Genomic DNA, 56,056 nt, shown 5'->3' with positions numbered 1-56,056 from the left:
AAGGTGCCACCTACCATATCTAACAATTGTTTTTCAGTTTCACGTGTACTTTACTACACAAGCAAAGGTATTTTATAATTGTTCAAGTATTTATGCATAGAATTTTTCCATTTATCTATATCATCCCTTTACCCACACAGTAATATAATTTCCGGAATGGCCACCTTCTACCACTATGATGGTAAAGTGACAGAATTTCACAGCTGTTTGGACTAAGCAATACACTTGGATTTGCATGCCTTTTCTTGTGAAATTAAACTGATTTTTAATTGGTCCTATGTTGCCATTTTTTTTTTCTTTAGCCATCTGGAATGTGCCTGAGCTAAGCAGTACCATCCGTTTGAGAAATATCATTGATTATAAAGTACAGAATACACTTTAAGCACCATAGTAATAATTCTCTAGGCTCTAGGCTTTCATCCCTAAAATAGAACAGTTTCTGTACCTTCCATTAGAAAAAGATAACCTTCAGAATGTGAACTAATGCATTTTTGTTTTGTTGAGTTGGCAATTACTCTACGTAAGGAAAGTAATGATGACTCCTCAAATATCCAGTCTCATGAGTTTAGACCTTCATCTGTAATAAAACTCAGAGTCTTTCTAGTCTTAGGAGTTCGCTATTTCTTCTCTGAAATCAAATAGAAAAAAAAATTGAGAAAGGAAAAAAAAATCAAACCCACTTTAGTTTGATTTTTGGCAGAGGTCTTGTCTCCAAGAATATCTATCAGAAACTTCCACACATCTGGATTGACATATGGTTTATCCCAATCAGCTGCTTTTTATGCAGCTATTGCATCCATCATGATAACCAGTAAATAGGGAAAAAAGAAAAAAAGAAAGAGTAAGAGAAGAGTTATCAAGAAGCTTTCAGTCCCACTAAGCCAACAAAAATTTGGCTATAGGGAAAAAATAGCACTGTGAGCGATTCTTAAACCAACTGAACCAAGATATTCTGCTGTTGGGAAAAAAAGTTCATGAATGAATGTTCTCAATTGAAAGTTTATTCTATGAATTTTTCTTGAACATTTAGCACTGACCACTAGAGTCTCTTTTTCTAGAGAGATCCAGATCCAGCACATAGCAAAATATGTTCCAGAAACGATAACTGAAAAACTGAGAATCAGCTAATCATACTTAATTCAACAGCTTGATAATTTATAGGCTCCTACTTGTGATTTTATTTGGCATCCACTTTTGCTGATAAAATGTCCCTATGTGCAAGATCAAATAAAAATATTACAATCACTTGATACCTGGGAGTTGCCATTGTGGCACAACAGAAACAAATCTGACTAGTATCCACAAAGTTAGGGATCCAGCATTGCTGTGAGCTGTGGTGTATGTCACAGATGCAGCTCGGGTCCTGCATTGCTGTGGCTGTGAAATAGGTTGGCAGCTGCAGCTCCAATTCGACCCCTAGCCTGGGAACTTCCATATGCCTCAGGTGCAGCCCTAAAAAGCAAAAAAAAAAAAAAAAAAAAAAAAAAAATTGCTTAATACCCTGTAAAGAACTGCATCACCAGAACAAATCTAAAACCATATCCTGTAGTTCTTGTTCTTCATGAGCAAATGGGCTCAAAGGACAAAGCGAGAGTCAACCAGACTTCTCTTTCCTCCTCTTCTCCTCCCAACTCCCTCCTTTCCTTCTCCAGCGTAGTTTTCCTCTAGGCTCTCTCTCACCATCCTTCTTCTGCATTCCACTCACCCACCACCCCAGTTCATACCAGAACAACCCTAATAACCTTCAAACTGATTCTCCTCCTCTAGCCCCTGACAGCTCAAATTCAGCACCTTCCCAACTCACAGATTCACCTTTCTACAACTCAGATTTTTGTCAGGCCCTTTCTCAGTTCAAAAACATTTACCGATTCCTTATTCCCCATTTAATAGTGTCAGAGTCAGAATCAAATACAACAATTTCTAGCCTTTGGTTAATATTCAAATGCAAAACTTTTTTTTTTTTTTTTTGCTTTTTAGGGCTCAACCACGGCATATGGAGGTGCCCAGGCTAAGGGTCAAATCAGAGCTACAGCCACCAGCCTACGCCACAGCCACAGCAACATCAGATCCAATCTAAATCTGCGGCCTACTCTGTAGTTCACCACAACACCAGATCCTTAACTCACTGAGCAAGGCCAGGGATCGAACCTGCATCCTCATGGATACTAATGGGATTTGCGTGTGCTGTGCCACAGTGGGAACTCCCTCAAATGCAAACTCCTCCTTACCCATGACTGTGTTCAATCAAGCACTCAAAAGAAATTTGGCAAAAGGTTTTTCATATAACCTGAAATAAATAGCTGGTTCTCCTTTAAGGAAGTGGTGGTGTCGACCTAAACTTGTTGTTTTGTTCCCTTAAGGAACAAAGGGTGATTTATCCTGACATCTATGGATGAATGTCAGCATTTCCATCCCTTAGAAATGATCAGTTGTTCTTTTTTTATGAATTGTCCTGTCACTGGAGGTTTACTGGAATCAAAGATAAATGTGTTTATCAGGCCTATTACAAACCAGAGTGGTCAAAATCGCAAAATCTGATGCTTGCTGTCAAAAAAAAAAAAAATACGGCTGGTATATGTATTTCATAAAGCCCTGACATTGCATAAGTGTCCATCATATTGTTTGCTATTAATTATAGGATTTAAAACATTTTCTACAAGTCTAGGAAGATGAACTTTCTGCTAGATGATTATGACTCCTCTAGGGTGGTGTGACAGAGTACCAGTCTGTTCTTTATATATTGTTTCACATTTTATTTTTTAATAAGAATATATTACTCTTTTTTTTTTGTCTTTTTGCCTTTTCTAGAGCCGCTCCCATGGCATATGGAGGTTCCCAGGCTAGGGGTCTCATCGGAGCTATATACATCGGCCTACGCCAGAGCCACAGCCACATGGGATCCAAGCCACATCTGCAATCTACACCACAGCTCACGGCAACGCCGGATCCTTAACCCACTGAGCAAGGCCAGGGATCGAACCTGCAACTTCATGGTTCCTAGACGGATCTGTTAACCACTGCACCATGATGGGAACTCCAAGAATATATTACTTTTAGAATCTGGAAAAAATATATTTGTTTTAAACAAGAAACTTCAGTTTTCTTCAAAAAGCCATATGAACAGTTAACTTTGCAATCTGGTATTTGTTGGATATTTTGAAATTTGCTCTCATGCCTTATTCCTTCTAATGAGTTGATTTCCAAATGGCATCTTTCAGTACCGGTTAGAAATAACCACCAGAGTCAGAGCGTAACAATGGGAGTTGGTTTAGTCAATCCAATCATTATTGATTAATTTGAATTTAGAATGCTATATCAACCATTACGTAGTCATTCCTCAAAACAGCTCCACGGCAAAGACGAACATAATTATCCCTATTTAAAAGTGAGACCATGGGAGTTCTCTGGTGGCTCAGTGCGTTAAGGATCTGGCATTTTTACTGCTGTGGCGCAGGTTCAGTCCCTGATCTGGGAACTTCCACATGCCTTGGACACAGCCAAAAAGTAAAAATAAGAAATAAAACCGAGGGATTACCTGCTGTGGCACAGCAGAAATAAATCCAGCTAGCATCCATGAGGATTCAGGTTCAACCCCTGGCCTTGCTCAATGGGTTGGGGATTTGGCATTGCCTAAGCTGTGGTGTAGGTTGCAGACTTGGCTCGGATCCCTCATTGCTGTGGCTGGGGTATTGCAGCTGCAGCTCTGGTTTGACCGCTAGCCTGGGAACCTCCAAATGCTGCTGGTGGAACCCTACAAAACAAAAAAGAAAAGAAAAAAAGAAATAAAAGTGAGACCAGCCAATAGCACCCCATAGAGGAGGCCAATTCCTCCAGTTATGTAGTCATGACTGCTGGGAATCAGGCCACATTTCAGGGCCACAGCACATCCAAAAAGACACGCAAGAGTGGGAATTTTTTTAAATAGCTCCAACGTTTCTATTTCATAAGCACTTGAGTTTCAATTCGCTCGAACTCTACAATGTTCATCGGCCTTGCAAACCTTTCTAAATGCAAACTCAAGTCTTTCTAACCACTTTTCACTGAAACGCAAATATAAAATGTGCAACAGTGTATATACTTTTAAAATGTTCACAAACTCCCCCAAATGTACTAACAGAAGTATCACAGTGACAAGGTGATAATCAAATGACAAAAAGACAAATACATATTCAATATCCAGTATGCACAGAGCTCTGTGCTGGAGCTCTGATCAGGGACGGGGATGAGAAACCAGACACCAACAACTCTGTCTTTGCTGTGAGGTACTTCTAGTTTGATAGAGAAATAAGTCAAGTGCATATAAAAGTTAAAAATACTATAGAAAGGAAATTCCTTGTGGCGAAGGTGGCAACTGTGGTGTGAGTTCAATCCCTGGCCCAGGAGCTTCCACATGCCGCAAGTGCAGACAAAAAAAGAAGAATACTGTAGAAAAACTCTCAAATGTATTTTCTTTCAACTTGATTTTCTTCTTTTTCTTCTTCTTCTTCTTCTTCTTCTTCTCCTTCTCCTTCTCCTTCTCCTTCTCCTTCTCCTTCTCCTTCTCCTTCTTCTTCTTCTTCTTCGCCGTAGCCGCCAGCCTACACTACAGCCACAGCCACGCAGGATCTGAGTCGCGTCTGCTACCTACACCACAGCTCACGGCAATGCCAGATCCTTAACTCACTGAGTGAGGCCAGAGATTGGAAACTGCGTCCTCATGGAGGCTTGTCAGATTCATTTCCTTTGAGCCACCACAGGAACTCCTTTTTCAATTTTAGAAGGAGCATCTTTTTTATATATCTTTCTCCACAAAAATGTTTTTTTCACAGTCATTTTATTTAAACTTAAGGTGCAGAGCATAAAATGGGGAAAAGAAAGTCTATTCAGCAAGAATTGCTGGGAAACCTGGACAGCTGCATGCAAATCAATGAAACTAGAACACACCCTCACACCACGCTCAAAAATAAACTCAAAATGGCTGAAAGACTTAAATATAAGACAAGACACCATCCAACTCCTGGAAGAGAACATAGGCAAAACATTCTCTGACATCAACCTCATGAATATTTTCTCAGGTCATTCTCCCAAGGCAACAGAAATAAGAGCAAAAATAAACCAATGGGACCTAATCGAACTGACAAGTTTTTGCACAGCAAAGGAAACAAAAAAGAAAACAAAAAGACAACTTACAGAATGGGAGAAAATATTTTCCAGTGATGCAACGGACAAGGGCTTAATCTCTAGAATATACAAGCAACTTAAATCAACAGCAAAAAAGCCAACCAACCAATGGAAAAATGAGCAAAAGACCTCAAGGAAGATATACAGATGGCCAACAAGCACATGAAAAAATGCCCAACGTCCCTGATTATTAGAGAAATGCAAATCAAAACTACTATGAGGTACCACCTCACACTAGTAAGAATAGCCGTCATTAATAAGTCCATAAATAACAGGTGCTGGAGGGGGTGTGGAGAAAAGGGAACCCTCCTGCACTGTTGGTGAGAATGTAAGCTGGTACAAACAGTGTGGAGAACAGTATGGAGGTACCTTAGAAATCCATACATAGAGCTACCATATGACCCAGCAATCCCACTCTTGGGCATATATCCAGACAAAACTTTCCTTGAAAAAGACACATGCACCCGCGTGTTCATTGCAGCACTATTCACAATAGCCAAGATATGGAAATGACCCAAATGTCCACTGACAGATGATTGGATTAGGAAGATGTGGTATATATACACAATGGAATACTACTCAGCCATAAAAAAGAACGACATAATGCCATTTGCAGCAACATGGATGGATCTAGAGACTCTCATCCTGAGTGAAATGTCACAAAGAGAAAGACAAATACCATATGATATCACTTATAACTGGAATCTAATATATAGTGCAAATGAATGTTTCCACAGAAAAGAAAATCATAGACTTGGAGAATAGACTTGTGGCTGCCTGGGGGAAAGGGAGGGAGTGGGAAGGATCTGGAGCTTGGGGTTAACGGATGCAATCTATTGCTCTTGAAATGGATTTACAATGAGATCCTGCTGTGCAGCATTGAGAACTATGTCTAGATGCTTACAATGCAACACAACAATGGGAGGAAAAAGTATGTATACATGTATGTGTAACTTGGTCCCCATGCTGTGCAGCGGGAAAAAAAAATTAAATAATAATAATAAAAAATAAAATAAACTTAAGGTGCAGTACTTGGTACACACGTTACTTTAGAAAGTTGGAGCACTTCCAGGAATTGACCCTGAGATTATTTATTTAGTTATTCAATGCCCATGGGAGTTCCCGTTGTGGCTCAGCAGGTTAAGGACCTGACATTATCTCTGTGAGGATGCAGCTTTGATCCCTAGCCTCACTCAGAGGGTTAAGGATCTGGTGTTGCCACATTCTCAGCAAAGGTCTCAGATGCGGCTCAGATCTGGTATTGCCGTGGTCGTGGCGTAGGTAGCAGCTACAGCTCCCATTTGACCCCTGGTCCAGAAACTTCCATATGCCATAGATGCAGCTGTAAAAAGGAAAAAAAATAAAGAATGCCCATGACCTCTCTTTTTCAAGAAGGAGTTCCTGTCGTGGCTCAGTGGTTAACGAATCCAACTGGGAACCATGTGGTTGTGGGTTCGATCCCTGCCCTTGCTCAGTGGGTTAAGGATCCGGTGTTGCCACGAGCTGTGGTGTAGGTTGCAGACGTGGCTTGAATCCCACATTGCTGTGGCTCTGGCGTAGGCCAGTGGCTGCAGCTCCGATTGGAGCCCTAGTCTGGGAACCTCCATGTGCCACGGGCGTGGCCCTCAAAAGACAAAAAAAAAAAAATTAGGAAAATATGGGCGCACCACCAACCTAAGAGAAACCAACCATTTTGAATAATTAAAGCATGCTAGCTGACCATGGAAGAATAACACATATAATGAATCAGTGTGTTATCATTTTCCACTACTATAAGCCATCACATGCTGTATTAATTCTCTATGCTTTTCTAAAACACACACACACACATAAACCACACTCTTAAATATACATGCCTGTTGTTTTTAACAGAAGAGCATTCTCAGTACGTCTCAAATAGTGAAAAATCCTGTTTATATTCTTGCCAGCCCCAGTTTATGCTTTACAAGAATTTATTCTTCCTTTTAAGCACCCACAGGGTATCCTAATCCCCCTCTTTTTTTTTCTTTTTTCTGGCTGTAGAACCTCTGCACTTTAGGGGCAAATGGCTCTTTCTTCCTTGATCCCAAGGAAGAGTCAAAATGAAAAATAACAGACTTAAATGACCCAGCCTCCTTCACGTCACCTCCGACTTCTCATTCAAAGGGGTAGCTTGGGCGGCAGGTGGAGTTATAATTATAGATTAAAAAAAAGCCGGATCAGCAGCTGTTGCTCCTGTTTGTCCCTGGCTCTCACTGTCATCCATGGGCACCTTGGCATAAACAGGCCTCCACAAGTGGAAAGACATTTAACCCCTGTGCTTGTCACACTCTGGGTCCTCTCAGTGACCAAGAGAACAGAAAGAAAATCTGACTCTGCATGAGTGAGGGGTAAACCGAGAGAGCGCAACTGCAACCCGAGGGCACCTCTGCCTGGAGCCTGGAGATTTTCTTTCCTGTCGGAGACTCTGAACCAAACAATAGGTTAGTGCACAGAGTATACCTATGCATTGAATTCCAACCTCTGCTCTAGGTGATCTTGGTTTTCCCGACAGAGCTTAAGTAGAAGGATGAACTGTTCAGAGAAAGAGTTCTTTGAGGACTTACACTCTGGTGCCCGTGAGAAGAAATTATGAAATGGGCTTAATATATGTAGATTATGCTCCTCTCCCAATTTTGGCTGTATTCACATGAGACAAACAGACAAGGTGAAGCTAGAAAAGTGAAACCATTTTTTTGTGGTGTGAGTCCCATCCTTTCGTAATGCCACTTACTTTTGCCAAAAAGCCCTGGTTTCTGTCTTAAAATCAGTCATGTTGAAGGCTTAGGTTGGTGATTCCTATATATTCACTATATATATAGTGAATATAAGCTACAGAGTTTTTTTCTTTTTTAAGGGAAACTAGGCAAATGAGAGTTGGCTTGGTTCCCTACCTCTGAATAAAGACAGAAAATTTCCTTGTTTATGGTCAAATGTGTGCTGTAGGCTACTTTATAAAAGAAATCTGCTATACAGTTTATTACTTATGTCTAGCACCGTTCTACCTAAAAACGCCATAATTTCAGTCTAAGTAGCTCTGTAAGACTCTCCTCATAGATCCTTTTGAAATCAAAAGTCTCCAAAGACATCTCATTTTCCTCTGTGTATGCTCTGTGTTAGCTCATAGAGCAGCATTTTCAAAGTTTAGCTTTGGGGCATCTTCGTAAAATCTGCATGATTAGTGTCTTGGTGAAAAGCAATGGAACGCCAGAGAACTCACTGAAAACTAGGGTTTGGGGCCCAGTTCTCATTCTACCCACATCTGTGGAACAGATCCAAGTGGAAAGAGTCTTAAATAATGTCCTCATTTTTCTTTTTCAGCTCCAAGCTGAAAGTGACCCATCCCTAAGCATTTTACGTGAGACTTTTCAATGGGAAAATGCACCTTACTTAGCATCAATGAGGTCCAATATTTCATCTACCTTTTGAAGTGCGGAGTGCTAACCATGCACTCAAGCGCTCCACTAGAGACCCAATTTAATTAAAACCATCAAAAGTAACCCATCAGGAGTTCCGTTGTGGCGCAGTGGTTAACGAATCTGACTAGGAACCATGAAGTTGCGGGTTCGATCCCTGGCCTTGCTCAGTGGGTTGAGGATCCAGCTGTGGTGTTGGTCGCAGACGAGGCTTGGATCCTGTGTTGCTGTGGCTCTGGTGTAGGCCCGTGGCTACAGCTCCGATTGGACCCCTAGCCTGGGAACCTCCATAGGCCTCGGGAGTGACCCAAGAAATGGCAAAAAGACAAAAAAAAAAAAAAGTAACCCATCAGTTAAATTCCTACAAGGGGCTTGCTTCATCCCAACAATGCCTCCTGATTTCTGAGAGCCATAACTTCCTTTTAGGAAATTTAGGGGTGAAACAAATACCTCTTTATACACTTTAACCCAAACAATAAGTTTGGACACTGCTTTTGAAAATGTCAGTTAATATAGCACATGAGTACCTCAGATTTTCCCATGGATTAAGAAAATAAATGATGATGATATTACAACATCTCTCATATACTTCATTTGTTCCTTCAAATATTTATTGAGCAATGGCTATAATAATCTCAAAATAATATTTAGTAATGAGAAGTTCCCACTGTGGCTCAGCAGTAATGAACCTGACCAGGTATCCATGAGGACAGGGGTTTGATCCCCAGCCTCACTCAGTGGGTTAAGGATCTGGCGTTGCTGTGAGCTTCGGTATAGGTCACAGACGTGGCTTGGATCCTTTGTTGCTGTGGCTATGGCGTAGGCTGGCAGCTGGAGCTGAGTTGACCCTTAGCCTGGGAACTTCCATATTTCCATATGCCTCGGGTGTGGACCTAAAAAAAAAAAAAAAGCAATGAAAACAAGTTTAAGATTTCTAAGATTTTTTTTTTCAAAACACTCCTTTCTTCCCCTTTTCTGCTGAAAGATTTAGCACTGAGATGGTGATTATCTCCAAATTCCAAATTATTCAAGCTGAAAAAGTAGAGAGGGCTGACTGGTTGCTGGCTAGGCTTTCTTTTGAGATACAGATTCGTTTTGTCTTAAACATTGCTTTTTACTTGTGTTTTGTCTTCTTGCTCTTCTAGAAAAAAAAAAAAAAAAAGCACTATCCAAGATGACTGTCACTTACTCCAGTAAAGTAGCAAATGCGACTTTTTTTGGATTTCATAGGTTACTCCTCAAGTGGAGAGGCAGCATCTACAAACTACTGTACAGGGAATTTATTGTCTTTGCTGTTCTTTACACAGCAATAAGTTTGATGTACAGGTACTTTCCTTTGCATGTGTCCTTAAATGGCATCAAATCGCATATAAGAATACAGCCTCAAAAATCCAAGCCCTCTGGTTGCTGCTGACTTTTGCATTATGTAACCTCCTCCTTTGCATGATCCTCTGTTGCCTCCTCCCTGGGACATGGGTATTTTAATTCACATCTAACCATTTTCAGAATGGTAAAGAGACGCTAACCATCAGGTTCAGGTGGCTCTCATTCCAGCCCCATTTAATTGGTCACAAAGAGGTATTAGTCGCACTTCAAGAATTTCACTATAGGCATAAAACAAAAAAATTCATACCTAGATCCTAGATCCTCACTAAGTGATGATGCTGAATGGCAGAGTCTACAGACAAGTAATTATTTATGCCTCTCTCAGCTATACCATTCAGAGGAGTTCCCGTCGTGGCTCAGTGGTTAACGAATCTGACTAGGAACCATGAGGTTTGGGTTCCATCCCTGGCCTTCCTCAGTGGGTTAAGGATCCAGCATTGCCATGAGCTGTGGTAGAGGTTGCAGACGAGGCTCGGATCTGGCATTGCTGTGGCTCTGGTGTAGGCCAGTGGCTATAGCTCCGATTCGACCCCTACCCTGGGAACCTCCATATGTCGCGGAAGTAGCCCAAGAAATGGCAAAAAGACAAAAAAAAAAACCAACTAGACCATTCAGAGTTTGCATTTCTGATTGGACAGGTTGTAGCGACCACCTACATAATTAACATGTTCATGAACAGTGTATATTGGGCAACTTTCCTTCCTTTTCCTGGAATGATGAAATCTTACCCAAGATGGTGCCCCCAACCTCCCTCCCCAGTATCTCAATTAAAGAAAAGGCCTGAAACCTAATTTCTTTTCTTTATATCTTCTGAGTTCCAGGCACATTATATTGGCAAAAGAAGATGTTTACTCTTTATAACATCAGAGCCTATGCCCATCAGATTGACAGGAAATCTGAGTGATATCATGTCCAAGAAATACTTTTATAACTAAAAATTGGAATCTTGATAACATTTTATCCATATTACAACAGGGAAGCTTTATGAGTTTTTTAAAATTAATATTGCTTGCATACATTTCTTCTCTGGGGGAAGTTAAAACTTAAAATAGAAAAGCTAAAGGTTTTTGAGGCTGTATCTCTGCCTTTTCTGTGTACCTCTGTTTGTCCTTGTCTTTCCGCGTACAGTGAACAAATTTGTGTACGGTTGCTCTCACCTGCCTTCTTCCTTGCAGCGCCAGGACCCTATGTGAAGAAGGGACTTAATATGTCTGGCTGTTAATGACCAAAAGTAGACTAGAAGAGCTATTTTGCTACACATCAAAACTATAGTCCCAAACAAATGTATATATGGGTATACATTTTGGCAAAGTATCTTTAAAAGGAAAGCTTATTAAAATCCTCTAATCATTTTTCAGACATGTCTTCTAAATGTGATATTATTTTGACAGTTTATTTATGTGTCACCTAATCTTTCAAAATATGAAATGGTGGAAGACACATGATGTTTCAGGCTAATTGTCTCATTAGTTTATTTTTACTAATGTGAATTTATTCCTGCTACTGCTTCTTAGAATAGAATAGCTCTTAGAACAGTTGCATCGCAGCCAGAAATGCTCCGTGGGGCCTTAACTTTGGCTTCAACATCTTATTTATACCCCACAAAATTGTATGCACATATTTTTCCTAAAGACCGCAGAGTGCTTACATGTATAACAACAGTCAAGTCATTTTTCATTTTTTAAAGTTTAACCATAAAAGCTTATTAAAATAGATCCTTCTATCATGATCAAAGCTCTACCAAGGACTACAGGCTGAATTTGTCACAACAGTCAGATATACCTGTAGGCAAATATAGACATAGTTTCATTCTCATGCCTACTCATGACCCTAGATTTTTTTAATCCTATTATAAGCAAATAGCAAAAAAATCATAATACAGAACCAGAATTCATTACCATATATAAGAGTTTGATTATATCTCTTTTTATTTTGGGATGGATTTGACAAAATAATCACTGTAGTACTTTCCAGCTAGCAAAATTTCTATGTGTCCATTAGCTAAATATTTTTTTCTTATGGCCAATTACAAATAAGAGCTACCACTTTATTACTGATTAAGTATGACACTGTACACCAAGTGGTTTTATATATCATACATTCTTTAATCCTCATAGCATCCCTGATATATAGGTATTATTCTCTCCATTTATAAATGAGAAAACTCAGAGAGATTTAAAAATATGCTCAAAATCCAAACCTGTAAGTGGCAGATCTGGGATTCAAACCTGGCTCCATCAGACCCCACGGTCTGGGCACATTTAAATCCTCTGACCATTTCTATTTGAGTACCAGAAACCACTCTGGCTGTAACTTGTCCTCAGCAGGACCTTGATAGGCCTGTCGACCAGGCGATGCCTATCTTGTCAGCTTTTCCTGACTTCAGAATTTCTGACAACTCCTCCAAAGCTGAGGTGGGAACTCCCAGCCCACCCTGCACCCCACACATCTTCTCGGTCACCTCCAGCTCCCAGAGCTTCAACTTCGATCTCATGGGTGTCTCCCCGTCACCTCATTATCCCTCTGCTTCCTTCATCAATGCTCTACTGACCTAAATAAGCCTCTGAGACGTGTTATCATGAGTATTTCTAGGGGATTCCTTCCTCCCTAGGAACAACTGCGTTCATTCATTTCTGCAGATTCATCTGTGTTGCTTCTCTTTCTGGATCCTGATCATTATTATTAACCTGCCTTCAGACATTTCTTCTGCTTCTGAATCTCCTCCTTGAAACACGAAAAGCTCCATTCAATGGATTTGTGTTTAACACCAGAAATGGGTTTGTGTCAGATCTATAATATAAATTTCAACATTTATATTATAGAAATATAGACCCACCAAATAGAACAATAAAAATCTTCATTTCTAACCGTTAAATCATGTTGTCTTATATTTTAAATAATTGTAGGCTTTAAAATAAATACTTATAACACCCCTTGAAGTACGACACATATAATCAAGAATGTGCTAAGTAGCATATTCAGGAGAAAGTAAGACCAAAATGTCAAATTCAGGGTTATTACTCAACAATGACTTATAAGTATAATCCACTTAATTAAGACATTCTTTTTTTAAGTACACCTGATGAATAAAATTGAAAAACAGACTCTTTCAGAGGTATTCTTCTCCAAATCCAATGCATTAGTCATATGAAAATTTGAAAATAAAGTACCTAAAAATAAAGTGGTTAATATGTCTAACGGCCAGTAACATTAATGTACTAAAAAAGTTAGTACTTAAAACATTCAGCAGTTAAAAAGTTTTTGAGATACATCAGCTTAGCTAGAAAAGAAAAAGTTATTGCTCCTTAAAAAACAAAACTGAGATTATTTGTGCTTAATTGTTTGCACTGAATGTCACTTGCAAAGCAGGTGCAGAAGTATAATATCATAAAGGGCTGTGCATTTTATTTTTGCTCCAGATTCTTACTTACAGGAGCCCAAAAACGTTACTTTGAAAAATTATCAATTTACTGTGACAGATATGCTGAACAAATTCCAGTAACCTTTGTGCTTGGTAAGTATAGGTCACACGCAGAATGCAGCCACACAGCTGTCTCCGTTAGGATGACACCGATGACTCTGCATGGGAGTGTTTCCAAGCTAAGAGGCATGCCTGAAAAGCCACTGCTTGCAATAGAACCAGAATCATCCACAAGGTTTACCGTCAGGGCTGCTTTGACTAAATTAACACCCAAATGAGTTTGAGGTAATAATCTGCTCTTGGACAATTAAGCTTCCTAGTCACTAACTCTCCATTTTTGCCATCAACATTTGAGTTCTAATACCCACTCACTGGGTGCTACAGCATTGCCAAGCACAAATGATATTATTTTTTTCTGGAGGGCAAAAATCATAAGATATGGATAACAACGTATTTTTACACGCCAATCCCTAAAAAGGCTAAAATTCTGCTAAAACCATCAGTGTCAACAACATGCCTGCAGTAAGAAATTCCTTTACAGTTTGCTGTTATTCTACAGGGTTTTATGTTACTCTGGTAGTGAACCGATGGTGGAACCAGTTTGTGAATCTGCCCTGGCCAGACAGGCTGATGTTTCTCATCTCCAGCAGTGTTCACGGAAGCGACGAGCATGGGCGCTTGCTCAGAAGGACACTGATGCGCTATGTCAATCTCACATCCCTGCTCATCTTCCGCTCAGTGAGCACAGCTGTGTACAAAAGGTTTCCGACGATGGACCATGTGGTTGAAGCAGGTACCGTGAATGACTTTTCCTTCCACGGGGCTCCCCTCGACCTCGAGGAGACACTTCAAAGTTCCTTTGAAAATTCCTTTTATGTTTCCATTCATTCAAGAAACATTGACTGATTATCTACCATGTGCCAGAAACAGTCTTAAGAGGCAAAAATGACTAAGCCATGATTCCTGCCCTCAAGGAGTTTATCGGGGGTGTAGAGCAGAGGAAGCGGCAGACAGTCTCAAATTAAGTTGTGCACAGTCACGTGGTCTTTAGGTAAATATAGTGATAATTACCATATTTATTTAAACCATCTGTAACATTACCTTACATTTTCTAGCACTTTAAAGTTTATGCACTTTCATAAATATTATTTCATTTGGATCTCAAAAAAACCATGAGAGACTCAGAAGGGTTATGACCTTTCCTCAATCATACAAGTAATCAGTAGGAGAGCCAAACTTTCAATTCAGGCTCGGAACTCCTAACATAATACTTTTCCCCAAACACAGCAGATTTGGAAGGAACCAGCAATGTGGGTTTTCATCTAGGCAGACCCTGAGAGGGTTGCTTGAATGGGGGTCTGTTGTCTCTCCTATTCCTCAAAGTAGATGCAGTTTTGTACCTGGGCTCCTGGCCACAGGATGCTGAGGACAAATCACGTTCTCTTTGGTGTGTTAATATTTAGCAAAGAAGCTGGTAACTCAGTCTTCAAGGGGATGGGGATTAAATGAGATTGTTGGCATGAAGAGAATAAAAATGCGTTGTTGTGCTGGGTTGTCATTGATAGATTTGAGAGTTCATAGGAATGTATCAGTGAATACACAGAAGATATAGGAACTATGAAATGATTCTGCCTTTATATTGACCATAGTCTCAAATTAGGTTCCTTTTCTGAAATGTCCTTGAAAGTAATTTTTTAAGGAAGAGTAATTTTTGTTTATTTTCTGGAGTTTTCTTTGGCTTTTGTGGTTTGGTTTTGTCTTCTTAGATGCACGATACAGACAGTGACTAAGAAGGCAGAGTAAGAGTTCAAATCCTTCCCCACCGCTTACCAACTGCATGACCTTGTCTTTGTCTGAACTACTTAACCTTCCTATGCCCGTTTCCTCATCCATAAAATGAGTTTATAGTGGTCTATAATACCCTCTATCTCATATACCTCATAGGCTTGTTGTGAGGATTCAGTAAGTTAATATTTGCATCGTTAAAGCAGTACCTCGCTTGTGGTGTGACACGAGTTCTTGCTATTAATAATGAAATCATCTAGTACAACAGCATAACAGAGCCCTCTGGTCACTTGAGAAGACTCATTTGATATGACATCTTGGGTCTTCTTGATCTGTTATGACCAGGAGGCTATGAAAGTCAAGGCGCAAATAAGGAGGAAGGAGTGTAGAGGCTGTTTTTAGGGCTGCAGAGCAAGATGTGAGAAAGTAATGGGGCACAAGTACTTGGTTAAGGATTCAGAGGAGCATATAAAGGGCCTGGCAAATGCACAGGTATATTATGATGTAAAACCAGTCGTAACTTAAACTAACTGCCGCTATTTATCCAAATGTAAAAGTGGAATACTGCTTCCAAATGACCAAGTTGAAATGCCTCTTGATAACCTTTTTTTTTTTTTTTGCCCTAATGTCTAAAGGATTCAATGCAATAAAAATTTCGACCTCTGAAAAAGTCCTAAAAACAAACGAGAAAGGTTTGGCCCGTTCCAAATGGATGAGTGAGTGCTAAAATTTACTTGCATGAATAAAGGTGACCTTTCTCTAGTCCTGACGCATCCTTGGAAGGAAGGGAGTGCATTCTGACAGAAATCAGACTCCAGGCCCAATTCTCAGAGCGCGTTTCATCCTCCCAGCATCCCCTTCATGTTAAAAGCACAGTGGGCGGCAGCCAGGGTGGCTGGCAATGGAGGTGCCTTTGGGGCCTCTGGTCAGACCTGAGCGCAAGGAGGCCTGAGCTGTGCTCAGGTCTGCGGGGCAAGTGGCAATGGCAAGATGAATGGGAGAATAATGCGAATTCATTTCCTTTAGGTGCCCTAAAGTCTCGCTTCTTATCAAATGCCTGCAAATGCCTGTCAGGTACTTGCATCCACCCTCTCCCTCTGGCCAAGGCATTTGGAATACTTGGATACTTGTCTAACCACCAGTACCCTCCAGCTGTTCCAAGGGCAATTCATTTGCCCCTTGATGTGCATTTAAACCAGTATATCTCAAGGTGTGATCTATAGACCCACAGCCTCTTTACGTCTTTTTACATTTTTTTTAAATTTTTTTGGTCTTTTTAGGGCCACACCTGCAGCATATGGAAGTTCCCAGGCTAGGGGTTGTATCGGAGCTGTAGCTGTCGGCCGACACCACAGCCACAGCAACGCCAGATCCAAGCCATGTCTGCAACCTACACCACGGCTCACAGCGACACTGGATCCTTAACCCACTGAGTAAGGCCAGAGATTGAACCTGCATCGTCATGGATACTAGTCTGTTTTGTTACCGCTGAGCCACAGTGGGAACTCCTTTACATCTTGAATAACTTGAATTGTTTACTTAAAAAGCATAGTCCTGGGCCCCATCTCAGACCTACTGAACCAGAACCACTGGATGTAAAGCCTGAGAAACTTGCATTTAAGCATGCTCTTATGCTGCTTTATAAATATAGAGAGAAGTACTGAGTCTTTTCCAGGATGCTTTTTTTTTTTTTGTCTTTTTGCCTTTTCTTGGGCCGCTCCCACGGCATATGGAGATTCCCAGGCTAGGGGTCGAGTTGGAACTATAGCCACCGGCCTATCCCAGAGCCACAGCAAAGCAGGATCTGAGCCGTATCTGCAGCATACACCACAGCTCACGGCAATGCTGGATCCTTAACCGGCTGAGCAAGGGATCGAACCTGCAACCTCATGGTTCTTAGTCGGTTTTGTTAACCACTGCTTCATGATGGGAACTCCCAGGATGCTTATTTTTTTAAACCCTTTTTCTTACCCTTGGGGTAAAAGGCTTTGGCATCCACCAAATAATAATTCGTTACTAACAACAAAGCTGCAACAATTAAGAAAAGGGTAAATTCAAGATTCCAACCATGCAGAGGCTCCAGAATGGCAGGGCAGCCTTGGGCAGCAGTCTGGTCAGAGGGTACCATCTAGGGCACTTGAATTTGAGCTGCTTGGACACAACAAGCATCATTCTCACTTCAATTTTCTGGTTAGTTTGTGTGGAACATCAGAAGGAGGAAGAAAACTGAGGGAAATCGGAGGAGGCTAAAGCCTTGCAAGTGCCCTCTGGGGCTGTCACTGATTTTCAAGGTATAAAGGTCTCTACTCTCTCTTTCATCCCTAAGTGTTTTCTCCAAAGGCAGAAAATGGGGTAATGGACCAGCTGGCCAGCAGGTACCCAAGGTTTGCCTATTAGGTGGTAGGGCAAAGATTCTGAGCCACTGCCTTCCAAGCTGGGGGCTATGCTTCAGGGGCAGGGTCCTTCCTGGCAGCCCCACCCCCAGCCACATGGGGGGGGGTACCCTCTCTGACTGGCAGTATAGATTTACCTCCCTTCCGGCTCCTTGCCCCACTAGAGAGGGCTGACTCCATCGGCACATGGGGACAGTTTCCAAGCTCTCCCAACTGGGCACATGTCTCTGCCACTCTCTGACTATGCTTGGCCTGTGCCAACGATTCTGGGAAGAACAGGAAGATCAGGGATGGCGGAAAGTGTTTGGCAGATGCCCTGAGCCCAGTGCCAGGGCACCTGCTCTGCCTGAGGATAAAGAGGGCCAGTGAGTAAAGCACAGGGGCCCCCAAGGAGCGGGGGCAAAGGCAGAAGGCAATGTTGAGGGCACAAAAGACCTCTTACCAGGTTTTGAACGTCCCTCCATAAAGCCACCTGTCAGGGAAAGTCCGTGTTCTCAAACCTCATTGCACATTGGTTATTATTAAAAATAAATATTTCTAAAAATGCAGATCCTAAGATGCCATTCCCAGAGGTCCTGATTCAGTTGGTCTAGGGTTGGGGTCCAGAAACTAGTATATTTAATAAGTTTCTGGAGACTCTGAGACAGGGAGGTCCCTGGATCATACTCAGAGACAATGGGCTTGAAGGCAGTGGGAGTTTCCCTCCAACCTCTCTGTGTTGTTTGGGAGAGGGTCCCTGCCGCAAAGGTTCAGGACTGGTGGGAGGACAAGAGAGGGCAGAGAGAATGAAAGCCAGCATCTCCTTCTGGAGCATCTGGCAATTGCTTGACTAGAGCTGGCTGAGTTAGGTCACTCACCTACTTGTCCCTGAACATCCTTTACTTTGAAGTTGGACACTCAAGTCACATTATTCTGGGAAATTAAAAGACCATTATTCTGGGAAATACATAGGCTTTGATGTTACAGGTTAAATTTGTCTAATGAAAAATTAAACGTTCTTCTTATCCCCCATGCAAAATGTCGTTAAATTGCATTTGAGGAGTTCCCGTCATGGCGCAGTGGTTAACGAATCTGACTAGGAACCATGAGGTTGCAGTTCGATCCCTGGCCTCGCTCAGTGGGTTAAGGATCCGGCGTTGCCGTGAGCTGTGGTGTAGGTTGCAGATGCGGCTCGGATCCCGTGTTGCTGTGGCTCTGGCGTAGGCCAGTGGCTACAGCTCCGATGAGACCCGCAGCCTGGGAACCTCCATATGCCTCGGGAGTGGCCCAAGAAATGGCAAAAAGACAAAAAAAAAAAATTGCATGTGAGATTGTTTCCTTGAAAAAAATTTAAAGTTCTTTACTTATGTTCCCATGAAAATAGAGAAATAAAATTTTGAATGCAAAATAGCTACTTTGCTAAAAATTCCCTAAACTGGCCTGTTAGCAAACAATTACTTAGCAGAGGAGCTGCAACCCAGGAGTCTCTGTTATTTTCCCACTTGGCTACAAAGTTGCCCTGGAAAATTCCAGTCCTTTCAATCACCTGTCCTGAAAGATGTGGCTCATTCTAAGTGAAGTCAGAGGCACAATTCCAGATCTTTGCCAATTCAAGTGATGGCCTTAATTGAGTCCTTATGTCATGGGGTGAGACTGAATCAAAACATTTTATCTGGGGCTCCACAGTGATCAGAAGAAAATATTTCCTTTCAAAATTTCTCACCAGAAGCACCAAAATAGGTAATGGGAAATTAGATACATTCCTGTAAAAAAAGCATTACTAAATCTGCTGCTAAGTCTGCCATGCATTTGCTTATTTAACAAAGATTTATTATTGAGTGTATACGGTATGCCAAGCTGAGCCCTGGACTGCAGCTAAAAGCAAGAGTGGATATAGTCCCTGTCCTCAAGATCAGTAAAAATTACTACAAATCTTTTCTTCTATGAATCATTTTCAAAGAAAAGCCCAAATAAAATTTACGGCTGAATCTCACATCACTCCATTGCATTTCCATTTCTCTGAAACAGTTTCCTTCTGTGCTTGGTAGCTTACAAGAGTGGTTAAAAGACAGTAAAATTTGAGGAAAGGGCACTGTTTCATTTTCTTAAAGGCCCAGAATATTTTTCGTTTGTTTGTTTTCAGGGCCACATCTGCGGCATGTGGAAGTTCCTAGGCTAGGGGTCAAATCGGAACTGCAGCTGCCTGCCTACTCCACAATCACAGCAATGCCAAGATCTGAGCCACAGCTGTGACCCACGCCACAGCTTTAGCAATGCTGGATCCTGAACTCACTGAGCGAGACCAGGGATCAAACCCGAATCCTCATGGATACTAGTCGGGTTCTTAACCCACCGAGCCACAATGGGAACTCCAAGGCCTGGAGTCTTAACATCAAGTGCCTTGAGCTTCTGCTCTGACAAGTGCGAGCCTGTGGAGACCCCATTAGAATTTTTAGCGACAGGTGTAAGGCATGAATACAACTGAGCAAGCTCCCAGTTGTCAAATGGCTATTGAGATAAAAGTTCTAACTTTGGATGAACTGGCTGGAAAGCTAGCCCCGCACTTAGATCATTTAATCTGTGATCTCTTGCTAAATGGAATCAAATAGATTTTGTCTAATACTGACTTTCTGCCCTGTGGTCTGTAGTTTTTCCTGATGCATTCCGAGGCACTGGGGCTGCTTGGTCTCTTTGAAATCTCCCGCTGCTCTGTGTTACAGGAGAGATGATCAAAGGGTGGTGGTATTCATTGTTGTGCTGGCTTTTCCTCTGGTGGCTGTGCTTTTACAGGCTGAGTCAATTACCTCTATAATCTCACATGATGAGCCCAGAACAGACGGAATATCATCCTGTGAGTGAAACTTGACTCACCTATGCACAGTGGCTTTACATAGGAGAGAATCACCCTCCTTGAATTAATGCCATGGACGGGCAGTCTCTGCTCCATGTCTGAGGTTCCATCCAGCCCCGTGTTAGGGGTTAAGTCAAGATTTGCCGGAGTTCCCGTCGTGGCTCAGTGGTTAACTAATCCGACTAGGAACCATGAGGTTGCTCCGGCATTGCTGTGAGCTGTGGTGTAGGTCTCAGATGCAGCTTGGATCTGGCGTTGCTGTGGCTCTGGCGTAGGCCGGCAACTATAGCTCTGATTAGACCTCTAGCTTGGGAACCTCCATATGCCGAAGATGCGGCCCTGGAAGAGCAAAAACAACAACAACAACAAAAATAGAAGCCAATCAATGCTTCTCTAGGTATGATCATAGACCACCATACTCACTGAGTTATCCAGGGTGCTTATTTAAATTGCAGGTTCCCAGACAGCCTGTGAAACCCGAATCTCTGGGGCTTGGGACCCAGAAATCCACTTTTACACAAGCGCGACAGAATCACTACATCTGACCCAGATCGGGAGGGCTGAAGTGGCCAGCTTGCTGCGTGACCCTGCACAGGTTACAAAATGGACTTGCTAGGGATCTTTTAAAAATACTGAGGTCTGGCTGACACCCCTGGACATGGGGATTCAATAGGTTGACGCAGGAGTTTTTAAAATTCCCCAGACCGTTGTAACATGCAGCAAAGTGGAGGAACCAAATGCACCAGAACGCATCTGTGAACTCTTCCAACTTTATCTGCAAATTGCCTCAGGTCTGTTTACCCAAAGCAAATGGAATTCTGGGCCACCTGGACAGGCGAGGAATTAAAAGCACTGATTTTGTGAATGATAGTTCCTGTGCATCATGTGCAGAAGGCAGTGAACTACCAAACGGGATACGAATTTAGTGACAGCAATGTGGCTGACTAAGAATGTTTTGCTCACATTAGGGAGATGGAGGAGTTTCTCTGCCTCTGTTCAGACTCTGTTGCTACCCCCAGAAACTGATTTTACTCAACTATATCCATTTTGAGCCTTTCAAACTGTGCGTTGTCACTTATTATTGGGTTCTTACGTCATTTTCATGGCTTTCGGCCAGCAATTTTTATGGAATGGAACAAAACAGGAAATATCAGAGAGCATCTCATGCAAAGGAGCCAGTAATTGTTTGGGGAACTACATATATATCTTACTGTGGTTCAGGGTTTAAAAAAAAAAATCTGAATATTGCCCTCCTCGATGCCTTCACAATGGAATTCCATCTCTCTCTCAGTTCCATTTTGCCTCCTCTTGATTTTTCCCAGTTGACAAGGATTTCTAAATGTCTATCACTGAATTTAAAGAACAGCTGCAGTTGAATCTGGTGGCTTCGTTCCATTCATCTGGAAAGTACAGAGAGGAAAATGAGCCAGGCTTGTTGCAATGTTCCTGAAAAAGTCATCTCTCTGAGAAGAGCTCAGATGCTGAATGCACAACTTTCTCTTTCAGAAAAAATTGGCAATAAACCCATCCTGACTAAAAGTTTTGAGAAGCAGTGTTTAGCTCGTCTGCTAATAGAGCCTCATGAGCACTCTCTGCTTTAAAGGCAAAAGATATCTGCCTCAGCTTCGACTGATCTGCCACTACCGGAGTATTATTTATTAATGGACTTAATTGGTCCTTTAGTTTGAAGGCAACAAAATTTTGCCTTAAAGTAGCAGGTCCTACTCCATTAAACCACAATTCGAGTCACATGTAGATACAGACATATAAATGTATGTGTGTGTGCGTGTGTGTGTGTGTGTTTACTCTGATTTGAAATATTAAGGAGAGGTTTTCTGGATAAGCAATATGAAAATTGCTGAGCAGAGCTAAACCAGCCAGAAAGTCGGAAGGAGAAGAGATAGAGAGTTCCCCTTAAGGCTCAGAGGGTTAAGAACCCCACTAGTATCCATGAGGATGCAGGTTCTACCCCTGACCTTGCTCAGTGGGTTAAGGATTGCAGCATTGCCACAAGCTGTGCTATAGGTTGCAGACACGGCTGGGATCTGCTGTTGCTGTGGCTATGGCGTAGGCCTCAGCTGTAGCTCCCATGCGACCCCCTAGCCCGGGAACTTCCATATGCCTCAGGGATATGCCCTAAAAAGAAAAGAGAGAGCAAGAGAAATTCAAGGCAGATGCAATGGCAGGATAGAACAGTGATGTCGGGGGTGTGGATAGGGTCTGAGGGAGGGTGGTGTGAAGATAGACCTGTGAAGGAGACGGGGCACTCTGAGGACCAGCCAACCGATGGTGCTGCCAAACTGTAGCAAGTCAATACCTGTGGTTAACATAGCCTTGGAGATGAGGATGATGCACACATTCTAAATATATCATCAGTCTCTGGTTCAAATGGCCAGGAGCACTGATGAAGATAACATTCCATTTCATAACAAATGGCTCTTTGAATTTATTTGACCAACAATCTAGACTTGTCTTTCAATGGCCCAGTAACTGAATTCCCCAGAATGGGATTACTTTGGATAAAATGTGTAATCCTGCAGGAAATAACCAAAATCATTCTGCCCATACACTCTTGGAGGACACACTAATGTCTGGTTCATCTTTCATGGTGCCTAGCAAAGTACTCAATAAATTTGGGCTGAACAGGAGTTCCTGCTGGGGCGCAGCAGAAACAAATGCGACTAGGAACCATGGGGTTGCGGGTTCGATCCCTGGCCTTGCTCAGTGGGTTAAGGATCCGGCGTTGCCATGAGCTGTGGTGTAGGTCTCAGATGCGGCTCAGATCCCGAGTTGCTGTGGCTCTGGCGTAGGCTGGTGGCTACAGCTCCAATTGGACCCCTAGCCTGGGAACTTCTATAGGCCGTGGCTGCCGCCCTAGAAAGCCAAAAGGACAAAAATAAATAAATAAATAAACTTGGGCTGAACATTGAAAATACCTGCTTTCCTAGCTCTACATGTCTATTTCCAATCAGTGAGTGTGCTATACGGTAGAGGATGGGGTAGAGGGACCTAGCTCTCACTTTAGTGTTTGCATTAAATAAACCCTCACTCTGCATATGTGCTTTCTGCTCAAAAGCCAAGAAGGGACTTGCCAGCACAATTTGATCCATACTCCTGAATAAAAAAATAACCAGAGGGAAAGTTGTTCTTTGGTCAAATGACAGAGATTGCAGCCAGTGTTTAAATGGGGTCATTTTGGTAATTGCACTCTAAATCCCAAGACTATAAGTGTTAGACAATTGATATGAAATGTCTGAGAATAGGCTTCCAGGGAAGCGGTGAAGGGTCATAGCAAGTCTTTAAAGCGTAGAGCCAAGACACATCAAGTTCATCTATTAACTTCTTGTCATCAGTTTTAATCACTCTATACAAGTCTTAAAAAACAAAACAAAACCAAAACCAGATCAGATCATCTGGATCATGCAACAACTTTGAAATGCACTGAGAAACAAGACGAAGAATTCTTAGGCTCATGCTTATTTTTGACCACCAGAGAAAGTCCAGTTACCCAAGCGTGTGCACACTCCTTCAAAGCTTATATAAATAACCCGAGTATTATCTAAATAGTCTTTTGTTGGTAAATATTGGTTTTATAATTGTTACTCTCTTTACTGAATAAACAGAATCTTCATTCAGTGGGGAAGTGATTTTCAAACATCGTTGTAGGTCAGAATTTTCCTACAGAGCTTAGTAAACATGCAACTGCCTGGACCCAATTTTATTAAATTACCCAGGAAGATTCAAAAGGATGCTTACGCTTGGACCTCACTTCAGACCAATTAAATCAAAATCTCTAGGGATAAGGTAAAAGCGCTGGTATTTTCTAAATGTATCCTAATAAGATTGTAAGGTGCAACATTAGGTCAAGAATTCCTGTCTTGTTGAGTCTGGTTTAGCAGGTGATGGTGGAGCCCAGCCCTCCCCATATATAACACCTGTCACAAGTGATTCAGACACCCATGATCTGTGGAACATATTCTCAAAGCACTGGCCTGGGTCACATCAAGGATCTAGGTAACTCCAAAACTCTCTGGATCAATGGGCGCACCTCACTTCTCCTTTGACTTCTTTTCTGTTATATCAACACCACAAATAAAACTCAGTCTGGAGTTCCCATCATGTTCAGCAGAAACAAACCTGACTAGCAACCATGAGGATGCAGGTTCAATCCCTGGCCTTGCTCAGTGGGTTAAGGATCCATCATTGCCATGAGCTGTGATGTAGGTTGCAGATGCAGCTTGGATTTGGTGTTGCTGTGGCTGTGGCATAGGCCAGCAGCTACAGCTCTGATTCAACCCCTCGCGTGGGAACCTCCATATGCCATGGGTGCAGCCCCAAAAAGACAAAATAAAATAAAATAAAATAAATAAAACTCAGTCCATATCATAAGGAGGGAGGATTACCTTAAGCAGGAAAACCAGATTTATAAACCAATTACAGATGGCTAAGGACATAAATGGTGTCACATTAGGGCAAATGTTGATTCTCATCTGAATGTGTTAGAATTTCACAAGCTAATGATTGCATTTCTGAATCGAAAGTAACTCAAAATTCTTATCTAACAAAAGCCAGTTTTAGAAACAAGCTTTAATTCAGAAAACATTTGTATTAAATCATAATTAACCAGATGTTAAGTCCACTTCAACAGTCTAAGTACAGGGATAGTCACTGCAGCATTATTTTTAGCAGCAAAAAAATTTTAAAAACTTAAGTTTATTCAAAAGAGGACTAGTTATATAAAATACTGTACACACTTAACTAGAATGCAGCCATTATAAAGAATGATGCTATTCTCTATATATTAACAAAAACGGGATTTCTAAGATGTAACCTGGAAAATAGAAGAAAATGGCAGGTACGTCTGAAGTATAAAATCATTTGTGTTTTTAAAAATGTGGCCTATATGAAATCTGTGATGTTTCTCTGGAAAGACACATAATAATCTGGTTGTAGTGATTTCCTTCAGGGAGGGAAAGTGTTTGGTTGGGAAAATGAGACTTACTTTCCCATTAATATTCTTTGTCCCTTTCGAAATTTTTTACCATTTAAATTACTCACTTTTTTTCTTAAAAAGATCAAGTGTAAACTGTAAGCTTTTGAAGCTCATCTTTTTTCTTTTTTCTTTTTATGGCAGCACCTGTGGCATACAGAAGTTCCCAGGCTAGGGGTGGAATAGACACTGCGCCTGTGACCTACACAGTAGCTCGTGGCAACAGCAGATCCTTAACCCACTGAGCAAGGCCAGGGATCGAACCTGCATCCTCAAAGAGACAGTTTGGGGTTCTTAACAGGCTGAGCCACAACAGGAACTTAACAGGCTGAGCCACAACAGCACATCCTTTTATGAACAAACCCTGGTAGAGCAGACATTCAATAAATGTTTGTTAGAAATAGACCTGCTACCTTATTTCTCCTCTGCTATTATTCAAATCTCTTCTTTCTTTGGTGTGCAGGTGTGAGAGGTGAATAAATAAAGATTCACTAAATATATTATGCCTTGGCACTTACAGAGCACAAAGTATGTGCTAAGCATTATGTTAACCTCTTGACATATGTACCTCATCTCAGGAACATCCCCTTAGAAGTAGATTTTATCATCTCTCTTTTACAAATGAAAAAAACTGAGGCTTAGAGAGGTCATTGCAAGCTCAAGCAAGTTTTGTTATACACACACACAAAGACACACAGACACCCCCCACACACACACACACACACATACTCATACAGAAACAAACACACATACTTATACAAAGATACCCCAAATCAAAGAAGCACTTTTAAGAGTTCCCATTGTGGCTCAGTGGGTAAGAACCCAACATAGTGCCTATGAGGATGCGGGATCAGTCCCTGGCCTTGCTCAGTGGGTTAAGGATCCAGGGTTGCCACAAGCTATGGCGTGGATCAAAGATGCAGCTCCAATCTGGTGTGGCTGTGGCTGTGGCATAGTCCTCAGCTGCAGCTCCAATTCAAACCCTCACCCAGGAATTTCCATATGCCACAAGTGCAGTCCTAAACAAAAGAAAGAAAAAAAGCACTTTTAAAGGACATGCAAAACGCTTTGGGGACTATGAAGATAATAGGCTCTTTGCCCTTCCAAAGAGCCTTAGCAGGGGGAACATTTATGTCTAACATTATTATAATACAAGGGAAGAGAGAGCACTGTGGTGGAGTTTTGAGGGGAGAAATCTCAGGGGATAAGAAGGAAGGGATCAAGGGGGGCTTCACAGAAGAGGACCTGGTTAAGTGGGAGCTTGAAAGGAAGTATCAGGAGGAAAAGTCATGTGACTCACATGGTCAGCACCATACTAAGAGCTTTGTATACATTTTTTTTTTCTTTTTAGGGCCAAACCCACAGCGTATGGAAGTTCCCAGGCTAAGGGTTGAATCGAGCTGCGGCTGCTGGCCTACACCACAGCCACAGCAACTCCAGATAAGAGCCACATCTGTGACTTATGCCATAGCTCATGGCAATGTTGGATCCTTAACCCACTGAGCAAGGCCAGGGATGGAACCCACATCCTCATGGATACTAGTTGGGTTCTTAACTCTCTGAGACACAACAGGAGCTCCACCTTTTATTCATTTAATCCTAACAATTCAAAGTATTCTTATTCCCAATTTTAGATAAATTAACCAAAACCTGAAGGAGAGACCCTCCCCAGATGCTCTATTGAGGAAGAACATCTTAATTAATGTCGCCTTACATCCTACTGGCTGCCCTGTTAGGGTTTTACACATGCATTGTCTCGTATACTAATATATATATATATAGTGTGTGTGTGTGTGTGTGTGTGTGTGTATGGGGGTATGTGCTTGCTCATACATATTCCTTATCTCTAGTACAAGAATGAACTACTTGAAACAGGAACCTTTATTTTCTATTTCCTGAATACCCCCACTATATATACGCACGTAGTAGACACTGAAATATTTACAGTAATGTATCAATACTAAAACAAGTCTGTATAACCTAGTTATTTTTTCTGCGCATGTAAAGGTTTTATGACAGCAGATGAAAGAAAATTATTTGACCACCTCAAATCTCCTCATCTGAAATACTGGGTTCCATTCATCTGGTTTGGAAATCTCGCAGCTAAAGCCCGGAAGGAAGGTAGAATCAGAGACAGTGTTGATCTGCAATCATTGATGACTGTAAGTACATAATATAGCATCAGTAAAAGATACTAATCAGAAACTAACAGGGACCTGCTTGCAGTAGGTTGGGCCTGGATGAGTTTGCTTTGATCAATGCTGGCTCCTAAGGAATCGGAAAAAACTGGGCTAGTAACAGAACCCTCAAGTGCAGGAGCGGAATGGTGCACAGGCTTAACTCAGGTTGATTGGGGGTGGTTGCTTAGAGGCTCTGTTTTAAACAGAATTAAGGCTTTGTAATAGGCTGCCAGGGGCTTGGAAGGACGTGGCGGCCAGGGGGCACATTTGCCATCACTAACCCCAGGATCCTAGACTAAAATCCAGAGTAGAAATTAACCTCCCCAGTCAGTTCCCCCAAATTGGAATGTCCCAAGGATAGCTCAGCTTTCCAAATACTCCAGGAAACAAAACTACATTTTTATTAAATGAAATATAACCCTGAATTCATCTGAGAAACAAATTTATGGAAGGGCTGGATAGATTTGTGCCATGACAGTCTCCTGCCTGGATTAGGCTAAAAGGAATAAATGATTTAAAAATAGCTCCCAAAGTAATGTCTACTCTTTTTTCCCAGTCTTAAATAATAACTTGTGTTCAATAGAGAAAAAAAAATCAATAGGCTCCAGTCCTTCCTGCTTTAAACAGAGATAGATTTTCTGTCAATAGATGTATTCTAAAGTGCTGTTGTTGGGGGAAAGGTTTAGGATGTATTTAGTTCTTTTTTCTGTGATCTATAGTAAGCATGTTTTCAAAAGAAAGGAAAAAAATAATCTGCTTTCCACATAGTTTATCTAAATGGCTAGAAGTGACACACACTCTCTATTTAATTTTTTTTAGGGCTGCACCTGCAGCATATGGAAGTTCCCAGACTAGTGGTCTAATCAGAGCTGGATGCCTACACCACAGCCACAGCAACACCAGATCCAAGCCATGTCTGCAGCCCACATCACAGCTCACAGGAATGCCAGATCCCTAACCCACTGAGAGAGGTCAGGGATTGTACCTGCGTCCTCATGAATACTAGTTGGGTTTGTTACCACTGAGCCACGATGGAAACTCCTGACTTATTTAAAATATTAAGCACCATCTTCCCACCAGCACTCTGGGCCGATATATATATTGGAAATTATAGAATCAATTGAGTAGAGGATATTTCTAGACAGTCCTGATATATCTTATCATAAAAATGTCTAACTGTACCCATCCTTATTGCACATTCACATTGTTGAATAATGTTGATAGGTTGTCATTTTCAAAATATTCCTTTTGTCAGCCATACAATGAGACACCAACATCAAATGCTTTCACTGAGATGTGGAATCTGAAAAAAGGACAGAATGAACTTCTTTGCAGAATAGATACTGACTCACAGACTTTGAAAAACTTCTGGTCTCCAAAGGAGACAGTTTGGGGGGTGGAGGGATGCGATGGGGTTGTGGGTTGGAAATCCTATAAAACTGGATTGTGATGATCATTGTGCAACTATAAATGTAATAAATTCATTGAGTAAAAAAAAATTTTTTTTTCCTTTTAGTGTGGCCTTTAGAACCAATTACTAGCCTTTCAAAGTCACTCTCATCATTTTACAGCCATGTTCCTAAAAGCCATATTCTGAATCCCAGTAAATATTTATTACCCCACCCATCACTCCCATTCATTGTGTTTTTTATCTGTTTCTGGCTTAGGAAATGAACCGATTTCGCTCCTGGTGCAGCCTCTTATTTGGTTATGACTGGGTTGGGATTCCGCTGGTTTACACCCAGGTATCAAATCTTTATTTCTTCTTGCCCCTTTGGCATGCCGGCTGGCTGGGGGCCGTGGGCGCCGTGCCCTCATTGGGGTTTCTCTCTGTTTCAGGTTGTCACGCTGGCTGTCTACACCTTCTTCTTCGCGTGCCTGATTGGACGCCAGTTTTTGGATCCCACCAAAGGCTACGCGGGGCATGACTTAGATCTTTACATTCCCATCTTTACTCTCCTACAATTCTTCTTCTATGCAGGATGGCTCAAGGTAGCCAACGGTCCCGGGGCCTGAGACCCGCTCTGCCATCTCCAACATGTTCAAACTCTGCACACTGATCTGATCCCTTAGTGAATTACTCATTCATGAGTGACGCAAAGGTAGATTTAACATTTAATAGCTCAGAGATATTATTACTTTTCCACCGGGGCTCCAAGGGACAGGGATGTGGTGAGTATCATCCTGCAGCATCTGAAACAGCTCATTTGCGCAAAGCCATTACAAGCACGCTCTTTTGTGGCCATCGATTGTTTTACGTCTTGATGTGCTCCCATGAGGATCACAGTAATGTAATTAAAGTCATAACTGTACCTGTATTGATATTTTATACCACAGCAAGCAACCAGAGTAAAGGAGAGTAAATAGGAAGCCTTGTATCTCAGACTTAAGCAATAATTTTATATTATCTTGGTTCTGTTCAACTCTGTAAATGGTTAGCTTCTATTCCCTGAAATCCCGCTAGCTATGCCACATTAAATGTGTTCCGTTTTTAAAACTAGAACTGGGACTCAAAAGAATTTATCAGAATCAAAATCAAAAACACCAAGATTAATGATGACATTTGGTTTGCAAGGAAATTAAAAACATATTAGAGCAGTGAGAATAACTAGTCCAGTCATCATCGTAGAATTTTATTTATTCCCACCACCATCTCCCCTGGCCCACCCCTCCCTAGATGTATGTAAAAATATCAGAGGCCTGATTCTTCCACCTTTTTTTTTTTTTTTTGTCTTTTTGCCATTTCTAGGGCCGCTCCCACAGCATATAGAGGTTCCCAGGCTACGGCTCCAATTGGAGCTGTAGCTGCTGGCCTATGCTAGAGCCACAGCAACGCGGGATCCGAGCCGCGTCTGCAACCTACACCACAGCTCATGGCAATGCCGGATCCCCAATCCACTGAGCAAGGCCAAGGATTGAACCCGCAACCTCATGGCTCCTAGTCGGATTCACCAACCACTGTGCCACGACGGGAACTCCCACCTCTTTTTTTTTTTAATTTTTTTTATTACTCAATGAATTTATTACATTTGTAGTTGTGCAATGACCATCACAATCCAATCTTCCACCTCTTTTGTATGCGACAATGGGTTGAAGAAAGAGGTCAAAGACAATGGGATCATTGAGCTACTTAAAATCTAACAGCAGCTGGAAGATAACATTAATAAAAGAGAACTTCAGATATTTGAGCTTCCAAATAGTCACATATTGACAGGCCCCATTGAGATCTTCCAGGTTATAGCAGCATTTCCCCTGCAGATGTCTTTACTCTCATTGCTTTGAATCTTAACCAGGAAAAATAAATATACTTACACTCCAAAGAGTAAAGGCATGTCCTTTACAGACAGCAAAAACCTTTTTAGGGAGTTCTCTGATGGCCTAGCAGGTTGAGGCTCCTATGTTCTCATTGCTGTGGCTCTGGTTGCTGCTGTATAGCGTAGGTTCAATCCCTGGCACAGGAATTCCTACATAATGCCTATGTGGCAAAATAAGGAAAAAAAATACACCCCCCCCCCCAAAAAAAAAAGAGAGAGAGAGAGAGAACCTGAAATAAACGTTGCGACTCCCATTTGAAAAAAATTTTTTTTTTTTTTCCGGCGTTCCCGTCGTGGCGCAGTGGTTAACGAATCCGACTAGGAACCATGAGGTTGCGGGTTCGGTCCCTGCCCTTGCTCAGTGGGTTAACGATCCAAGCTGTGGTGAAGGTTGCAGATGCGGCTCGGATCCCGCGTTGCTGTGGCTCTGGTGTAGGCCGGTGGCTACAGCTCCGATTCAACCCCTAGCCTGGGAACCTCCATATGCCGCGGGAGCGGCCCAAGAAATAGCAACAACAAAAAAGACAAAAGACAAAATAAATAAATAAATAAAAATTTTTTTTAACCAGATGACAGTGACTCAGTTACCTTTACCCATTTAAGACAAAGAGCAAGAGAGACAAATAGCCCTCATTTCCTACTAGAGAAAAAAAGTAGACTCTACTTTTACAAGCAGAAAATCACCCCACCTGGCCCAAACACTCAATCACTCTGGTCTTTTATTGTCCTTTCCCCTAAGTTTGCTGAGCTTCTTATTCCTCACTCTGTGTCCATGTGAGGTGGTTGGCCAGTGTGAAAGGAACAGTTAGCAGCTCCTGCCTTCTGGAGTGGTCTCTAAAATATGAGCATTCTTTTCCTTTATAACATACTTTTCGATGGCAAAATATGAAAAGACCATCTTAGGTCCATTAAGAGATAGGCAACTCTAAGAGAAGGGAGTTTTCCTACCCAATGGATTATATACCTCAGTTTCTAAACAGCTGTTTTGTCTTGACCATTCTAATATTTGCAAATCTCTTCAAAGTGTAGAAAACCCATCTTAACCTTATGAACAGTGTATTAATTACTCAGGTATTTGCTGGAAATGGAGCCTCCCAGTGATTAAAAGATATTTTGGGGACACAGTCAATTCAGAAACATGGATAGCATTTTGATAGTTAAATGTAGACTCTATTATTATATGCAGGACTGATTTCATACAAATGGAATTGTGGATATATCAAAAATAATTTGCAGGATCTATTCAGTGGCCCACTTAATTTAAGGAAAATTCTAGCCCTTTAGGATTTACAGTAAAGGACTTTGGCATCGATTTTGTTGTGAGGCTGACTGATCTGGAGCACAGGCCCTCCCAAGGCTGTCTCTTAGAACAAGAGAGACGTACGCTCTCTAAGTCAGTGATTCTCAACACCGGCCACGCATTAACCTCCTGGGATCGCTACTCAATACTAATGCCTGGGCTCAACCTCACACCCATTAAATCAGAATCTCCAGGGGAGGGACCCAGGCATCAATTTTCTTTAAAAGCTCTGCAGGTTATGTTCCGCCAAGGTAGAGAACAACTGCTCTAAGTGATTAGGCCTAAATCCTAAAAGATATGTAGGTAGATTCTCTACCAAATAGTCTGAAAATCTAGGAATTAACTAAACAATGGTGCCTCTATGTTATACACTTGTAAGTTTTTCGCATCTACACCCAATGTAAAATCACACACACACACACCACATCCAGATTGTAAAAATCAATCTTTGATTGATAGATGAAATCAAGAAGGAGAAAACAGGTGAGTCATATTTGGCATATACTTCTCTGATCAGGAAGCTAGTTAATTCAGGAACATGATAAGAGCATCTAATACTGACCAACTATTAGAAGGTATATGATAAGAAGCTACATAACTTCTGAGTAATTCATTAGATAGCAGTAAATCCTTTAAGGTAAAACTAAGTAGACAAATTCCAGCTTTATGACTTCCTAGCTCTCTGACTCATTCATTTAACAGTTATAATTATGAAATTTCCCTGTATTATTTTCTTTAATTGTTAAGTCTTTTGCTGTTTAATCTTCCCTATTGTTTACATTTTACCTCATCACCTGGGCCTTCGTAAATTTTTTAAGAGAACAGGCTACATAACACTTGAAGTGCCTAGCACATTGGCAGTGCTCCTCTGATATCTGCTAGTTTGATTTGTACCTGAGAATCAGTCATTTGGCTCCTAAGCTGTCTGTGGCTTCTCTGAGATGGGGCCTACATTGTCACCAGCTGAACAGACAGAGCCACTGGGGAGCAGACCCATGCAGGTACATGACCCATGATGGTCTGAGAGCCCAGTCTCACTGGCCGATAAATCTGTGTGTCTGCAGGACAACCCACCCGCTTCCAGACTTCCTATTATGAAAGATGACCAAAGAAAGCAGAGAATGAAGTAGGAATCCTCTTCAACCTCCATTCTTAGTTTTCACAAGTATCGTGATGGACTTATTCTTATTCTACAGGTAGCCGAGCAGCTTATCAACCCTTTTGGAGAAGATGATGATGATTTTGAAACTAACTGGTGCATTGACAGAAATCTGCAGGTTAGAGGAACTTTTGTTTCATTTATAAACATTAATAATCTAAACAGACTCTGAAGGCCGGCCCCTGAACTTGAGAGCTTTGGCCACAAACGAAAGAGGCTTGGCTCTTCAGTATGTTGCCTGGAGGCCTTTTTGGAACTTCACATAGACTGTGTTCTATCCCACTCCAAACCCCATCCACCCACTGGAACTTATTCTCTTGCTTTATACAAGCCACATCTGAATCCTTCTAACACTATAACCACGACTTTAGGTCTCTCTTTTGGCCGTGGATGAAATGCACATGAGCTTACCCAAGATGAAGAAGGACATTTACTGGGATGATTCTGCTGCTCGACCACCGTATACACTGGCAGCGGCTGACTACTGCATACCCTCATTTCTGGGGTCAACAGTCCAAATGGGGTAAGTGCATTTTAAAAAATCATCAATATTTAGAAGGTCCCGTTGTGGCTCAGCAGTAAGAAACCCAACTAGTGTCCATGAGGACATGGGTTTGATCCCTGGCCTTGCTCAGTGGGTTAAGGATTCAGTGTTGCTGCAAGCTCCAGTGTAGGTAGCAGACAAGGATTGGATCCCGCATTGCTCTTGCTGAGGCTGTGGTGTAGGCCAGCAGCTGCAGCTCCGACTCAACCCCTAGCCTGGGAATTTCCATATGCTATGGGTGTAGGAAAAAATTTAAAAATTTAAAAAATCGGAGTTCCCGTCATGGCGCAGTGGTTAACGAATCTGACTAGGAACCATGAGGTTGCGGGTTCGGTCCCTGCCCTTGCTCAGTAGGTTAACGATCTGACGTTGCCGTGAGCTGTGGTGTAGGTTGCAGACGCGGCTCGGATCCCGCGTTGCTGTGGCTCTGGCATAGGCCGGCGGCTACAGCTCCGATTAGACCCCTAGCCTGGGAACCTCCATATGCCGCGGGAGCGGCCCAAGAAATAGCAACAGCAACAACAACAACAACTACAACAACAACAACAACAAAAAAAAAAAAATTTAAAAAATCATCAATTTTTGGAAAACAAGTAGTTCACTACTCTGATCTTTTTATGCTATGGTCTTGTAGTTACTTTCATGAGAACATATTATTAACATCATATAATGGTAGCCTTTTCAAATTTTCAGACATAACTAATAAGCCCAAGAGACTGAGAAAGTAAAGAGACTATAGTTTCTGGCTTAAATATAGTGTATATGTGTATGTGTTGGGATAATTTGCATTTTATCTTTCTTTTATACCACAGCAAATTTTCCAAGGGTTGTGAAACCATCCCTCTTTTTTTCTCTTCCAACTTGAAGATAAATTATTTACTTATATGGTTGTTTATTATTTAATCACGATTATCATAATTAATGCATTTTAACAAGTATTTATTGAACATATACCAAGTGAGCACTGTGTTAGGACTATTTTGAGACAAACAAGCCTTAAGGAATAAGATAAATTTTATTGAAAGCTTTCTCTAAGATTATAATTTTGATCAAACTAACTTGTTCAGTATACAAGCCAGTCTCTGTTCAGCGGTTTTAACATAACAATCTGTCCCCATGTACTGTGAGCTTTAAATAAATAGGCTGAGGCCTGCAGTAAATCATGCACGGTTTTTGAATAATTTTATTAAATCTGATAATGTATTTGATTTTGGAGAAATGTGTGAATGTGGGGGAAGTTTGAGTATATTTGCTGAAGGCAGATGTCACAGTTTCCAAGAAACTTAAAGAGAAGAGTGTAGACAAATTTAGAAAAGTAAAAATAACCCCTCAAAAATATTGTAGAAAAAGGAAAAAGTTTTGCAGAATATTTCATTTAACTTTTGGCAAAGCTATGGTTCATTGTTCCCTGAGGTCAGGTCTAAGTGGATTTGTGAAGTGAGTTTGTGTCCTGTAGTTGCCACCCATGACTCTTCGTTCTCTCCCCCTGCCCCCGTTCACCCCTCCTTTTTCTCTACTGCTAAAAAACAAAAATCAACTAAGCAAATTTTAAAGATACTATGGCTTTACCAACAATTCATGAATTGAGCAGCATCCAGTCTAACAGTCAGAAAGGAGCTCCAAAGAGCTGCGCAAATGAAATGCTTTTATAGGCAGAAGGAAGCAGGAACAAGGAAGTCATACCAGGCAAAAAAGTGGGTTGCTTATTGCAAGGTCACTTTCCTAAAAGGGATGGCAGGGGTCCAGCAGGCCGATTACCTAACTGAGGCTGATCAGGAAATTCCTGATTGATTGGTTTAAGGTTCCATTTCTGGGAGAACTGAAACAATACTTAAGTCTCCATTTGGTAACATGGGGCTTGGTCGCCACCTGGGGCCTATTGTCTGGTTTTTAACACTACTGGGAGGATATCTAGCTTCCATTGCATGCCTACAAGTCCTTATTCTTAGTGGAATGTCTCCTAATCCTCCTAAATAATGGGTTGGGGAGCTCCTCCTCCAAAAGAAACTTTGAGGCTGAAATCCCTTCAAAACCTGAAGAAAAAGATGACTAAAAGCAGAATTTCAGGAGGCAAATAATGAGATGGATTAGCAGCCAGGAGACTTGCCTTACCCTCAAAGCACAGCTTCGTCTACCTACTCCAGGATTGACTTGCTTATGCTTCTAGATACCTGCTCAGCCTGGGCTTTCTGTACTTATCCAGACCAAGGCACTCATCTGCAGTCACCTGAAACAGTAATTTCCTACTATTTGCCCTTCTCGGCCCTTTGTAATACTTTCTGCAGTGGCAGTTTCACAGGTATCTAGCAACCTTCCCAGTTCTGAAAATTAATCCAATACTTTTCTGTGAATTGCTTTTAGATCACTAAATAAGCTTTTACCTTCCCCTCCACCCCCATCATTGATTAATGCAAAATATTTGAAGATCTGACTTGTAAAAGAAAAGAGACCAGCACCATTGAGTGGGTCAAGGAATCATGGTGATGATCTTAGTAGACTGCAAGCTCCACTTGTGCCCCATTTCTAATGTCTATTGAATTGTTTTTGCGTGATGGTTAAAGTTATCATTTTGGGGGGCTTGAGATTTTTATCTTGATCGACAGATTCATCCTAATCATCATAATTTTACATTCCTGTGCAAGTGTCTATGTTCTATAGAAAGTATTAAAATACATATTTCTCCTATTTTGAAATATAGAAACATAATATTAGGAATTTACAAGACCTTGGAGAAAATATCTAACCCAAATGATTATTGAGAAGATTAAATAAGATTGCAGTGGCTGTCAACATAAAAACACGCGAAATATAACTGCAGAGCATTATAGTTATCAACTAGTACAGAAATCTTATTTGTGGGTGTCAAACTGAGGCACAGAAAGGTTAAATAAGTCTAAGCTATTTTTTCATATTAAACTAACTCTAGTTAAGATGCTCTGTTTACTAGCAGGATGGAACAGGCACAAGCAAAAGCCAGCGTCTACTAGGGGAGATTTTGAGATGTTTAACTGAACTGTGCTAGATCCAACTGGTCAAAGAAACGACTAGGCAAAAGCTCACTTGATCTTGACTTTCTGCACGAATGAGGACCCTTAAAAGGGACTCTCACAACCCAGGAAAGGTCACTGAAGGAATTCAGACTTTTGGAAGCCAGCATTCCAGGAATGCCGTCTTTGATCCCTTAGTATCAGTTCTTTTCATGATTGTGCTATTAAGGCAAGGTGTTTCTATCTGACTGCCTATGACAGAAAACCAACTTAAACTAGCTTAAGCAAAAAGGAGTTTCTTGGATCATATCCAGAAAGTAGCCTAGCCTTGTGTGTGGCTGGATCCAGAGGCTCAAGCGTGTCAGTGCAGAACCTGCATTGCCTTCTCTGTCCCTCAGTTCTACTCTTCTCTCCAAGGGCTCAGGTTTCAAGTAGGCTCCCCGCTCCCGATGGCAAAAAGGCAAGATGGCAGCCAGCTTTTCCAGGTGAACTGTTTATCCTCTGTGGAAAGCTACATCTCTTTTCCAACTCTTAAAACTAAAGTACTGGATTGATTATGATTGGCTGGGCTTGGTTAACAAGCCCATTCTTGAACCAGTAATTATCGACAGGAAGACATAATATTTTGATTAGCGAAGGTTGGTTCATGTGTCCGTATTTGGACTAAAGGGTGTGGTCAGCCCCAACCAACCATATAGAGTAGGTGATGTCTCAAGAAAAAATCAGAGTGCTATTACCAGGAGAAGGGTGAATGCTTTGCTGGGCTGGCAAAAATAAGAGATGTCCTCTAAAATCAGAAAAAAATGATTCCCTAAGCATTGACTTGGTCACTCACCAAATACAAGGTCAACCATCTGACTGAGGCTCAGGGAAGAGGGAAAGCAAAAGTAAGGATTATTGTAGCACAGGTGGCTGATAATGACGGAGCCAAGGAGTTCTTTGCATTAGGATGCGGACTAGGTGTCAAACATGGTATGGATGCAAACATTTCGGTGTTTGCTCTTAGATGGGCACATGAAAATCCTTTCCTGGATGAGTAAGGTTTTTGTTTTCTTATTCTATTTAGGATATATGTTTCCAGCATATTTCATTCAGAAATCAAATTTCCCTCATCTTTTCATACGAATGTTTCGGGTTTATAATCACAATGCCCATGACCCAGAAATTCCAAAATCAAGGCAGTGCCCTTCAATAACTGAGCAAAAATACCATCCAAGGGCAACCTGAGAAATTACTCCGCCTCACACATTCTTTTACATGCAGCACACTATGCATTTCCACATAAAAAGAAAACTCCTTGGAGACAATTCCTTTGTTCTCTAAATTCAGGAACATGTTCAAAACACTGCCGTCTTTTCAGGCACTTACCAAATATACATTACTGAAATAAAAGTACTTCCCTCCCCCTTTTTATCTCAAGTGCAAATTTAAATTTTCATGTTTTCCCTTGTACGGTCACATATAGAACACCCTCGTTTATTTGGGCAAAATTTTCTTTTTGGGCCTAGTATATGGTAGGTTCTATGTCAGATGCTGGAGATAACAAAACAAACAAGCAGGAGTTCCCTCGTGGCTCAGCAGGTTAAGGATCCCGTGTTTTCACTGCTATGGCTCTGGTTATGACTGTAGCATGGGTATGATCCCTGGCCTGGGAACTTCCTCATGCCACAGGTGCAGCAAAAAATAAATAAATAAAATTCTTATTAAAACACAAACAAGCAAGTAAAACACACCTTTTAAGCTCACAGACATAACGAGGAGACATGTTATAATACCCTGTGGTAAATGCAACAATGGAGAAATGCTGAGAGTCTTGCAGGAACGCAGTGGAGGTACCCTTCACAGGGTCGGAAGATTCAAAGAAGCCTCTTGTAGTTGGAGAATCTAACATGCATCTTTAAGAATGAATTTGGAGGAGTTCCCATAATGGCCCAGTGGTTAACGAATCCGACTAGGAACTATGAGGTTGCAGATTTGATCCCTGGCCTTGCTCAGTGGGTTAAGGATCCAGCATTGCCATGAGCTGTGGTATAGGTTGCAGATGCGGCTTGGATCCCGTGTGGCTGTAGCTGTGGCGTAGGCCCCTAGCCTGGGAATCTCCATGTGCCATAGGAGCAGCCCTAGAAAAGACAAAAAAAAAAAAGAATGAATTTGGGGAGTTCCCTGGTGACTCAGTGGGGTTAAGGATCCAGTGTGGTCTCCGCTGTGGCGTGGATTCAAACCCTGGCCCAGGAACTTCCATATGCTGCTGGTGCAGCCAAAAAAAAAAAAAAAAAAGAATTTGGAGCTAGCACACAGATAGAATAGGGGGAGACACGGCTCAGATTCCACGTGGCTGTGGCTGTGGTATAGGCTGGCAGCTGCTGCTCCAGTTCGACCCCTAGCCCGGGAACTTTCATATGCCAAGGGTGCAGCTCTAAAAAGAAAGTAAAAAAAAACAAAACAAAACAAAACCCAAACTTAGAATGCTCAAACTCAAGCCAACATTGTTGAAAATAAATTTCTTTTTTAAACAAACAAGAAATAAGGTCCAGGCCTACCTAGCCTACCACAGCTAGTCTGAGGTGCAATGCTTGTCTTCACATTATACCATCATGAACTCACTCCAAAATGCTTATTATTTTTTAAAATACTTGGGATTATCCATTAGCACTGATTTTTAAGGCTCTGAGGAATGGAATATATGGGAAATAAAGACCTGAAGTCTCCTAACTCCCTTTAATCCTGTCTGGGAAATCAAAATAGCCAATAGTAAAGCAGCAATAACCCCTTAAAGGCATTGGAAAAATCCTAACAAAATAGCCATCCATAACAGCTCAAGTGTGTGAAGATCTGGAGAAGTGAGGCTACAGCTGCTTCTGAGATGGATCCCTCAAGTGAGTCATGAGGGGTGTCCACGTGGCCCTGACCTCACTCTGTCCTGCTGCTCTCAGCCTGGGAACCTTAAACTGCTAACTGCAGTCCCATCCAAAGAACACTGTTTCTGCCATGATTCAAATATGCCGAAACTTCCTCACATCAGGAGTGATCTTAAGGAACGCGTCTGTGAAGTGAATTAAGGGTCCACTTAACAAAGAGGAGAAACCGTGAAATTTTTGTAAGAGTTGAAGAATTTATTTAAAATTTATTTGGGAGTTCCCGTCGTGGCGCAGTGGTTAACGAATCCAACTAGGAACCATGAGGTTGCGGGTTCGGTCCCTGCCCTTGCTCAGTGGGTTAACGATCCGGCGTTGCCCTGAGCTGTGGTGTAGGTTGCAGACGCGGCTCGGATCCCGCGTTGCTGTGGCTCTGGTGTAGGCCGGTGGCTACAGTTCCGATTCAACCCCTAGCCTGGGAACCTCCATATGCCGCGGGAGCGGCGCAAGAAATAGCAACAACAACAACAAAAAAGACAAAAGACAAAAAAAAAAAGATTTATTTGGGGAGTTCCCATCATGGCACAGGGGAAATGAATCTGACTAGGAACCATGAGGTTGCGGGTTCAATCCCTGGCCTCACTCAGTGGGTTAAGGATCCAGTGTTACTGTGAACTGTGGTGTAGGTTGCAGACGCAGCTCGGATCCTGAGTTGCTGTGGCTGTGGCATAGGCTGGCAGCTATAGCTCTGACTAGGCCCCTAGCCTGGGAACCTTCATGTGCTGTGGGTGTGGCCTGAAAAAGCAAAAAACAAAAAAAAATTTTTTAATAATATTTATTTGGTTTTATATAACTACAATCGCATACCTGGAAATAATGACTTTTACGTATCTATTGTCATCCCCAAAGTCCTAAGAATATGTAGAAATAATACAACTACTTGTTTGCAATTATTACATATATGTACTTAATGTACATAGCACATCTAGGATACTGCAGTTCAGTCAGAATATTCTTAGTGCTATTAGTTTGAATTAGCAAAATCAGTATTCAGGCGAGCAAATACTTTATTAAGGTGTGGTTAAACATACTTCTAAATGGATGCTTTATTCAGTAATCCCTTCTTAGCCAACAATATTCAAGTATTTTAACTTTAAAAGAAAAATGCACAGTCTGAGATATATATGCATGCTTGTGCCACAAACAACCAAAAATATCCCAAATTCTGAATCCCTAACTTCACCAAAGACATATTCTCGGAACATTGATTTTCATTTAATGGACCAGAAAGGAAGGAGAGATGGAAACTCCCAAGGGGATGAATGTGCATTAAGTTTATAATTTTAGAACCTGCTCAGGGATTCTTTCATAGCTGACACGGGGTCACCATTGGCGCTCAGTTTTCACCTCCTAGGTGGTATGAGGGGTACAGACGGCTTAATTTCCCATTCTAACAAAACTCCCATTGAATACAACAGTATGGAAAGGTGGGGACTTTAACTCTGGGCCACAGCTTCTTTTTGCAACAGCCGGTGGAGGCCCAGTAAGCATCCCGGAGTGGTAATGTGAGGCTAGATATGCCTGTTCTTTAACCAGCTTTGCCATAATCCTCAGTCTAAACCAGCAGAGAGGCAGCAGAGAGGCAACAGAGAGGCAGCGGGAGGGTGGCCAGCCATCTGGGCTCAGCAAGCTCCCATGATGCTCCACTGCTTGAAACTGTCCCCAGCAGGGGAGTGGGGAGGGGGCTGGGTGCATACAACCCTCTGTCAGCCGGATTTTCCTCACAACACTCAGCCTTACGCTCCCAGCTTAGCATGAGGGTTACTTACTCGTTTTCTAAATCCTTAGTGACAGCTTTGACGGCGATTCTGCAGTGCACAAGGTTAAAAATAACACTGCCTCTAATGGGTTTGAAGCGTACATTTTGCTTTGCCCACGAATAAGGGCACACGCACCTCTGCCTGAGAGATTTTCAGGCAAATTAGTGGCTCGCTCCAAGCAGCCGCCTGACTGAATACACTAGCAATTTGAAAACAGTAAAGCTGACGTGACACGTAGGACTCACTGGATTAAATATAATATTGCTAAATTCCTCATTTCAGTTCTGCTAAAGTGACCTCTGATTACTTGGATTTAAATGGTCAAAATACCACTTTAAAAGCAGCCACAGAGAAAGACAGACAAGCATCATCTGGTTTTATCCTTCAATCTTTGAAAATCCATATTTACCCGATCACACTAAGGAGAAGGGGTTTGCTTTTGCAAAAATACACTAAATCTTTCAAGTCATCAGGGCCGTTTTGGTCTTTTCCATGTCAGATATACCCCAAGAAGTCTGAAAGCCCTCTGTTTAAGCCCTGTGCCCTGCCTCTTCTTTGTTATGGTAACAGGGGGTGACAAGTGCTCTTCTGCACCCGTGACCGACCCAAGCATCTTTTCAAGAGGCCTTAATTAAATCACGGCTGCTGGTGCCCTCTGATATTTGTCATTGGTCAGGGAGACTGTGGGGCTGATGGTTTTGTAGGTGCTCCATAACCATTTTGAAAATTGGCATTTTTTTTTTAACACTCGAGGTTACAATAAGAACACATCTCAATCTGGACATTGATCTGACCTGTAGAAATAGCACATGGTCTCCCACCTTCCAGCCTCAACTAGAACCAACGAGATTGCCGAGTTTAACGTAACTTATTTTTTCTCTGCCAGCGACCCTGCGCCTCCCTTTCAGAAATAGCCCAATACATGACACAATGTTTCTCAATCTCACTTCTTCTGCATTGATGATTTATATTGTGCCGTAAAGGCTTCCTGCAGGATTTGACAATGTCCACAAATGGCACCAAACAACAGCACTGGGAGGCAAGGTCAAGGCGGTCCCACCACCTGATTGGCTTTATCTTCTTTCTCTCAACCCAGCTTCCTCCCAGCCTTATATTTCCCCTCCATCTGCTCAATACTCTAGTTTCACCACTAAATGACTGAGGTAGTTATCCCTTTCAACATGTTAATGGTTAGGTGGCAGCTTTGAGATGTAGTAACATTTTTTAAAGGACACTCTTTATTTTTTTCTTTTCTTTTTTTAGGGCTGCACCTGCAGCATATGGATGTTCCCGGGCTAGGGGTCAAATTCGAGCAGCAGCTGCCAGCCTACACCACAGCCACAGCAATACCAGATTTGAGTCTCAGCTTGTAGCAACACCGGTTCCTTAATCCAGTGAGCAAGGCCAGGGATGGAACATGCATCCTCATGGATTCTCTTTTTTAAATGATTTTTATTTTTTCCATTATAGTTGATTTACTGTGTCCCACCAATTCCTACTGTACAGCAAAGTGACCCAGTCATACATCCATACACATTCCTCGCCCCACACCATCCTCCGTCATGTTTTATCACAAGTGACTAGTCAGGTTCTCAACATGCTGAGCCATAGCGGGAACTCCTTAAAGGACAGCCTTGAAGGAGGAAAGGGAGTGACTTTCAGGCAGACACTATTTTTTCCTCCAACCATATGCAGTCGATGGTGGTTTGGAAACCATCTCTGAAGGGTTGCCAGTCATTGATAGAGTCCTTTTTATATCTTCTCCTCTTCAAAGCTTTTCTACATCTGTTATTCCTTTTGAACTTCCAAACACCCTTGTAAAGCCGGTAGAGTGGGTTTGTTGTCATTGATTTACCAAGCATGATGCTAGGTCACAGGGAGGTTAAGTGACTCACCAAAGGTCACATAGCTAGTTAGTGTCAGCCTGGACAGCAGCAGTCATCCTGGCTCTGCAAGCTCCTGAAATAAATCATTTTCCTCACCACAGAAGCACTTCTCAAATTCCATCTCCTGGACACTAATGGCTGTATGGCATTTTGCATGACTGTCCTCAGGTCTCTAATTACCTACCTATCTCAGTCCAAGTGGACTCCAGAACACAAGACCCAGGTTTTTCATCTGACCTTTTCTGATATATAGCAGTATCTTGAGGGGGCTTACATTCTATCATATATTGTTTCTGCTAAATTGTTTTGGGGCATTTTAAGTGGTGTTATATTTGGGCTTCAGGATTGTAATCCTATGCTAAAGGTACACTTTAAAAATCAAATAAGGAGGAGCAGAAAATCTAAAAGGACCTAAAAGCTACCTCCTTTCAACTGGGAAAGAAAGAATCTTCTAATGTATTCTATGTTGCATGTTCTAAGCCTTAAACCATTTTGTTCTCAAACCACTGGTGTCATATGGGGAACCATGACTCAGAGAAAGGAGATGGGTATTGGGTGTTGGCAATGAAAACTTCCATCACAGAAACATTTGGAAGAAAGATCATTAGGTCAATCATGCAGCGGGGCAGGGGGGAGAGTTCACTACTGCTGTTTGATAGCATGGCAAGCTAGAGGGCTTCCTTTACCACTCCAGCATGAGATTCATAGAATGGCTCTCCAAATCACAGACCACCAAGTGCTCTTCCAGAGAGCACTATTAGGTCTTTCTGACGAATGGTGTAGAAAGTTCCAAGGTCATGTTTCTTTTCCAGAGCATTTCTGCATGAGAATACTCATCGACATTGCTCTCCATGTAACCTTTCCTATGTGGACACAACTACCAAATGACACAACTCTAGTTAGGCCCTCTCCTCTCAAAGACAACCCATACCTGCCCACTGCCTTTGGATAAAGTCCTAATCCTCCTGCCGGGTCTATAAGACTCTTTATAACACAAGTCCAAGGCTACCAGCTTTATACCTGACATCTACTCTGTGTGTTTGACACAAACTCGAGTATTTCCCATTCCTCACAAATTCCTGAAGTTCCCCCCTATCTCATTTGCTCAGGTCACTTCTTCCACCTGGAATATTCTGTCCCTTCTCTACCTATCTGATTCCTACTCAGTGTCAAAGACCAGCTCAACCATTTACTTTGCCCCCAATTGAGCTATTTATATACAGGCCTTCCCCCCACCTTTTAAATCATGTTATACAGAACTTAACGCAACAAATTTACTCATGACAGATGCTCAATGCATTTAGTTGGATACGTGGATGAATCCTGTGCATCCACAGCACAGTCTCAAATGGCAGGAAGGTGCCACAGATCTCACTGGCAGTCCTGCCCAATATCAGGGGGTGAGTCAGTAGAATATCTGCAGGAGGCCTGGCCTGTTTGCCATTTGCTCTTGCAACGAGTTTATTTTTCTCCAATTTGTGACCCTTAATCCTTTTGCCCCAGGTGAGTGTACATACCACTATATCAGTTGTAGTTAACAAAGTTTTTCCTTAGGATTCACAAAGTTTTAAAGTAATAAGAATACAAAAATGCTTTCCCCAAAAGATTCTGTCATTCTTGGAGATCCCGTCGTGGCGCGGTGGTTAACGAATCCGACTAGAAACCATGAGGTTGTGGGTTTGATCCCTGGCCTTGCTCAGGGGATTAAGGATCCAGCGTTGCTGTGGCTTTGGCAAAGGCTGGTGGCTACAGCTCCGATTCAACCCCTAGCCTGGGAATCTCCACATGCTGCAGGCGCGGCCCCAGAAAAGGCAAAGAGACAAAAAAAAAAAAAAAGGATTTTGTCATTCTTACAAGGACATGTGGTTTAGAAGTAGTTAGGGAAGACAAATCCTAAATAAAAAGTCAAGATCCCCAATGGAGGACAGAAGCCTGTCCTTTACGGAGGGATTGCCAGCTCTACCTTGGATTCCCAGTCTTAGTGACAAACTGCTCTGCTGTCCTCCGTAACTAAATGGGTTCCTGAAGTGTGACTGGAGATCTGACCTAATGAAATGCAATAAGCAGGGCCACCAAGGCTGCTGAAGCATGAGTCTGCGTTTCTCAAGTCAGTGTAACATAACCTGAGCCCTGAACAGTGGAGGGTGGGCCAGAAGCCTATCTGGTAGCCAAGGGCACTGCCGGGGCTTTAGAATAACAGCACAAGGTTGTAATCGGATGCCATGCAGGACATTGAGCCAGTTAATCATCTCAATCATCCATCTTTTATTCATAAACACAGAGGAACAACGTTTTCTTTGGCCGCTCACTTTGCACTTTCAGGTTACACCAGTATTATGCTGTTCCCCTATTATGCTCTTCCAACTTCTTCCTTTATGTCCCATAAAATGCACTTGGTTAAAGCATCTCGTCAACACAGATGTCAACACAAACACTGGACTGGGACGGCCTGATCACTATTGCTCCTAGAGCCAGCAGGTTTAAGGGCAGGGCTTGAAACAGTTCTCTGAAACTCATTAAGACTGTACATCCACAAAGATGTGAGACAAATAACCGAGTAATTTGAGGTGAGAACCTGCCTTTACCAATAGCCCTACTGTCATTCCATTATCCATTTATTTCAGCCTTGGAGAAGATTAAAAATGTTAGGATTGGAGTTCCCGTCGTGGCACAGTGGTTAGCAAATCCAACTAGGAATCATGAGGTTTTGGGTTTGATCCCTAGCCTCGCTCAGTGGGTTAAGGATCCAGCATTGCCGTGAACTGTGGTGTAGGTCACAAATGCGGCTCAGATCCCACGTTGCTGTGGCTCTGGCATAGGCAGGTGGCTACAGCTCTGATTAGACCCCTTGCCTGGGAATCTCCATATGCCACGGGAGCAGCCCTAGAAAAGGCAAAAAGACAAAAACAAAAAAAAGTTAGGGTTGGAGTTCCCATTGTGGCTCAGCAGGTTAAGAATCTGACTAGTATCCATGAGGATTTGGGTTCGATGCCTGGCCTCGCTCAGTGGGTTGAAGGATCTGGCATTGCCTCAAGCTGTGGTATAAGTTGCAGATGTGGCTTGGATCCTGCATTGCCGTGCCTGTGGCATAGGCTGGCAGTTGCAGCTCCAATTCGACCCCTAGCCTGAGAACTTCCATGTGCTGTGGGTTCAGCCCTAAAAAGACAAAAAAAAAAAAAGGATTTTTTGTTTTATATCTTAAATGTTGAAAATTCAACAGGGTATTTTTCTTAGCAATACCAAATCCATAAGACTTAATCACCAGCAGAGTCAAGCTGCCTTGCAAGTCCACACCATCCTGACGATTGTATTCGTTCCCCAAGTACAGAAATGCAAAGTATGGACCAGGAATGCTGGCAAATGACCTCTGGGCAAGCACTGTATTATACACATTATTTTGCTCCTGGGTTCTATCTTCTCACTTAACATCTATGTAGCAGACATTATATGGAAGGGATTAGGAGCAAAGACCTTGGAATCTGGCTTCTGCATTTGGCCCTCACTAGCTACATAGTGAATCTCTCAAGGCCTCAGTACCCTTAATGAATCTCTCAAGGCCTCAGTACCCTTACCTGCATAGTGTGAATAATAATGATACCAACATACACGACTACTGTGATGATTGAACTGATACATGAGAGGTGCAGGAAATGTTAGCTGTTGTTTGGATTGTCTTGAATTTAGCTATGATCCATTGTTTTAGGGGGTTATATGGGTCCCGGGAAAAAATGACTTTAGTTCACCTGTAACAATGGAGAAAGAACACATACTATATCTTTTTTTTTTTTTTTTGCCCTTTTAGGGCCGCACCCACAACATATGGAGGTTCCCAGTCTAGGGGTCTAATCAGAGCTACAGCTGCCAGCCTACACCAGAGCCACAGCAAAGCTGGATCCGAGCCACATCTGTGACCTACACCACAGCTCACAGCAATGCTGGATCCTTGACCCACTGAGTGAGGCCAGGGATCAAACCCACAACCTCATGGTTCCTAGTCAGATTTGTTTCCACTGCACCATGACGGGAACTCCCTTTTTTTTTTAATGTCCCATCAGTGATTCTCAAAGTATGGTCTGGGGACCTCTGGAAATCCCCACGAACTGAGACCCCAGAATCCAAGTCCTTAATGTCAAAATTATTTTCATGGTAAACATTAAGCTGTTATCTGCCTTTTTCACTCTTATCCCTTTGTGAGTGTCCGGTGGAATTCTCCAGAGGCTATGTGCTATGTGATGATGTCATTACTTAGTGAATGGAATGCGTGCTTGTTCGTTCTTGTGCTTTTTATATTCCTCAGTCATCATTTCTCACACAGTAAATGGCAGTCACTATAACCACATAAACCAATCTCTTCAGGGTACTCAGTAATTATTTATTTATTTACTTACTTACTTATTTGTCTTTTGTCCTGCTAGGGCCGCATCCTTGGCATATGGAGGTTCCTAGGCTAGGGGTTGAATCGGAGCTACAGCTGCTGGCCTACACCACGGCCACAGCAACACCAGATCCTCAACCCACTGAGCAAGGCCAGGGATCGAACCCACAACCTCATGGTTCCTAGTTGGATTCATTTCTGCTGCGCCACGACGGGAACTCCCTCAGTAATTTTTTAAAGTATTAAAGGGTCCCGAGGACCAAAAGGTTAGAGAACCTCTGCTAGGTTATCTCAAGGTGAAGTCCCCCTGCCTCCTCCATTTCAAAATCTGTAATGTGAAAATCCTGAACTTGGTCCTTAACTTTGAGACCCTGGCCCCAATGTTGGGCCTCTGAAGCTGCTCTGCCTGCATCTTGTTCTTGTGTGTTTCAGGCTGTCCGGGTCTGACCTGCCGAGTGAGGAGTGGCTGTGGGATTATGAGAAGCACGGCCATCGCCGTTCCGTGATTAGAAGGGTCAAGCGGTTCCTGAGCGCCCACGAACACGCTGCCAGCCCCAGGAGGAGAAGTTACGGGAGGCAGGCCAGTGACAGCTCCATGTTCCTCACCCCAAGGGACCTCAGCCCTGCCAGGGATCTGCTAGACGTGCCCCCGAGGAGCCCTCACCGTGCCTCGGCCCCCTGGAAGGAGCCGTGGCCCGCAGAGGGGAGCCCCAACGTGCACTCCAGCCTGGGAGAGCTGTCCACCATCAGAGAGACCAGCCTGACGCCCCAGTCCAGTGTGAGGGGCTCCCCCACCAAAACGCCGCAGGTCCCCGAGGTGCGGGTCACAGCACCAGTGCCCCCGGTGGAGGAGGACCACTACGACTCCACAGCCTCCATCCAGAGCTCTGACTTTACTGGGGTTCAGCCGAGCGGGACTGGGCAGCAGGAGGACCCTGCGGGATCCATCCCGTTCCCCTCAGAGAAAGGGACACCTCCTCAGGACCCCAGCTTCCAGACTGTTCCAGCCAAAGCTGAGGGAAACATCCTCAAGTTCGCTTCCGGGGAGGACCTTCGGGAGAATGACAAGTCCCCACAGAGGTGGAGCCTCCCGGGGTTGCTAGGGTCCAGCCACATCTCCCTGGCAGCCCCAAGTCTGGCTCCCACGAGCCCTGAGCCAGTTTCTTTACTTGACACAGAAGCATCCTCAGAGACCAGTGGAATCAACTTTGTGGCTGGTTCTCGAGTGTCCCCCGATGTGCTGTATTTAATGGAAAACCTGGACACCAAGGAAACGGATATCATTGAGTTTAACGACGAGCAAACCGAGGAGTCCCCCAAAGGAAGGCCAGAAAGCTCTCGGACCTGGTTCTAACCTAGATTCTTACTTTCCCCAAAGTTCAAGCATGAGTTCCAGAACATACCTGGGGCCTGGTCAGGTGTCTTTTAAAAATGATCATACTGTATAAGCTACTGAAAACTTTGAAGGGCATTATTATGATCCTGACCTTCTGGGAACCGAGGAAATGAAACACATGCATGCCATCCATGACAAAGTGACTTTCATAGAAGTTATGCAGACCACAGGGACAGATCTTAACCAAATCAGGACTCTTAAAAACATGCACATGACTTACAAAGCACAGACTGGGAGCATTGCAAAGGGCCTTATAGATCATAGTTCTGCCAAGAGGGAGACAAAGGAGTCTCTCTTTCCTTCCCCCCCTTTCTCTTCCTCTCCCTCCCCCTCTTCCACCTCCTTCTCCTCCTCCTCCTCCTCCTTCCTTTCTTCCTCTTCCTCCTTTTCTTCTTTTTTTTTTTTTTTTTGGCCACACCCTCAGCATATGGAAGGTCCCAGACCAGGGACTGAATCTGAGCCATAGCTGGGATCTATGACCTAGGCCACAGCTGCAGCAAAGCTGGGCTGGGGTCAAACCTTTGGCATCACAGAGACAACACCAGATCCTTAAGCTGCTGCACCACAGCGGAACGCCTCCCCTTTCTTCTTTCCTTCGGTTATAAAGACAGGGAGATGGATCATATAATGCCTCAAAAGCCCCTTCCTAATTCCGATTTCTCATTCGAGGTTTTCAAACCACCTCACCCCTCTTTCTATAACTATTATCATTTCCTACTTCTTAAGCTTCATCAGCATCAGAAAGCTCCATCTCCCTTTAGTTTCTTTTGCGATCTTGGAGACTTCATTTTTCTCTCTTGCACCTTTATTCTCTCATCCTTTTGTCCTTTTCGTCTCCCTAGTCTTTCTCCTTCTCCAGGGACCCACCTTTTTTTTTTTTTAATTACTCAATGAATTTTATTACATTTACAGTTGTACAACTATACATTTATAGATATAACATTTACGGTTGATTGTTGTACTGCTATAAATGAGACCTACTTTTCACGCTGTAGTATTTTTTCCTAGTGACTCTCTTGCTTACTTCCTGCCACAGTGTTCGGAGTACAAGGCATTTGCAAAGCCTCCTTGAAAGCAATCAAAGCATCCAGCCTGACAAATCCAGGCTGACACCTTCTAGCTCCTCAGTGTCTGTCCGCACCCTGGGCTCCCTGGCCATCTCCTTCTGTGTCTACTCTTAGGTCTTGAACACTAGAGAAGTCTCCAGAACATGACACCTACCTAACCAAATGCTACGGAACCAAATATCAAGGCTTGCAGCCATTTCACTCAGACTCTTAAAGTACAAATCCCAATCATGTCACCACATGGGACCAGTTACTGTGTCTTCCAGGTTGTTTGGGATGAAGTAGAGTGTTGCAGCTGGGAGGTTAAGGGGGTCCAGGACTGCACGATGGGGATGCGGGGTGACTAACTCCCTCCAACAAGTTCTTGGGGTGGCTGTTTTTTGGGGGCTTCCAACGTTTCCCAGAAGGCCACGTCTTGAGAATACTGCTCTCACTGTTTCTGTCATCGGATGAAGATGCCATATGGCTTAAGAAACAAAATAACCCTAATTGCTGCCCCTTATTGAGTGTTCACAGCAGTCTATAAAGTTCACAGGTAATCCCACTAATCCCCACAGGAGTCCTATGAATTGATACACTATTATCTCCAGTTTAAAGATGGAGAAAGTAGAGCTTTAGAGAAGTAATATGACTAACGTCACATCACTGGGAAGTGGCAGAACTTGGATTCAAATCCAGGTTTACCTGACTCAAGAGCCCTCATTCTTGTCCAGTGTGCTGCATCCATGCTGTGCTGTCTGAAGGGCCTGGGATTCGCCAGCAATTTTTTTTTTTTTGTCTTTTTGCCATTTTGGGGGCCATTCCTGCGGCATATGGAGGTTCCCAGGCTAGGGGTCGAATCAGAGCTGTGGCCACCGGCCCACGCCACAGCCACAGCAACGCGGGATCCGAGCCGCATCTGCAACCTACACCACAGCTCACAGCAACACCGGATCCTTAACCCACGGAGCAAGGCCAGGGATCGAACCCGCAACCTCATGGTTCCTAGTCAGATTCGTTAACCACTGAGCCATGACGGGAACTCCCTGCCAGCAATTTGCCCAGAGTTCCAGAGGATGCCTGTGGGAGCCAGGCTGAAATCCCTCCAGCCTTGGAGGCAAGTCTGCATCTGCCCTGCTTGTGTACTTGGACCTTGTATGCATGCCTACAGGAGGGCAGTGCTCCACCTTGGAGTCTAGCCATGGTCCTCTTTGTTCTGACAGTAGAAAGTCAGCAGCACCTTCTCTTCCTCTTTCCATGCTTCCCAATATGCAGGGCTATAATTAGCATATTCTTATAAGACATCGCATCCCACGGGGCCACTCTAGCTACATGACTCCAGTGATATTTAGTTGAACTGACTTTTCTCAAAAGACTAAAAGGAAATAATACTGGAAGAAATGGCTCTCTTGGTTGGTCAAGAGTGTTAGCACCTGGGAAAGGCACCCATATTTCCGAAGCATGATATACAGACTACACAATCAGGTCCCCAAGCAGCACAGCTCAAATGCAGGAGCCCTAATCTTCTCCCAGCCTCCTGACTATCTTCTTGGATGTTTCAACTTAAATCTTCTCTTTTCTTTGGCTTTAATCTGTTGCTCACATTCAAGTAAGTTTCTACTTAGCTGCTTTTGAAATAGAATCAATTTTTGTTCCTAAATCCAAGGTGATAAATTATACACAAATAGAATCATATGTTTTGTGGAGGACTAGGAGAGAGCATTTATCTCTGCTTCCCTCTATCCCTTATGCACCTTGGCCCAAGGGATTATTTGATTTCCTCAACATTTCATCAAAATTTGAGGTGGCCTCTATTTCCTCCTCACACTGAAAACTGAAAAACAACTCCTTTTGAGGAGCCCATGGGGTTGAGTTCAGCTGTAAACTCAAGTCAGCAACTGCCCAGATGGGATGAAGAAATTCTGTCTTCACTAGAAAATGAGTTTTTACCCGACACAGACCAAAGCTGCAAAAACAAAATGATTTCTTCTCCTGTGCCCGCCTGTATTGTCTGCCCAGCCCATTTTCTCCTGGGCTCTGGAAATTCACAACCACGGGATAAATGGTCACAGCGTCCAGCTGATTAGTCATTGGGGCTCATCCATTCCAAGAACAGGCTCAGCTCTGCTCTGCATTCAATGGAATTCTCAAGCAGGGAATTCCCTCTGGGCACGGGGAAGTCAAGCCCTACTTAACTGCATTTTCTCTCTGTTCTCCAGAGAGATAACTCTGCCCTGATGCTGGGGTCCACAGGTCAGTAGAGATAAAGGCCCATGGGCTTTTTCTTTGTCACGCAAGAATTTAGGGATGACTGCCACCCCCCAAAACAAAGAAGGCTGTTCTCTCCCCTCATTCATTGTCCTGTCAACCTCTTAAGACATTGCCTCCAGAACGCCAGGCATCCATTTCAATCCAGTTTGGCAAAGTTATGGGAAAACATATTTTAAACAGAATGGAGAAATATATAATCTACCATTAGTTTAAAGAAAAGCTTACTTAAATATACACCCCTCTTTTTTAGTGTTCTCCGGTTCTAGCTTACTCCTTCTGCAGAGAAATTAAGCTAATCTTCAGTCTTCCTTAAGAGACCTTCTATTTTTTTTTGGCTTTGGTCTTTTTAGGGCCTCACCTGTGGCATATGAAGGCTCCCAGGGTAGGGGTCGAATCGAAGCTGCAATTGCCGGCCCACACAACAGCCACAGCAACACGGGATCCGAGCCGCATCTGCAACCTACCCTACAGCTCATGGCAACGCTGGATCCTTAACCCGCAGAGTGAGGCCAGGCATCCAACCCGAGTGAGTCGTCATGGATACTAGTTGGGTTCACTAACTGCTGAGCCTGACGGAAACTCCTCTGAGAACTTCTTATCACAAAGTCTGCTCTCTGAGGATCTGCAGAGCCCAGGCAACCGTGTGGTGTGATGGGAGGAAGACAAGAAAGAAACTCAGTGTGTGACACCCACCCCCATCCCTGTTCCCTGCCCACTGAGTGTGTGACGGGGCCTCCTGCTTCTATCTCTCACATTCTCATCTGTGAGATGGGCTCATCTGCTATGTCTCGCTGGCAGTCATCAGGAGTCACGGGAGTTTATGTGAGAAGGCGGGAGCCCCAGGCAGCACAGTCACAAGTGGGGACTGATGCCCATGGATTCACCACCAACAGCAGAACCCTCAACCATGATGGAAAAAAAACAAAAATAAAAAGAGAAAAAAAAAGAGAGAGAGAGAGAGAAAAAAAAATTAAAAAATTAAAAATAAAAAGAGAGGAAAAAAAAAATGTCTTCTCCTGCCCACTGCAGTCATTTGCTTATTCTCCAGGCTCTGACAGTCACAAGTGGGGACTGATGCCCATGGATTCACCACCAACAGCAGAAGAAAGGCCCTTCTCCCTCAACCATGATGGAAAAAAAACAAAAATAAAAAGAGAAAAAAAAAAAGAGAGAGAGAGAGAGAAAAAAAAAAATTTAAAATTAAAAATAAAAAGAGAGGAAAAAAAAAAGGTCTTCTACTGCCCACTGCAGTCATTTGCTTATTCTCCAGGATTCTAATCTCCCTCCTTCAGAAAGCTTGTCATTTCTCTTTGGGCTTCTTATTCTTTTTTCCCTTTCATATGCTTCCCAGTGTCTCCCATATCTTCCTTCTCTCCAGTGTTTTTCTCATTCCTTCCCTCCCCACAATAGCCCAGGTTCATCACCATGGTGATAAAGTCTGCCCCTAACCCTTCGATCAATCCCCTCAATCATAATTTGGAAGTAGAGACACATCAATTACCTTTTCCTTTCCACCATAATTCTAGAGGATTTAGCACCCCTAGTTGGTAGTTAGAGGACCCCCTCAGGACATCTCATCTCCCTAAATCAGGTCCCGCATCAGTTAAAGAGCAATAATAACTACAGCTGTAAAAAATTCCTACGCAAGAGCCAGATCGGACTTGAATTCCCTTCCTCTTCACAATCATCCTCTACATGATCAGCAACACTCATTTTCTGAAGTGCTGCGGTATCAACTGGAATAGCCAAGCATTTTCCTCGTTATGTCTTATCGAACAATCTCCCGGTAGATCCTCAATCTTTTCATATGCTTTCTGTTTCCATTGGTTCTGTGAAACCCAATTTTTAGGACAGTCTTTTCCTAGGACAGTGGGACAGTGATGGCTATTGAGTCAAAAGAACCAACTCAAAACTCCCAGCATTGTTCTCTTCTTGCAAATCATAGAAAACCCTGGCTGTGGGAAAAGGAAAACTGAAGCAATTACCCTGGAAAAATAGAGGCACAGAAAAACTATATTTGCCCTGATTACTCTATTAACTCAATGTGGAGATTCAGCTTTTGTGTTTTGCTTTATTTCTGAATTAGTCCAGAACATGGGCCCCAGCCTTCGTTTCACAAGTAGATGTGGCCAGATGGTTACCTGGAATCATCTTCTCTGAACATCTAGTCTTAGACATTTACCTAACAGAAGCAGCAAAAGGAATGTTGTATCTTGTATCCTGAAAACAGATGAGAATATTCCTCAAATAGGTTTTGTACAGAAATGCTAAGTTGTCCCAAGGTCTTTGTCTAGCTAACAGTGACGCATCTGAGGCAATTTTGTACCCAGGAAATATTTGGCAATGTCTGGAGACATTTTGGGTTGTCACACTGGGGGGTGTTACAGGCATCTAATGGGCGGAGGCCAGGGATGTTGCTAAACATTCTGCAACGCAAAGGTCACACACCCTCAACGACTATCAAGCCCTGACTGCCGAGCTCCCGAGCTCGGGAAACCTGGTTTAGACTAATAGGAAGGTAGAAATGAGATCATCACCAAGGAGATTAATGAAGAGACATGAGCTAGAGAAAGAAACACAACTAGAAGAGAAAAGATGAATCTAGCAACTGGCTAACTTCTTATTCTGTGTACGTGCTGTGAATTAATCACCATTTCTCCTTGGATGCTATGGATCTGATAGGTAGAATCTAGAAAAACTGGATGGGAACCCAGAATTTCACTCTTAGAGAATTCCATGGATGACTCTTTCCAGCACACCATTGCTAGCACGACTATAATGTCCTGAGAATGGAGCTTAGATTAAACATGTTATGCCAAATATTATATAAGAGTTTGTACCAGGAGTTCCCGTTGTAGCTCAGCAATAACGAATCCGACTAGGATCCATGAGGATGTGGGTTTGATCCCTGGCTTCGCTCAGTGGGTTAAGGATCCGGTGTTGTCCTAAGCTGCGGTGTAGGTCACAGACATGGCTCAGATCCCACATTGCTGTGGCTGTGGTGCAGGCCAGCAACTGCAGCTCCGATTCAACCCCTAGCCTGGGAACTTCCGTAAGACACAAGTGTGGCCCGAAAAAGCAAAAAAAAAAAAAAAAAAGAGTTTATGGCAATGAACTGCCAGACATCAGATAGACATCTATCTGATCCGGCTTTGGCCTTTATATATGGCTTACTTAGGACCAAACTAATAAACCATATTTTCTAGACAGAGAACTCGGCATTTTATTTTTCAGTAGAAAATAATAGCGATGGGTAGGCACAGTCCTCACCGTGGGCCAAGCAAACTCACGGATTCCCCCACCTCGTGCATTCCCCAGCTCTTCCAAGAGAATGACATTAGAGGATTAGTGAAGTCCTGGATGACGGGGCACCAGTTGGACTTCCTTCATTCACAATCCTTTAGGCGTTTACCTAAAGCTGGGTGGGTGGGAGATCGGCCTCCCCCCACGCTCCCCCACCCATCTGTCACTCTCTTCTGTGGGTCTAGGTAAATTACAAAATGCCCTCGGAAGTTCAGCCGGTT

At 42.7% G+C, this 56,056-nt stretch overlaps 1 protein-coding gene across 3 annotated transcripts; it reads left to right on the top strand.

Moving 5' to 3' along the window:
- The first annotated feature begins 7,460 nt into the window (after window positions 1–7,460).
- On the top strand, window positions 7,461–49,546 carry BEST3 (bestrophin 3). 3 transcript variants are annotated; one of them, XM_047787184.1, is made up of 10 exons: window positions 7,461–7,622; window positions 9,825–9,920; window positions 13,400–13,494; window positions 13,961–14,194; window positions 27,407–27,561; window positions 29,247–29,324; window positions 29,419–29,571; window positions 33,390–33,470; window positions 33,724–33,875; window positions 48,252–49,546. In XM_047787184.1, the coding sequence occupies exons 2-10, from the start codon at window positions 9,913–9,915 to the stop codon at window positions 49,171–49,173; spliced, it is 1,878 nt and encodes a 625-aa protein (XP_047643140.1). In that variant the 5' UTR covers window positions 7,461–7,622; window positions 9,825–9,912; the 3' UTR covers window positions 49,174–49,546. The 3 variants fall into 3 exon arrangements, with proteins under 3 accessions (XP_047643140.1, XP_047643139.1, XP_047643141.1); XM_047787183.1 differs by lacking the exon at window positions 7,461–7,622 and having other exon boundaries at window positions 9,753–9,920; XM_047787185.1 differs by lacking the exons at window positions 7,461–7,622; window positions 13,400–13,494 and having other exon boundaries at window positions 9,868–9,920.
- Window positions 49,547–56,056: the final 6,510 nt, after the last annotated feature.

This window comes from Phacochoerus africanus, chromosome 7 (assembly GCF_016906955.1).
Source record: "Phacochoerus africanus isolate WHEZ1 chromosome 7, ROS_Pafr_v1, whole genome shotgun sequence".
Lineage (NCBI taxonomy): Eukaryota > Metazoa > Chordata > Mammalia > Artiodactyla > Suidae > Phacochoerus > Phacochoerus africanus.
The sequence above is the reverse complement of the archived record's forward strand: the minus strand, read 5'-3'. Positions and strand labels throughout refer to the sequence as shown.

Bases quoted from the DNA above. Each gene is read 5' to 3' on its own strand.
- BEST3 (XM_047787183.1), top strand. From the start codon at position 9,769: ATGACTGTCACTTACTCCAGTAAAGTAGCAAATGCGACTTTTTTTGGA. The intron at 9,921-13,399 runs GTACTTTCCTTT...TTTTTGCTCCAG, and splicing joins GCAATAAGTTTGATGTACAG to ATTCTTACTTACAGGAGCCC. The intron at 29,325-29,418 runs GTATCAAATCTT...TCTCTGTTTCAG, and splicing joins TTCCGCTGGTTTACACCCAG to GTTGTCACGCTGGCTGTCTA.